Source organism: Somniosus microcephalus, unplaced genomic scaffold, assembly GCF_052327205.1.
Source record: "Somniosus microcephalus isolate GS21.2 unplaced genomic scaffold, FLI_Smic_1.0 unresolved_chr1, whole genome shotgun sequence".
Taxonomy (NCBI): Eukaryota; Metazoa; Chordata; class Chondrichthyes; order Squaliformes; family Somniosidae; genus Somniosus; species Somniosus microcephalus.
The window spans coordinates 14292438-14363180 of NW_028225179.1; the positions used below are offsets into that span (position 1 = coordinate 14292438).

General features: G+C 44.8%; 16 non-coding genes across 16 annotated transcripts; 10 read left to right on the top strand and 6 right to left on the bottom strand.

The window, feature by feature from the left end:
- The first annotated feature begins 25616 nt into the window (after nt 1-25616).
- On the top strand, nt 25617-25704 carry trnap-ugg (transfer RNA proline (anticodon UGG)). The gene is given in 2 exon segments: nt 25617-25652; nt 25669-25704. It is a non-coding gene; the product is annotated as a tRNA-Pro (tRNA).
- Nucleotides 25705-28241: 2537 nt separating this feature from the next.
- Nucleotides 28242-28323, bottom strand: trnan-guu (transfer RNA asparagine (anticodon GUU)). The gene has a single exon. It is a non-coding gene; the product is annotated as a tRNA-Asn (tRNA).
- Nucleotides 28324-29833: 1510 nt separating this feature from the next.
- On the bottom strand, nt 29834-29915 carry trnan-guu (transfer RNA asparagine (anticodon GUU)). Its single transcript has one exon. It is a non-coding gene; the product is annotated as a tRNA-Asn (tRNA).
- A 1525-nt stretch (nt 29916-31440) lies between these two features.
- On the bottom strand, nt 31441-31522 carry trnas-gcu (transfer RNA serine (anticodon GCU)). The gene has a single exon. It is a non-coding gene; the product is annotated as a tRNA-Ser (tRNA).
- Nucleotides 31523-33272: 1750 nt separating this feature from the next.
- trnap-agg (transfer RNA proline (anticodon AGG)) lies at nt 33273-33362 on the top strand. The gene is given in 2 exon segments: nt 33273-33308; nt 33327-33362. It is a non-coding gene; the product is annotated as a tRNA-Pro (tRNA).
- A 4537-nt stretch (nt 33363-37899) lies between these two features.
- On the bottom strand, nt 37900-37989 carry trnar-ucg (transfer RNA arginine (anticodon UCG)). Its single transcript is given in 2 exon segments — nt 37900-37935; nt 37953-37989. It is a non-coding gene; the product is annotated as a tRNA-Arg (tRNA).
- A 1811-nt stretch (nt 37990-39800) lies between these two features.
- trnap-agg (transfer RNA proline (anticodon AGG)) lies at nt 39801-39890 on the top strand. The gene is given in 2 exon segments: nt 39801-39836; nt 39855-39890. It is a non-coding gene; the product is annotated as a tRNA-Pro (tRNA).
- A 3152-nt stretch (nt 39891-43042) lies between these two features.
- On the top strand, nt 43043-43132 carry trnap-agg (transfer RNA proline (anticodon AGG)). Its single transcript is given in 2 exon segments — nt 43043-43078; nt 43097-43132. It is a non-coding gene; the product is annotated as a tRNA-Pro (tRNA).
- Nucleotides 43133-44405: 1273 nt separating this feature from the next.
- trnar-ucg (transfer RNA arginine (anticodon UCG)) lies at nt 44406-44495 on the bottom strand. The gene is given in 2 exon segments: nt 44406-44441; nt 44459-44495. It is a non-coding gene; the product is annotated as a tRNA-Arg (tRNA).
- A 1811-nt stretch (nt 44496-46306) lies between these two features.
- Nucleotides 46307-46396, top strand: trnap-agg (transfer RNA proline (anticodon AGG)). The gene is given in 2 exon segments: nt 46307-46342; nt 46361-46396. It is a non-coding gene; the product is annotated as a tRNA-Pro (tRNA).
- Nucleotides 46397-49569: 3173 nt separating this feature from the next.
- On the top strand, nt 49570-49659 carry trnap-agg (transfer RNA proline (anticodon AGG)). Its single transcript is given in 2 exon segments — nt 49570-49605; nt 49624-49659. It is a non-coding gene; the product is annotated as a tRNA-Pro (tRNA).
- A 4807-nt stretch (nt 49660-54466) lies between these two features.
- trnap-agg (transfer RNA proline (anticodon AGG)) lies at nt 54467-54556 on the top strand. The gene is given in 2 exon segments: nt 54467-54502; nt 54521-54556. It is a non-coding gene; the product is annotated as a tRNA-Pro (tRNA).
- Nucleotides 54557-59361: 4805 nt separating this feature from the next.
- Nucleotides 59362-59451, top strand: trnap-agg (transfer RNA proline (anticodon AGG)). The gene is given in 2 exon segments: nt 59362-59397; nt 59416-59451. It is a non-coding gene; the product is annotated as a tRNA-Pro (tRNA).
- A 1272-nt stretch (nt 59452-60723) lies between these two features.
- trnar-ucg (transfer RNA arginine (anticodon UCG)) lies at nt 60724-60813 on the bottom strand. Its single transcript is given in 2 exon segments — nt 60724-60759; nt 60777-60813. It is a non-coding gene; the product is annotated as a tRNA-Arg (tRNA).
- Nucleotides 60814-62622: 1809 nt separating this feature from the next.
- trnap-agg (transfer RNA proline (anticodon AGG)) lies at nt 62623-62712 on the top strand. The gene is given in 2 exon segments: nt 62623-62658; nt 62677-62712. It is a non-coding gene; the product is annotated as a tRNA-Pro (tRNA).
- A 3173-nt stretch (nt 62713-65885) lies between these two features.
- trnap-agg (transfer RNA proline (anticodon AGG)) lies at nt 65886-65975 on the top strand. The gene is given in 2 exon segments: nt 65886-65921; nt 65940-65975. It is a non-coding gene; the product is annotated as a tRNA-Pro (tRNA).
- Nucleotides 65976-70743: the final 4768 nt, after the last annotated feature.

Sequence of the window (70743 nt, forward strand, 5' to 3'; positions counted from 1 at the left end):
CTCGGCCCCTCATAATTTTATACACTTCAATTAAGTATCCCCTCCGCCTCCTCTGTTCCAAAGAAAACAACTCCAGCCTCTCCAATCTTTCCTCAGAATCAAAATCCTCCAGTCAAGGCAACACCCAGACGACAACAGACGACATCGAATTGGCAAAAGATCCAGAGGGGAGATGAGGAGATTTTCTTCTTTACATTACAAGTTATTATCATCTTAATGCTCTGCCTGAAATGGTGGTGGAAGCAGATTCAATAGTAACTTTCAAAAGGGAATTGGATAAATACTTGAATTGGAAAATTTTGCAGGGGTATGGGGAACGAACTGGGAATAATTGGATTGCTCTTCCAAGAGCACGACGGGGCAAATGGCCTCCTTCTGTGATGTAGGATTCTGTGATTCTCTGAAAGGTTTTATGAAAAGATTCATCGAAATGCTGGCTCCACTATCTCATTTTATTCCTTTAACAAGTGCCTGTTCTGCTTTCCTTCAACCTCAAAGCAATTGCTGATGTACGGCGTGGAGACCAAGTGGCAAGGCGTCTGTCACATAAACCAAATATCATGGGCTCGACCCCCAACTGTGCCTGGGTGGATTTTATCATATTTACTTTTACATTTTTAAGGTTTCTCCTTTTTTATCTCTATCATAACCATTCATAATTTTGAACATTTCTATCAACTCTCCTCTTGACATTCACTGCTCTAAGAAGAAAAATCCCAGCTTCTCCAGTCTCTTCCCATAAATGAGGTCCCGCATCCCTGGTACCATTCCAGTAACTCTAGTCTGCACTCTCTCCAAGGCCTTGACTTCTTTCCTAATATGTGGTGCCCAGAATTGAACGCAATACACTAGTGCTTTATAAATGTTTAGCATAATTTCCTTGCTTTTATGCTCTATTCATCTATCAATAAAAGAAAGGAACCCTAATCATTTTTAACATCCTTCTCGCCTCGTCCTCCCACCTTCAAAGATTTGTGTGCACACACCCACTGTCTCCCTGTTCCTGCACCCTCTTTATAATTGTACCATTTAGAGCTGGTTAATAAATTGCAGCGGAGAGCATTGTGAGCAGTTTCGGGGCCAGTGATCTCCAGCGGGAGCCGATAAAAGGAAATAATCGGCCCCATTAAAATAGTACCATTTAGTTTACATTGCCTCTCCTCATTCTTCCGACCAAAATATATCACTTTGCACTTCTCTGCGTTAACTTTCATCTGCCATGTGTCTGCCCATTTCACCAGTCTCTTTCTGTTCATACTCCCTCTTTTTAGCTATTACTATCTGCTCTTACTATCTGTTCTTTGTATCTTTCCCATTCGCCAGGATCTGTGCTATGTTTAGCATTTTTGTATGCTTTTTATTTTATTTTAACGCTGTCTGTCTCTTACCTCTAGGCGTCCATGCCTGTTTTTTTGTCCAGTAGAGTTCTTGCCCCTCGGGGGTATAAACTGATTCTGTACCATGTTAAATTTATTTTGAACACCTCCCACTGATCTTCTGTCATTTAACATATTAACAGATTTGCCCAGTTTAATGTGGACAGTCTCTGACTCATCCGTTGAAGTCGGCCCCACCCAAATCTAGAATCTTAGTAGCTGATTCGCGTTTCTCCCTTTCAAACACGACGTTGAACTCGATCATGTTATGATCACTATTAAATAAATGTTCATGCACCTTTAGTCTGTTGAATAAATCTGACTCGTTACTCATTACTAAATCAAATATGGCCTGACTGTGTGTTTTTTCTAAGGCATATTGTTGTAGAAAACTATTCAGGACGCACTCAATAAATTAATTAACTTTCTGATAGGTGCTAGTCTGCTTATCCCTATCTATATGAAAATTAAAACCCTCCATTAAAACCACTCTGCTTTTCTGACACGCTTGTCTAATTTCTGCTTTTATAATATCTAGCATTTCACAGCTGCGACCAGGGGGCCTCTACACAACTCCCACTACAGTCTTAAATCTTTTCCTAGCTATTAATTCTAATAAAGTTTCCATTGCCTGCTTATCTCTCATTATATCCGATCTTAGCATTGAAGTGATTTCACCCTTAATCACTAAGACTACTACTCCCCCTGTACCATTTCCCTATCTTTCCTGTAGACGTCCAGCAGAACTTCCACCACTCTGTATTACCGCCAACTTGAGATGAAGGCTACAATTCCATGAAACTTTCATTTTATGTTGTACCTGTCCAGTAGTTTGAAGTAATTACTCTACGTGGAGTTTTAACACTTTCTGCTAATCCAGAGTTCCTAACTCCTCACCTTTTTGAATATACTCTGAATTGTATTACTCAGGTCTAAAGTGGATGATCTCACGGTTCTCCACGTTGAACTCCATCGGCTACAGTTGTGCCCACTCATTTAATCTATCAATGTTTCTTTGGAACTTTCTGCTCCCACCTACACTACTTACTGTGCCACCTAACTTAATGCCATCAGCAAACTTGGTTATAGGATAGACGTCATCGAAATGTGAAAGAGGGCTGGGACTGGGAATAGATCTGCGCGCTGAGCTGACAGGATATTGGAATTCAGAATGTATAAAGTGCAGTCTCCAATGCTCCACTTATCTAAATCAGACTGAAAGTAATTTGTAATACATCATCGATCCATACTGGTCGCTGTAACCTGAGGTTGTAGCTCGGTGTTTCAGTTTGGAAAGGGTTGGGTCTCTGTGGCACAATCGGTTGACAAGATCAGCTGTCAGCTCAAATAATTGATGGTTCCAATAACGATCGAGTAATCTTTACCTTATTGTCTCACAGTTTCAGTTTTCAACGAATGAACACAAATGTGCTGCAAACATTGCCAGCTGGGCCCGGCTGATATTCCCAACATTTACCCTGCGGTCGGATCGCACGCACATCAAAAATATATAAAAGCCTGAGACTGGCTTCACGGAAATCAGAATTCATCTTAGCAGACAAGGCCCCGAAAGGACGGGTGGGAGGCTGCACTGGCTGCAGGAGAGCTGGTTCGCTGTGACATGGATATTTCCACAGTGAGCCACACCAGGCTCTCTCCGTGTTTCCACAATGAATGTTCCACCGTTTATTTTGGAAAAGCAAAATGAAATTCACATTCTGACTGGTTTCAGTTGATTTGTGAGAGATAATTATAAGATCCTGAAGGGCTGCCTCGGTTAATAACAACTGTTTTAAGCTGAATTTGAGAAACGGCAGCAAATCTATAATTTTGTTGCTGTTTTCCAGAGCCCAGAATGAGTGAGGCCGTGAAAAGCAGCTCTCTTCAATAACCCGCTGATGGAAATAGCAGCGAATGTGGCCTCAGACAGCGCATTACAGCCCGTTTCTGGGGAACAAGATACCGCTGAAGCAGAGTTGTGCAGAGCTTTGCATCTCTCGCCTATAGGTGACGCCATGGAGATCGATAACATAGAATGATAGAATATTACAGCACAGTAGCGGGCATTCGGCCTATCGAGCCTTTGTAAGAGCGAACCAATTAATCCCACTCCCCTGCGGGTTCCCCATAGTCCAGCATATTTATTTATTTCCAAGTGTTTATCTAATTACCTTTGAAATGTTAGTATTGAATCTGCTTCCACTACCCCTTCAGGCAGTGCATTACAGATCATAAAAATTCACTGTATTAATGTTTCCTCCTGTCACTTCTGTTTCAGTTCCAAATACCGTAAATCTGTGAATTCAGGTAACCCACCCTCTGGTCACTGGAAACAGATTGTTCTTCTTAACTCTCCCCAAATCCTTCAAGTTTTTAATCACCTCCCTCAAATCTCCCCTTAATCTTCGCTGCTCCAACGAGAACAACCCAGCTTCTCCAGTCTCTGCACCTAACTGAAGTCTTTCATCACTGGTACCACTCCAGTAAATCTTCACTGCACACTCTTTGAGGGCTTGACATCCTTCCTCACTGTGGAGCCCAGAATTGGCCACAATACTCCAGCTTGGGCCTAATTAGTGTTTTATGAAGTTTGAACATAAATTCCTTGCTTTTTCCTCAATTCCTCGATTTATAAAGTCATGGACCGCGAATGCCCTCCTTACAGCCTTCTCAACTTGTCCCACCACCTGCAAATACATGTGAACGTACACCCCGAGATCGCTCTGTTCCTGCACCCACTTTAAATGAAACACGTGGTTTATTTTGACTCTCCTGATACTTCCTACCAAACTTAATTAATTTGTCAAATTTCATCTGCCATGACCATTTCGCCGGTCTGTCTATGTCCTCCTGAAATCTGCCAATAGCATACTCACTACTTATTACGTTGCCAACACATCCACAAACTTTGACATTTGACTCCCTATACCCAACTCCAGGTCATTTATATATAACAAGAAAAGCAATAATCCTAATACCCATCGCTGGGGGACCCACTGCAGCGAAAGCAGCGCATTACTGCCAGTGAAGCAACATACCACACGGCCCAGCGAGGCCTCCTCATACACAGAACACATTGACAGTGAAATCCCAGGGCCTTCCAGCAACAGTTCGCGTTTTGTTTACCTCAGTGTGTAACTGCAGGGTCATTGGGCTTTTAATCAGGTGGTCAGAATGACCGAATGGTCTAAGGCGCTCTGTTTATAGTTGTGATTTCTTCTGGAGACGAGTGTTCGAATCCCACTTCTGACATTTTGTCCTTTACTTATACAGAACGATTTTTCCTGGATTTTTTGGAGGTAATTTTTCGGCCCAGTTGATTTGTTCCTTCCAGAAAACAAAGCCCACTTCCAGCCAAGGCAGGTTTGTTTTATTGGTTGTAAGTATGTATTGTGTTGGCAGTCAGCAGAACAGGGCCAGTGGAATCAATCCATTGTGTTCAAACTTGCAGTTCCACATCATAAATTATCAGATAGGACCCAACTCATTTCACAGCAATCTCCAGTGGCTTTGGAAGAAGGTTATTGTAAACTAGCATATTTACTTCAGGACTTAAAGACACCCAATTAAAGTCTTTTTTTTAGCAATCAATTACCTGTGATCCTTTAAAATATATTTGGGTGTGCCCATGTTAGATACACATGTATTTGCGAGTTGCGAATGTGTTGACTGTAAATGATTTTGCGTCTCTGTTAGTTTCTAATATAGTTAGATGTGTCTGTATTATTATTTAATGTATTGGGTGGGGGATCTGTGTCAGTTATAAATGTATATCTGAGCGCTGCAAATGTCCAGTCCGACCACATTCTATCTTCCCATTGTCCCCACTTAGGACACGGCAGTCCAGCTGTTACATTCGGATTCAACTTTGCTTTCATTAACCATGTTGATATTTAGACAATGTGAAGTTTAGACGATAACAACTCTTGTTCCACCAGACTCGCTGCTACCACCTAAGCGTTCCTCAGTCTTTCTGATAAAACCTCATTTCCCACTCTGATATCTCCAGAGCATTGGTTACTCTCACTGATAGCTCCTCAGCGTCCCGTAACCTCTTCGATACATTCTGAGCGCCCCTTACACACTCTCATACCTCCCGAGCGCTCATTAACCTCTCTGATACCTCGTGAGTTCCCTTTCCCTCTACAATACCTTCTGAGTGTCCGTTACTCTCTCTGGTATCCATTTAGAGCCCACATACCCACGTGATACTATCTCAGAAACCCTTCAATTCCCTCACAGCCTCTGAGCTCCCCATTGCTCTGGCAATCCCCTCTGAGAAACTCTGAGACTCACTGATGCCAGGAGAAAATTGTGTTTGGAATGTTGCAGCGCAGGACAATGTGGGCAGAAACGGCTGCCTTTACATCATGTGTGGGGAAAGTTAAGTAGATCTTGTGTGTGAGAAGATCACAGAAAAGTTTTGCTTGGAGCTGCGCCCTTGAGGCAAGTTTTGTGTTGTTGGGTAAACTGCTATAGTGAAAACACAAAATTAAAACAGAAAATGCTGGAAATATTCAACAGATCAGGCAGCATCTGAAGAGAAATTTTACTTTTACCAGGATGCCACTGTCTACTTTGAATTAGACTTCACGTAACTTATATCTTACAATTTCAACACAGCCGTGCAAGAAACAGTTTGGGCTGAAATGAGGACTTTGCTGATTTGTGCAAATAGAGTGAGGCAGCTAAACAAAACTTCCCACTGCGGATTGGGCAAGGAAAGGACTCAGATACAGGAGTCTTGAATGTGTTGAAAAAGATCTAGTCTTAAATGCAATAATGGTAGAATTCAAAACAATGCGTGTAGAGCACAGACAATTAGCGACCCACCGCCTTAAAGTCTCAACCACCTCGCTCCATAAACACAGCTCAGAAAGCATTTTTATTTCCTTCTTTCTCACTGCAAAGCCCTTGACTCAATGCAAAAGCAATAGGAGAGCCGGCTTTCAATTATCAGTCACCAGTATCAGAAATGAGGTTAAATTGGTGAGGTAGCGTGGCCGAGTGGTCTAAGGCACTGGGTTTAGGCTCCAGTTTCTTTGAAGGCTGTGGGTTCGAAAACCACCCCTGCCATAAAATTGTGTCGCTTTTGTTGTTGTCTGAAGAAATGCTCGCTGCAAAGTTCAAAATAAAAAATATATGATGGAGCGAACGTTGATCAGGTCAAGCAGCATCTAGTGAGAAATACACTTCATCAACAATCCCTTTATTAAGCAACATCATGCGCGAAAAAACTGTTCGTTTTATTCCTTCCTGGAATGTGGGCCTCGCTGGCAATCCCTAATTGTCCCTGAGAAGGCGATGGTGAGCCGCCTACTTGAACCGCTGCAGTCCGTGTGATGAAGGTACTCCCACAATGCTGTTAGAGAGGGACTTCCAGGATTTTGACCCAGCGACGATGAAGGAACGTTGATATATTTCCAACTCAGGCTGGTGTGCGACTTGGAGGGGTAAATGGAGGTGATGGTGTTCCCATGCGCCTGCTGCCCTTGTTCTTCTAGGTGGTAGAGTTCGTGGGTTTGGCAGGTGCTGTTGAAGAAGCCTTGGCGAGTTGCTGCAATGCATCTTGTAGCTGGTACACACTGCAGCCGCGGTACACCACTGGTGAAGGGAGTGAATGTTTAAGGTGGTGAATGGGATGCCAATCAAGCGGGCTGCTTTGTCCTGTATGGTGTCGAGCTTCTTGAGTGTTGTTGGAGCTGCACTCATCCAAGCAATTGGAGAGTATTCCATCACACACTTGACTTCTGCCTTGTAGATGGTGGAAATGCCTTGGGGAGTCAGGAGATGAGACAATCGCCACAGAATACCCAGCATCGGACTTGCTCTTGTAGTCGCAGTTTTCAGCGGCTCCCAGGCATGCCTCAAGCCGGGACCGGCAGCTCTCCACCGGTAGTGGCGGATTAGAGGGCAGGTATCCTGGCTGCTGCTGCTTCTGCCTCTTGCAGTCCGAGAGCCCGGGTGGCGGTTCACACCAATCTACCTTCTCTGGATTCGGTGTCACTTGCAAACTGTGGACCTAGTGGTGGAACGCCAGTGTATCTGCATTCACAGTACAATGCTGTGTGCTTGAATCACTGCGGGATCACTGAGCTTTCACAGTGTGCAGTTCTGAGTTTATATCAGGGCAGTGTTTGAATGATTGAATATCCAGTTTTGGGGCAATAATTATTTTCCGAATTAAGTGCCCCTTTTCTGTTACTTTTGATTACACTGTCAGTTTTTCTGTTAGAAAGTATTTTTAAAATTTTATATCTGAACAATGTTGAAGGGATGTGCTGCGCTCACTGATTTTAGAATAACTCTCTCACCCACTAGATAGAGATTTCTGATGCGGTAACAGAGAGGGTTGCTGAGCGCAATGCAATTGACGTGGTGTACATGGACTTCGAAAAGGTTTTCGACAATGTGACACTTAATAGGGTTGCCAGCAATGTTAAAGCCCATGGAATAAAAGGGACAGTTGTAGCATGGATACGAAATTGGCTAAGTACAGGAAACAGAGAATTGTGGTGAACTGTTGCTTTTTGGACTTGAGGAAGTTTCACAGTGTTGATCCCCGGGCTCGGATCTGGGACCACCGCTTTTGTTGATATATATTAATGACTTGGGCCTGGGAGTTCAGGGCACAATTTCAAAACTTGCAGCTGATGAAAAACTTGGAAGTATAGTGAACAGTGAGGAGGATAGTGACAGATTTCATGAGGTCATAGATAGCCTGCAGGAATGCACGGACACATGGGAGATGAAATTTAATAGAGAAAAGTGCGAAGTGATACATATTGGTCGAAAGAATGAGGAGAGGAAATGTAAACTAAAGGGTACAATCCTGCAGGGGGTGCATGAAGAGAGAGACCTGGGGGTATATGTTCACAAATCGTTGAAGGTGGCAGAGCAAGTTGAGAAAGCAGTTAACAAATAAGCTTACAGGGTCCTGGACTTCATGAATAGATCTATAGATTACAAAAGCATGGAAATTATGATGATCCTGTGGAACACACTGGCTCGACTCCAACTGGAGTATTGTGTCCAATTCTGGGCACCACAATTTAGGATGGATGTGAAGGCCTTAGAGAGGGTGCAGAAAAAGATAAACAGAATGATTCCAGGGATGAGGGAATTCAGTTACGTGGATAGACCGGAGAAGCTCAGGTTGATTTCCTTGGAGCAGAGAAGATTGAGAGGAAATTTAATAGAGGTTTTCAAAATCATGAGGGGTCTGGATAGAGCAGAGATAAACTGTTCCCATTGGCAGAAGTGTCGAGAACCAGAGGACACAGTTTGAATATGATTGCCAAAAAACCAAAGGCGACTTAAGCACAACCTATTTTTACACAGGGAGTGATTGGGATCTGGAATTCACTGCCTGAAAAGGTGGTGGAGGCAGTTCAATCATGGCTTTCAAAAGGGAGTTGAATAAGTATCTGAAGGAAAAAAATGCAGGGCTACGGGAATGGGCGGGTGCCAGGTACTAGCTCAAGTGCTCTTGCCGAGAGCCGGCATGGCCTCGACGGGCTGAATGGCCTTCATCCGTACTGTAACCATTCCATTCTATGATTCTATGAAAGGCGCTATATATATTCAAGTTGTTGTTGTTTTACAGTTTGTTATAATATTCGTAACATGCAAAATCTAAAACTTTACAAAATTAAATCTACACAAATGTGTGGGGCTATTTTTTTGAAGGACATCCTTTGCACCTTTGCTCTGGGCCGAGTAACACATCTTTCTGTTTATTTGTCTTTCTTCGGTTTGCTGATAAACGTTTAACTGCCGGCCAGTTCCCGTTAATGGTCACAAGCAGTAACAGACAGACAGAGCGTGTCTGACCTCCCCGAGATGTGCAAAAGGCATCAGTTTAGGACAAATGCATCTAATGACGCTAATTTCTTATTTCTCTTGAAATGCCACTGAATTAACTGACTGGAGGAATTGCTTCAACTCCACGTGATCGGCTCGGTTCAACCTTGGGCCGAGTGGCGAGTGGTGCAAATAAGTTCTGCAACTGAATCATGAACATTCATCAAGGAAGGGAAACTGCCCCCATACACTTCCTGTTATACAAGTGGCTCCAGTCCATTCCGACTTTCATGATGCTTAATCCCCTCTGAGCTGGACTGACGAACCATTTTCAAGAAGGAGGTTCATCGTCTGCTCAGCAGAAAAGTCAATCTGCTGGATGTCCAGCTCTGCAGAACTGCATGTTCTTTCAGTATTTCTTTCCCCTTTTCTTCCCTTTTGCGGGTTAGATCAGCCCTGGCGATCGACGTAAATGTAACCCGGCAGCTCCAGCTCTTATTTATTCGAGCATTGTACGGAGCTTTAAACAGTATCGCAGCAAGCAGGAAAACCCGAGTGGATTTCAAGCCCAACGCATTAACCCTTCCGGCCATCGCAGCTGCAAGAGGCAGGTGCTGCACAGCCGGAGAGCATCGCTGCATGTATTGCTGTGTTACAATTGTATTTGCATTTATTTCAGATTTATTTACAAGCAACATAAGTACAAATATATACACAAAAATTACATTAATAACGAATACAGATGCGCCGCAGTACAATTGTAAATAAAACTGTTGCATTCAAATACATAAACACTAACACAAATAAACAAAATGTATTTGTATTCAACACAACAACTCACAACTACATTTGTTACTAACGCAGAGTCACCAAAATGTATTTACAACTATCAGAGATAAAAGAACATTTTACTCACTGCGGTTCCTCGGCAAATGTTGCTGTGTGTGTTTTTGCTGTGCTTGTGCTCGGTGTGTAGGAATGTTTGGCTGGGCCGGGGTATATCGTTTCCCAGGGATGGGCTGTAATACGCTGTCTGAGGCCACATGCACTGCTCTATTATATATAAGTAATGACCTGGACTTGGGTATACAGGGCATAATTTCTAAGATTCTATGATTCTACCGATCCAACGCTCGTTATAGACATTGCATGATTTTCATAGCTTAAGAATCGATGGCAACATAAATCGGGGCATTCTTCTTAGGCAGTGCCTGGGAACCCGAGGATGACTTGCTTCCACGTTAAAAATTAATTCTCAGGTGATTGATGAGTCCAATGCGGGACCTACAGTCTCTGTCACAGGTGGGGCAGACGATGGTTGAAGGGGCTGGTGGGTGGGATGCTTGGGTTAACATGCGCTCCATGTGCTTGGCTTCCATTTGCTCCCGGCGAAGTTTCTCGAGGTGTTCGGCGCCTTCCCGGATGCTTCTCCACCACTTTGTGCGGTCTTGGGCCAGGTTGTCAGTGGCGATGTTGCACTTTTTCAAGGAGGCTTTGAGGTTGCCCTTAAAGCATTTCCTGGGGCTCTCTGGCTGTGTTGCAGTTCTGAGTCGAGCATTTGTTTTGCGAGTCTTGTACCGGGCATATGGACTAAATCGTACATCAGAGCTGATCGAGCGTGGTCAAAGATTCGATGCCTGGGGATGCTGGCCTGAGCGAGAACACTGATGGTGGTGCGCCTATCCTGTCAATGGATTTGTAGGATCTTGCAGAGGCAGCGTTGGTGCTACCACTCCAGTGCTTTGAGTTGCCTGCTGTACATGGTCCATGTCTGGGAGGCATACAGGAGGGCAGGAATCACTACTGCTCTGTAGGCCACGAGCTTGGTGCCGGATTTGAGGTCCTGGTCCTCAAACACTCTCTTCCTCAGGTGACCGAAGGCTGCACTGGTAACTCTGTTGGACTTCGTCATCGATGTCTGCCCTTGTTGACAGTAGGCTCCCGAGGTAAGGAAAGTGGTCCAAGTTGTCCAAGGCCTTGTCCTGGATTTTGATAATCAGGGTGCAGTACTGTGTGGCGGGGCAGGTTGGTAGAGGACCTTTGTCTTATGGATGTTTAGTGTAAGGCCCATGTTCTCGTATGCTTCGGTGAAGGTGTTGATGATGGTTTGGAGTTCGACCTCCAACTGTATGCAGACGCAAGCATCGTCTGGGTAATGTAATTAGACGACAGAATATGGGAGGACCTTGCATCTGGACTGGAAGTGATGGAGATTTCACAATTTCCCGTTTGTTCTGTAAATTAGCTTCACTCCATCGGGGCGCTTACTGAGGGTGAGTTGGAGAATTGCAGCAAGGAAGATCGAGAAGAACGTTGGTGCGATGACACAGCCTTGCTTAACCCCGGTCCATACTTGAATAGGGTCTGTTGTGGAACCATACCTCAGGATCATGGCTTGCATATTGTCGTGAAGCAGTTGGAGGATGGTGACAAACTTTTTAGGGCTGCCGAATTTGAGGAGGACACTCCATAATCCCTCACGGTTGACAGTGTCAAAGGTGTTTGTAGGTCAAAGAAGGCCATGTACAGCAGTTGGTGCTGCTCCCTGCAATTCTCTTGTAATTGAGGCACGGTGAAGGTCATGTCCATTGTGGTCTTTAGTGGGCGGAATCCGCATTGCGACTCTGGGAGGAGCTCTTCAGCCACTGGGGCGAAGGCAATTGAGGAGGATTCTTGTGATGACTGTCCCTGGGGCAGACAGCAGGGAAACTCCTCTGTAATTACCTTTCTTGAAGATGGTCATAATTATGTCATCGCTGAGATCCCCTGGCAGGCAATCCTCCTTCCAGATAAGAGAAATTAGTTCATGAATTCACGGCAGTAGTGCTTCTGCGCCATGTTTTAGTACCTCGTCGGGGATTCCATCTGCTCCTGAGCCATTTTTGTTCTTCAGTTGTCGGATGGCCTTTTCAAGCTCTTGCCAGCCTGGGGTTGTGATGAGGTGGTGGCGGGTAGCATGCTGCGGGATGGAGTTGAGTACACTTGCATCAAAGTCAGATTCTCAGTTAAGGAGATCTTTGAAGTGCTCCTTTCAGCGGGATTTCACTGCCTCTCTGTTCCTGATGATTACCTCGCCATTCTTGGCCCACAGTGGGGTAGGAGCTTGAGTGCTTGGGCCGTTGGTGGTCTTGATTGCACTAAAGAATCCACGCACATCGTGGTTGTCAGTTAGCTGCTGGATCTCCTGTGATTTCTCCACCCACCATCTGTTCTTTTTGTCTCTAGTTTTATGTTGCACCTCGGCCTTCAGGCGGCTGAAGAGTTGCTTTATTGCTTTCAAGTTCTGTTCCTGTTTCCAGATCAGACATGCCTTGCACGTGTGGCTTATTAGCTCCTGGATCTCCTGTTCCTTCTCGTCGAACCAATCTTGGTTTTCCTGTTCGAGTGACCTAGCGTCTCTTTACAGGTGCTTATTATGGAGGTCTTTAGTGCAGACCAGGCGCTGTCGACTCTCTGTGCCTCTGAATCACTGGGAGTCGTCAGGTTGATTGTGAGTTGCAGGCTGAATAGGGCTTTCTTAGCAGGGTCTTTGAGTGCCCCAGCGTTGATTTTCCTGCGGCATTGCTTCTGTTGCCGCCACTGTTCTGTGGCTACGTTGATGGAGATGACAGAGTGGATTAGGCAGCGGCCTGTCCAGCAATCGTCAGCTCCTGTCATGGCACAGGTGATGTGGACCTTCTTGTGGTCCCTCGCTCGGATGATGACGTAGTCCAGCAGATGGCAGTGCTTGGAGCGAGCATGTTTCCATGAAGCCTTGTACTTGACTCTCTGATGGAACAAGGTGTTGGTTACGTTCTAAGCATTTCATCAGGAGGAGGCTAGCTTAGGAGTTGGCTTTCCCTATTCCCTATCTGCCGATCGCACCTCCACAGAGGTCTGTGTCCTTTTCAACTGTGGCATTGAAGTCACCAAGGAGGATCAGCTTGTCGCCCGTTGGGACTCGGGACTGGAGTAGAATTCCTCTTTGGTCTCGTCTGTGACTTCCAGTGTTGGGACGTAAACACTGATGACCGCAGCGCACTGGTTCTGGGCTAAGGTGACCCGTAGAGTCATCAGGCGTTCGTTTATTACACCAGGGGAGTCTCTGAGACGTTCAACTAGCTCATATTTTATGGTGAAGCCTACCCCATGGAGGCGGCATTCTTCTTCTGATTTGCCTTTCCAGAAGAAGGTTTAACCACCGCCTTGCTCCTTGAGCTGGCCTTCCCCTGCCTGCTGGGTCTCGCTTAGGGCGGCGACGTCTATGTCTAAGTGGCTGAGTTCGCTGACAACGATAGCTGTACCTCATTCCGGGTTGTCGCTGTTGGGGTTAGCCATGAGGATCCTGATGTTCCAGGTCCCGAACTTCATTTTAAACGTCGGAAGATGCCTGAGGGTGAATTCTTCTAACGTGCGGTGGCCGTTTCACTCCAGCTACCACACGGGCTTGACAGAACAAGGTCTTGGTGCAATGGCAAGGGGATCAAAGATGATTGGAGACCAGGCTCTGCTACATCGGCCTAGCGCACACAGCACACATGAAGGATCATTATAGACATACAAACTTCGCTTATTGAGTTGAAATTTGGTCAGAGGTCACAGCCTCCCCCACCCCCATGCGCTCCTGCCCTTTGCGAGGGAGTTTTTCAGGTTTAATTTACAGACTGGTTGAGTTGGTAATCAGGGGCGATGGAAGCCTCAGCGCCCCCGGGTGAGACAGGGGTGAATCTGCCCGGGCCCGACCCTGAATGTGCGAATGTGGCAGAAAACAGAAAGGGCGGTGCAGGAGATGGGTGGTGCTATGAACTGACAGCAAACCCCCTCCACAAGCAAAACTTGTCTAAGTCACAGAATCGAATGTCACTTCCGGGGCGATTGTTGCATCACTTTCTGCCTCCATGTCTTCTCACTGCCTTTGCTGATTCATTGTCCAAATCTGAGGCATCGCACCAAACTAATGCAGAAACTCTGCTGCTGCCCATGCATGGGCTCCTGCTGTCGCGGTACATTACTGTCCAACCAGTTCATTAACTGACTGAGTGGAGCAGTGTGGCACTTTAGAAGACAGGTAGAGAAGGCAAAATCTGAGCTATTTCGGCCTCAAGTGCTCTGGTTATCAAGAATGGCCAACACATGGTTTGATTATGGATACCTCTTGAGTGTATTTGCTTCCACCAGCTGGCTCGTTGTTCTAGGGGTATGATTCTCGCTTCGGTTTTATTGGTTGGAACTTGAGAGAAGTCCCGGATTCAAATCGCGGGTGAGCCCTCCTTTTGTTCCCGGCTTTTGAACTTGAACTGCCATTAAAAATTCAGTAGGCATGTTCCCAAATCAATCCGCATGAATCTCAAGCACAAGGGTGTTTGCAAATATTCTGGAATAAAGGCACCTCAACGACCTACACTTTATGTCAACGAGTATTGCTGGATTTTGAATTTGGATTGGATGGACAGAAGTGGTGTCAAATGCTGTCTGATTGGATGTGGCTGGCCATGAAATCATACACTGGCTGAACGGCAATGTGCCCAGTGGTTTGTTGCTCTAGTGTTGTGATTCTTGCTAAGGCGTTTCGCTGACTGATATGCGAGAGGGCTTAGGTTCGAATCCCAAACGAGAGCAATATTGTAGTGAAAAGCCGTCAGTTTATGGTGCAACACAACACATCTCGCGTCGTGCGTGCTGCAACATTGATGTATTAACAATGATGCACGCATTTAATCCTTCATTACTATGACTGGAGCTGCCTGTAATTTCAGGCTCCATAATCATATTTGATAGGAAGATGCCATACAGCGATTCTGCTTTGTCAAAATTTGGACACGAAATGAAAAAGTTCTCGTTCCCTCCGGGTTTCCATAGCTTCCCAGCTTCCTGTTCTGTACACAGGGGTGGTGGATGAATGAGACTTGGTGCGAGTTAGGACTCGGGCAGCCAGGATGATCTCAGATTTACGGAGGATATAACGTGGGAGACCGGCCAGGCGTGCATTGTAATTGTCAAGTCTAGAGTTAACATAAGCAAGGATGAGCTTTTTAGCAGCAGATGAGCCGAGGCAGGGATGGAGTCGGGTGATGTCCCGGAAGTGGAAACAGGCAGTCTTGGTGATGGAGCACATATGTTGTCAGAAGCTCCTCTCGGGGTCAAATATGTCACCAAGTTTGTGAATAGTCTGCTTCAACCTCAGACAGTTACGAGTGAGTGAGGGATAGAGTTGATGGCGAGGGAATGGAGTTTGTGGCGGGGTCCGGAATCAATGGCTTTGGTCTTCCGCATACACCATTAGAAGAAATATCCACTCAACCAGTACTGGATTATGTAGAAGCAGAATGACAAAACAGAGGCAGTGGAGGGGTGGAGAGCGGCAATGGTGAGGTAGAACTGGGTATCAGCATATATGTGGAAACTGACGCTGTGGTTTCGGATGATGTCGCCAAGGGAAAGCTTGTTGATGAGGAATAGAAGGGGACCAAGCATAGATCCTTGGGCTCACTAGAGATAATAGTGCGGGAGCTGGAGGATAAGCCATTGTAGATGACTCTATGGCTACGACTGAATAGATAAGAATGGAACCAGGCGTGTGCAGTCCCATCCAGCTGGACGGCGGCCTGGAGGTGCTGGAAAAGCATGGTGTGGTGAACTATGTCAAATGCTAGTTCGAGAAGGGTGAAGAGGGATAGTTTATCGTTTGTCACAGTCGCATAGGATGTCACTTGTGACTTTGATAAGATCAATTTCGGTACGGTGGTGGGGCGGAAACGTGATTGGGGGATTAAAGCATGGAGTTCCGGTATAGATGGACACGGAATTGGGAGGCGACAGCATGTTAATGGTTTTGAAGAGGAAAGGGAGGGTGGAGATGGTGCGGTAGTTTGCACGGTTGCAAAAACAGCAATGAAAATATAAATAATAATAAAAAAGCATCGTTTGGAATGAAATGCGTCATTGTGAGTAATGAGACCGAATGAGCTTTGGCATGAACTTAATGTTAAATAAACTCCGTTCTTTTCTCTGTTGGGCATTTTAATCGAATTGTGTAGAGCGACCGCAATCAAACCTGAGAATACTTTAGTAATCAGCTTTGCATTGACTGGGAACCGAAGCCCGGGTCTCTGCGTGGCAGGCGAGAATGCTACCCCTGAAACACCAATGCTCACCTTACCTTACGTTTCAATTCTCCAGTCGCATTCGTGTTTCTGTTAATGAAAGAATAAAAGGCAAATCAAAATACTGCACAGTTCTCCAGGTGTGGTCTCACCAAGACCCTGTACAATTGTAGCAAAGTTTCAGGGAGGGAGCAGAGGCTGAGGCTGATCTGTATCACGTGGGAGCAGAACACAATATTCCTGCTGTTTATTTTCATTATCCTGCAGGATATTCCATACACTTAATATCGGAGGGTTTAGTTTATTGCAATGATCGCTGCAGCTCTTTTCAACTTTAAGAATTTGCTGCAAATTAAATATCACCAAACCAACGAAATGGTTATGTAACAATCAGTGCAGCGTCAGATATTTCTGAATTCAGCATGGCCAATTGGTTAAAGGCAATGCAGAAAGAATTTCACGTTTCTGCCTCGGGAAGTTCAAAGCTTGTTATATTTAAATATTAATAAATCCAATTTGATAGAAAAGTTTAAAGCCTTGGTTGATCTTAGCTCTGATTACCCTAAAGAGTGAAGAGAGTTAATAGAAAAATCCTACAGAATCTCAAGTCCAAAGTCGCATTTTCCTCCCAAGCATGCTGCACTTAGCTCATGGCACGGCTCAAATTACTGATACACACTTCGAATGAAAAACATTGGTCGGACTGTGTGTTAGAGCAGGGACGTGGCAATAATTGGACAGCTCGTGCAGAGAGCCGGCACGGGAAGGATTGGCCCAATGATTTTCATCACCACATTAAGAATTATATGATTGTATTACTCCAAGCGTTGAAAGGTTTTCTACCAGCGGGTCATTGCTCCAGTGGTATGATGCTTGCTTGAAAAGAATCTTTAGTCAAACATCAGCAATTTCCTCACCCTGGAGACATTGCAGAAGTCTTCAAATCAGTAATTGTTAGAAAATAAGCGCAGAGCCTAATTCCATTGTATTGCAAGAAACTCACGAGTTTATTTTTAACAGCGGGAATTCAGTCCCAGATGTGCAGAAACTGCGACGTAAATATGAAAATCCGTCTATTCCCAGAAGCCAGCTCCACAGTTTCCATATTGTCAATCTGGGAGCACAGGCAGAAGAGGCGGTAGGGACGACTTTCTTAATCGTTGTTTCTATCCTTTGGAAGCTAAAATATTGAAATAAAAGGGATTTTCGGACGACCCTCTTTGGATAATAAAGGTAGATGGAGGTTGGTGAGAGGTTAAGGTGATGGATTGTTCATCCAGTTGGAAGACACTTGGCCTGAAAATCTTACAGTAACCAAGTAAGACAATTTTACCTCTCGCTGTGTAAAATTCTCTCACTTTCTCAAACTAATATTTCACCCAGTTCTAATGGAACAGAGATCTCGGATTACAGATAGATATTTCACCGCTTCCTTCCTTCCTTCCATTCCATTGCCTGCCGCGTTTCCTACATTACAAAAGTGAATATACTTTAAAAGTACTTCATTGGCTGCAATGCACTTTGGAACGTCCGGTGGCCATGAAACGCGTGGCGGAATTTTGAATCTTTCTGTCTTTCCTTGTTCGCACTTTACTGCCTTATTGGGCAAGGAGCCTGATTTTGATGTTAACTCTGTGATCAAAAGCTTATCAGTTCCAGTCCTAACCTCGGCTTTTTGCACATTTATTAAAATCTATTTGATTGAAACTATCCAACATATAATAAAATCGTCCATTTAAAGCCAGTGAGTTATAACAGTCGTTTCAATGGTGAGGGGAATCTTTAGAGGAACAACTCCTGCGACATCAGAAATAGAATCAGTGCCCAGCTCTGCTGTTCGGGGCAACATAGAAACATAGAAGATAGGAGCAGGAGTAGGCCATTCGGCCCTTCGAGCCTGCTCCGCCATTCAATGAGATCTTGGCTGATCATCCAAATTCAGTACCCTGTCCCTGCCTTCTCCCCATATCCCTTGATCCCTTTAGCCTTAAGAAATATATCCAACACTTTCTTGAATATACGTAATGAGCTGGCCTCCACTGCCCTCTGTGGCAGAGAATTCCACAGGTTCACCACTCTCTGGGTGAAGAAATTCCTCCTCATTTCAGTTCTAAATGGCTTACCCCTTATCCTTAGACTATGACCCCTGTTTCTGGACTCCCCGGCCATCAGAAACAACCTTCCTGCATCTAGTCTGTCCAGGCCTGACAGAATTTTATAGGTTTCGATGAGATCCCCTCTCAATCTTCTAAACTCCAGTGAGTATAAGCCCAATCGACACAATCTCTCCTCATACGTCATTCCTGCCATCCCAGGTATCAGCCTGGTGAATCTTCGCTGCACTCCTTCCATGGCAAGTACGTCCTTCCTCGGGTAAGGCGACGAAAACTGCACACAATACTCAAGGTGCGGTCTCACCAAGGCCCTGTACAACTGCAGCAAGACATCCTTGTTCTTGTACTCGAACCTTCTTGCTACGAAGGCCAACATAACATTTGCCTTCTTAACCGCCTGCTGCACCTGCAAGCTTACCTTCAGCGACTGGTGCACAAGAACACCCAGGTCTCTTTGCACTTCCCCTTCTCCCAATCTATTGCCATGCAAATAATAATCTGCCTTCCTGTTTTTGCCACCAAAGTGGATAACCTCACATTTATCCACATTATAGTGCATTTGCCATGTTTCTGCCCAATCACCCAACCTGTACAAATCGTACTGGAATTTCACGACATCCTCCTCACAGCATACCCTCCCACCCAGCTTTGTGTCGTCTGCAAATTTGGAGATATTACATCCAATTCCCTCGTCCAGATCATTAATATATATTGTGAACAGCTGGGGCCCTAGGACCGATCCTGGCGGTACCCCACTAGTCACTGCCTGCCACTCGGAAAATGACCCGTTTATTTCAACTCTTTGCTTTCTGTCCGCCAACCAGTTCTCTATCCAAATCAATACCAAGGCAATCCTCGCCTCGTCCTGTTTCATTTTCACATCGATGGGAGAAGCTGAGAGCGATCTCCAATCTACACTGGCTTTACACCGCTTGAAAGATTGACAGGAAAAGCAAATGATGAGGAATCATAGAATCATAGAAAGTTACAGCACGGAATGAGGCCATTTTTGCCCATCGTGTCCACGACGGCCAACAAAGAGCTATCCAGCCTAGGAAGCTGGAAAAATGGTTTACTTTATCATTTGAAAATTCATTTAATTTCTTATTTTTATTGATTTTAGATGAGCGCAGTTTTCTGATTGGCACCAAGTCTGTACAATTAATTTCTGTTAAACTTTATTTTGCTCCCACTCTTCATAAAGAACAATGTGTCCCTCGCCATGGGCCTCCAAAAACCTTTCAATTATGGCCAACCTCCTGTAATCGATGCGTTCATCCACTAGCGCCCTTTTCATTTGTCTGTTAATTGGTTCAATGGCACACTTCAAAAGACCTGTTAAGATTAAGGCGGAATGCTTTCGATCTAACTGCACCACGCCAGCCAGCCAAAGTTTCACATTCCAACCCTCATTGGCAGCTAGGTGATGCTGCCCATCGTTCACGCATCACAAAAGTTTTGGGAAAAGCGCCAACCAGCAAGACAATAAAATCCAGTCCTTCAGTTAACCAGCCCACTATCACAAGATTCCCCAAGAAAATTTTGTGAACAATCGGGCCACTGTCCTTGTCTGTCGAGCAGTCCCACAGATCTAAAGGTATCGACTGGTTCTAAGGCACTAATGTAAATTGGTGCGAATGGGTCCTGTGCCCAAACCAGCGGTGGTAGCAGATCAAACGTAACATCGTAAGCAGCTGAAAGTGAATGTTGGATTAGACAACACCGCAGGAAAGTGACAATGAAATGGAAGGAGGAAAGTAACGGAGGGCTGGTGATTGTGAAAGGATGATAATGTTGGCGGGTTTGTATTATGGAGCATCAACACAGGTATGTGAGAGCGCAGGGTTTTGAAGGAATAAATAGGTTTTCATCACCAATAAGACACATTTCTTCAGGTGGTAAATACTGATGTGTTCCAGCGGTCTATCAGAGAACAGACAATATAAAGCCAGCTGTGCTGTAATAAGGATTCGAACCGTGGTTGCTGTGGTTAGAACGCAGTATCACCAGTCACTTTACGATAACAGCGGCACACATCAGTTGCGGGGTGTTTGCTCTCACCACAGCATAGTTGCGCACGGCACGGATAGGTTTGCTGCTAAATATGAATAAAATGCAATTGTTGTTTACAACTGTTTCAGTCATAGGAACAGAGAAACAGGTGGTGGCCATTTAACCATCGAGGCTGCTCCGCCATTCAATTACATCATGTCGTAACTCCATCTATCTGCTCTGATTCCATAAATCTTCATATCCTTGCCTAACAAAAATCTATCAACCTCAATTTAGAAATTGTCAATTGACCCCCGGCCTCAAAAGCCTTTTGTAGGAGAGAGTTCCGGATTCCCACTACCCTCTGTCTGAAGAAGCCCTTCCTTACATTATCTCTGAACGTGATAGCTTTAATTTTATGGTTATTTCCCATTCTGCTGGACCCTCCCACCAGAGGAAATAGTTTCTCTCTCTCTCTCACACTTATTTCACTGCAGCTCTGACCGAAGTCCACATCCCAGGACATTAACTGTTCCTCTGATCCTATACCACTAATTTGTATTTTGAGCCCATGCCTCTTTCCCTGATGATGCTTTGCGCCCTGTGTCTGCAATTGGATTTGTTGTAGATCACTGGCAGCTGGCGGCAAAAGCGAGCGGGAAATGGGCGCTCACAGGGAATGCTGCTTCTCATGGCTGCCTCACCCCCCGCGGGAGCTGGCGGGGGTTTGAAAGCATTCATGTGTCACACAGTTAGGATTTAAGAAGTGTTGTCTCAAAGTACCACCATATGAAGGAAGCGCCTCTTTTTGGGGGTTTTGGAGACACAACATGATTTTGGGAACTCGCCTGACTCCAGATCATAAGACTACGTGTCTGGGTTGCGGCTAAATTTTTTTACCAGATTGTGTGTGAATAACTCGAAACCCCTCACAATAAACACTGTCACTTTTCACTGTTTAGCGGACGAGTTTCTCGGAGTGATGTGCCTGATCCTCTCATTCATTCGTTTGTACAAACCTCGCGAAAGGACGGAGGTGGAAATGATTTACAGGGAAATTATCAAAACATATCTTCAAGTCTCGCGTTCACCCATAAAGAAGCTAAAACTTACGGATTCAGAATCTTCGAGTGTAATCGGCTCTGTGGGTCAATGGATAGCGCTGTTGGCCTTCTAATTAATGGTGGGAAGGTTGTGGGTTGGAGTCCCGCCAGAGTCGCTGTACAGTCAGGTTTTAGTGATGAACTTTTGCAGCAAAACCACAACTCCTTCATTGATGTCCTTCAAGGAATGGAAATCGCCAATGAGTCCGTTTGAATTGTGATTAATTAACATGTCAGCTTCAATCTGCGCACCTCATGTCAGCTTCAATCTGCGCACCTCATGTCAGCTTCAATTTGCGCACCTCATGTCAGCTTCAATCTGCGCACCTCATGTCAGCTTCAATCTGCGCACCTCATGTCAGCTTCAATCTGCGCACCTCATGTCAGCTTCAATCTGCGCACCTCATGTAAGCTTCAATCTGCGCACCTGCTGGAAAATTTTTCTTTACTCCACGAGTGTTGTGTCGACAAACCCTGTGCCTTCTGTCCTCTGGAGCTCAAACATTCTCTGGAGAAAAGAGAATCCGACCTTCTGGAATGGTAAAAAGCCATCATTTGAACCTGGGAACCTCTCCCATTCATACTTCAGATGAGGGACTGTCAAAATTGGCCGGTTTCACGCCAGATTCAGAATATAAAAAGTGTCGCCCAGATAATTAAAAGACCTTTGTAGGATTTAAACCTTCAATCTTCTGATAACTGAAGAATTTGCAACCGAAGTCAGATGCCTTATCCATTAGTCTATGCGGCCGCTGATGCCGCTGAATCTCTTTTTATGGGGCGAATTGTGAGCAGGTTGAAGGAAACAGCTCGAAAAAAGAAGTGGATTGAGGAAAAGATAAAAATATGTCCACTGAATAAACAGGTCCTCTGTGAGCTGGGTGCGCACCAGTGCAGTGAAACTCAATGCAAATTGGAGGATGACATCGGCGGTTTGTCGGTATAGGGTTATGATTCTCGCTTTGGGCAGTTCAGCATTAAAATGCGAGAGGTCCCGTGTTCAAATCCCGGACGAGCCCTGACACATTTTGTTAATCTCAACAACTCGGTCATCAAAGCTGAAATCGCTCTGATTCCAAAAAAACGGCATGATCCGAGATTGTAAGCTCTGCCATTTCAAACAGATACAGAATGATCCGGGACTGTGAGCACTCCCGGTTTAAACAGACCCAGAATGATTCGCCACTGACCGCGACCCCGCCCATTATAGACAGGCCTGATTTTCTATGCTTATGAAATCTATGGAACATAAATCGGGCTGCTTCTCAAACGATGCCCGGTTTAATCTTGGACGCCAAGTTGAAAGTTCACTCCATTATCATTTTTCCCTTTATCTCCGTCATTTTACTCCAGCCAAATGAACTGAGTTTAGGTGTCAGCCGTGGCTCAGCGGGAGCATACTCAAGCCTCACTCCAGAGACTTGAGTGCATAATCCAGGCTGACACTCCAGGGCCGTACTGAGGCAGTGCTGCACTGTCGGCAGTGCCGTCTTTCTAGTAAGATGTTAAACTGTGGCTTCAGATCCCATGAGAGAATGCTGAAAAGAACGAAGATTTCTCGCGCATTACTTATCTCTCAACCAATGGCCCAAGAACAGAAAATCTCGTCTTTAAGTTTGATAAATATTTTTGAAATTCCAAAGGAGAAATTTATGTTCCTGCTCCCTAATCATTTGCCTCTGTTGCCGCAAGTCTTTCATTCGGTGCCAATCTCAGAGGAAGGAAGAAGGAAGAGAGGGTTCCTCAGTCTCCGATTCGCGATCTCATCTCCACTTTCATTCAAGGTGGGTTGAGAAATTTCTTGGAATATTTTAATTTTAACAAGTTAAGAGCAATGCAGGGGCACAGACCAGCAACACCAGTGCAATTTCCACGAAAATGCATTGCTAGTAAGATTCAGTGAAATGCTTGGAAAGTGCATCAGCATCAAACGTGTAATACAGTAACGACGAGGATGGGATTCAAAATCACGCGTGCAGAGCACAATGGATTAGCAGTCCATCGTCTTAACCTCTCGGCCACCTCGTCTCACCAATCTACGGCTTTCAGACATTCCATTTCTTGCTTTTTACATCTAATTAGAACTACCCTGAAAGAAATTCAACTTCACCGCTTATCCTGCCCGTGCACACAAATCTACAATGTTGAAAATGTACAATCAGCTTAATGAAAGCAACAGGCCTTCCGTTACTTCAGATGAGGGACTGTCAAAAATGGCCGGTTTCACGCCAGATTCAGAATATAAAAAGTGTCGCCCAGATAATTAAAAGACCTTTGTAGGAATTGAACCTTCAATCTTCTGATAACTGAAGAATTTGCAACCGAAGTCAGGCGCATTATCCATTAGTCTATGCGGCCACTGATGCCGCTGAATCTCTTTTTACGGGGCGAATTGTGAGCAGGTTCAAGGAAACAGCTCGAAAAAAGAAGTGGATTGAGGAAAAGATAAAAATATTTCCACTGAATATACAGGTCCTCTGTGAGCTGGATGCGCACCAGCGCAGTGAAACTCAATGCAAATTGGAGGATGATATCGGCGGCTTGTTGGTCTAGGGTTATGATTCTTGCTTTGGGCAGTTCAGCATTAAAATGCGAGCAGTCACGTGTTCAAATCCCGGACGAGCCCTGACACATTTTGTTAAACTCAACAACTCGGTCATCAAAGCTGAAATCGCTCTTATTCTAAAAAAACGGCACAATCCGAGATTGTGAGCTCTGCCATTTCAAACAGACACAGAATGATCCGGGACTGTGAGCACTCCCGGTTTAAACAGACCCAGATTGATTCGCAACTGACCACGACCACGCCCATTATAGACAGGCCTGATTTTCAATGCTTACGAAATCTATGGCAACATAAATCGGGCTGCTTCTAAAACGATGCCCGGTTTAATCTTGGACGCCAAGTTGAAAGTTTACTCCATTATCATTTTTCCCATTATCTCCGTCATTTTGCTCCAGCCAAATGAACTGAGTTTAGGTGTCAGCCGTGGCTCAGCGGTAGCATATTCAAGCCTCAGTCCAGAGACTTGATTGCCTAATCCAGGCTGACCCTCCAGGGCAGTACTGAGGTAGTGCTGCACTGTCGGCAGTGCCGTCCTTCTAGTAAGATGTTAAACTGGGGCTTCAGATCCCATGAGAGAATGCTGAAAAGAACGAGGATTTCTCGCGCATTATTTATCTCTCAACCAAAGACCCGAAAACAGAAAATCTCGTCTTTAAGTTTGATAAATATTTTTGAAATTCCAAAGGAGAAATTTATGTTCCTGTTCCCTAATCATTTGCCTCTGTTGCCACTAGTCTTTCATTCGGTGCCAATCTCAAAGGAAGGAAGAAGGAAGAGAGGGTTCTCAATCTCCGATTCACGATCTCATCTCCACTTTCATTCAAAGTGGGTTGAGAAATTTCTTGGAATATTTTAATTTTAACAAGATATGAGCAATATAGGAGCACAGACCAGCAACACAAGTACAATTTTCACGAAATTGTATTTCAAGTAAGATTCAGTGAAATGCTTGGAAAGTGCATCAGCATCAAACGTGTAATACAGTAACGACGAGGATGGGATGCAAACCCACGCGTGCAGAGCAACAATGGATTAACAGTCCACCGCCTTAACCTCTCGACCACCTCGTCTCACCGATGGAATGTTCTCAGACATTCCATTTCTTGCTCTTTGCATCTAATTAGAACTACCCTGAAAGAAATTCAACTTCACCGCTTATCCTGCCCGTGCACACAGATCTACAATGTTGATAATGTACAATCAGCTTAATGTAAGCAACAGGCCTTCCGTTACTTCAGATGAGGGACTGTCAAAAATGGCCGGTTTCACGCCAGATTCAGAATATAAAAAGTGTCGCCCAGATAATTTAAGGACCTCTGTAGGACTTGAACTTTCAATCTTCTGATAACTGAAGAATGATGCAACAGAAGTCAGATGCCTAATCCATTAGTCTATGCAGCCGCTGATGCCGCTGGATCTCTTTTTATGGGGCGAATTGTGAGCAGGTTCAAGGAAACTGCTCGAAAAAAGAAGTGGATTGAGGAAAAGATAAAAATATTTCAACTGTATTAACAGGTCCTCTGTGAGCTGGATTCGCACCAGCGCAGTGAAACTCAATGCAAATGGGAAATGACATCGGCGGCTCGTTGGTCTAGGGGTATGATTCTCGCTTTGGGCATTTCACGATTAAAATGCGAGAGGTCCCGGGTTCAAATCCCGGACGAGCCCTGACACATTTTCTTAAACTCAACAACTCGGTCATCAAAGCTGAAATCGCTCTGCTTCTAAAAAAACGACATGATTCGAGATTGTGAGCTCTGCCATTTCAAACAGACACAGAATGATCCGGGGCTGTGAGCACTCGCGGTTTAAACAGAACCAGAATGATTCGCAACTGACCGCGACCCCGCCCATTATAGACAGGCCTGATTTTCAAAGCTTATGAAATCTATGGCAACATAAATCGGGCTGTTTCTAAAACGATGCCCGGTTTAATCTTGGACACCAAGTTGAAAATTTACTCCATTATAATTTTTCCCATTATCTCCGTCATTTTACTCCAGCCAAATGAACTGAGTTTAGGTGTCAGCCGTGGCTCAGCGGCAGCATACTCAAGCCTCACTCCAGAGACTTGAGTGCATAATCCAGGCTGACACTCCAGGGCAGTACTGAGGTAGTGCTGCACTGTCGGCAGTGCCGTCCATCTAGTAAGATGTTAAACTGGGTCTTCAGATCCCATGAGAGAATGCTGAAAAGAACGAGGAATTCTCGCGCATTATTTATCTCTCAACCAAAGACCCAAAAACAGAAAATCTCGTCTTTAACTTTGATAAATATTTTTGAAATTCCAAAGGAGAAATTTATGTTCCTGTTCCCTAATCATTTGCCTCTCGTTGCCGCTAGTCTTTTCATTCGGTGCCAATCTCAAAGGAAGGAAGAAGGAAGAGAGGGTTCTCAATCTCCGATTCACGATCTCACCTCCACTTTCATTCAAGGTGGGTTGAGAAATTTCTTGGAATATTTTAATTTTAACAAGATATGAGCAATGCAGGAGCACAGACCAGCAACACCAGTGCAATTTTCACGAAATTGTATTTTAAGTAAGATTCAGTGAAATGCTTGGAAAGTGCCTCAGCATCAAATGTGTAACACAGTAACGACGAGAATGGGATTCGAACCCACGCGTGCAGAGCACAGTGGAATTATACAGTCCATCGCCTTAACCTCTCGACCACCTCGTCTCACCAATATACTGCTTTCAGACATTCCATTTCTTGCTTTTTACATCTAATTAGAACTACCCTGAAAGAAATTCAACTTCACCGCTTATCCTGCCAGTGCACACAGATCTACAATGTTGAAAATGTACAATCAGCTTAATGTAAGCAACAGGCCTTCCGTTACTTCAGATGAGGGACTGTCAAAAATGGCCGGTTTCACGCCAGATTCAGAATATAAAAAGTGCCGCCCAGATAATTAAAAGACCTTTGTAGGACTTGAACCTTCAATCTTCTGATAACTGAAGAATTTGCAACAGAAGTCAGATGCCTAATCCATTAGTCTATGCGGCCGCTGATGCCGCTGAATCTCTTTTTATGGGGCGAATTGTGAGCAGGTTCAAGGAAACTGCTCGAAAAAAGAAGTGGATTGAGGAAAAGATTAAAATATTTCAACTGTATTAGCAGGTCCTCTGTGAGCTGGATTCGCACCAGCGCAGTGAAACTCAATGCAAATTGGAAATGACATCGGCGGCTCGTTGGTCTAGGGGTATGATTCTTGCTTTGGGCATTTCACGATTAAAATGCGAGAAGTCCCGGGTTCAAATCCCGGACGAGCCCTGAAACATTTTCTTAAACTCAACAACTTGGTCATCAAAGCTGAAAACGCTCTGCTTCTGAAAAAAACGGCATGATCCGAGATTGTGAGCTCTGCCATTTCAAACAGACACAGAATGATCCGGGACTGTGAGCACTCCTGGTTTAAACAGACCCAGATTGATTCGCAACTGACCAGGACCACGCCCATTATAGACAGGCCTGTTTTTCAAAGCTTATGAAATCCATGGCAACATCAATCGGGCTGTTTCTAAATCGATGCCCGGTTTAATCTTGGACGCCAAGTTGAAAGTTTACTCCATTATCATTTTTCCCATTATCTCCGTCATTTTACTCCAGCCAAATGAACTGAGTTTAGGTGTCAGCCGTGGCTCAGCGGTAACATACTCAAGCCTCACTTCCGAGACTTGAGTGCATAATCCAGGCTGACACTCCAGGGCAGTACTGAGGTAGCGCTGCACTGTCGGCAGTGCCGCCTTTCTAGTAAGATGTTAAACTGGGGCTTCAAATCCCATGAGAGAATGCTGAAAAGAACGAGGATTTCTCGCGCATTATTTATCTCTCAACCAAAGACCCAAAAACAGAAAATCTCGTCTTTAAGTTTGATAAATATTTTTAAATTCCAAAGGAGAAATTTATGTTCCTGTTCCCTAATCATTTGCCTCTCTTACCGCTAGTCTTTTCATTCGGTGCCAATCTCAAAGGATGAAGAAGGAAGAGAGGGTTCTCAATCTCCGATTCGCGAACTCATCTCCAATTTCATTCAAAGTGGGTTGAGAAATTTCTTGGAATATTTTAATTTTAACAAGATATGAGCAATGCAGGGGCATAGACCAGCAACACCAGTGCAATTTTCACGAAATTGTATTTCAAGTAAGATTCAGTGAAATGCTTGGAAAGTGCATCAGCATCAAACGTGTAATACAGTAACGACGAGAATGGGATTCCAACCCACGCGTGCAGAGCACAATAGATTAACAGTCCATCGCCTTAACCTCTCGGCCACCTCGTCTCACCACTATACTGCTGTCAGACATTCCATTTCTTGCTTTTTACATCTAATTAGAACTACCCTGAAAGAAATTCAACTTCACCGCTTATCCTGCCCGTGCACACAGATCTACAATGTTGAAAATGTACAATCAGCTTAATGTAAGCAACAGGCCTTCCGTTACTTCAGATGAGGGACTGTCAAAAATGGCCGGTTTCACGCCAGATTCAGAATGTAAAAAGTGTCGCCCAGATAATTAAAAGACCTTTGTAGGACTTGAATCTTCAATCTTCTGATAACTGAAGAATTTGCAACAGAAGTCAGATGCCTAATCCATTAGTCTATGCGGCCGCTGATGCCGCTGAATCTCTTTTTATGGGTCGAATTGTGAGCAGGTTCAAGGAAACTGCTCGAAAAAAGAAGTGGATTGAGGAAAAGATAAAAATATTTCAACTGTATTAACAGGTCCTCTGTGAGCTGGATTCGCACCAGCGCAGTTAAACTCAATGCAAATGGGAAATGACATCGGCGGCTCGTTGGTCTAGGGGTATGATCCTCGCTTTGGGCATTTCACGATTAATATGCGAGAGGTCCCGGGTTCAAATCCCGGACTAGCTCTGACACATTTTCTTAAACTCAACAACTTGGTCATCAAAGCTGAAATCGCTCTGCTTCTAAAAAAACGGCATGATCCGAGATTGTGAGCTCTGCCATTTCAAACAGACACAGAATGATCCGGGACTGTGAGCACTCCTGGTTCAAATAGACCCAGATTGATTCGCAACTGACCACGACCACGCCCATTATAGACAGGCCTGCTTTTCAAAGCTTATGAAATCCATGGCAACATCAATCGGGCTGTTTCGAAATCGATGCCCGGTTTAATCTTGGACACCAAGTTGAAAGTTTACTCCATTATCATTTTTCCCATTATCTCCGTCATTTTACTCCAGCCAAATGAACTGAGTTTCGGTGTCAGCCGTGGCTCAGCGGTAGCATACTCAAGTCTCACTTCAGAGACTTGAGTGCATAATCCAGGCTGACACTCCAGGGCAGTACTGATGTAGTGCTGCACTGTCGGCAGTGCCGTCTTTCTAGTAAGATGTTAAACTGGGGCTTCAGATCCCATGAGAGAATGCTGAAAAGAACGAGGATTTCTCGCGCATTATTTATCTCTGAACCAAAGACCCAAAAACAGAAAATCTCGTCTTTAAGTTTGAAAAATATTTTTGAAATTCCAAAGGAGAAATTTATGTTCCTGTTCCCTAATCATTTGCCTCTCTTGCCGCTAGTCTTTTCATTCGGTGCCAATCTCAAAGGATGAGGAAGGAAGAGAGAGTTCTCAATCTCATCTCCAATTTCATTCAAGGTGGGTTGAGAAATTTCTTGGAATATTTTAATTTTAACAAGATATGAGCAATGCAGGGGCACAGACCCGCAACACCAGTGCAATTTTCACGAAATTGCATTTCAAGTAAGATTCAGTGAAATGCTTGGAAAGTGCATCAGCATCAAACGTGTAATACAGTAACGACGAGAATGGGATTCGAACCCACGCGTGCAGAGCACAATGGATTAACAATCCATCGCCTTAACCTCTCGGCCACCTCGTCTCACCAATATACTGCTTTCAGACATTCCATTTCTTGCTTTTTACATCTAATTAGAACTACCCTGAAAGAAATTCAACTTCACCGCCTATCCTGCCCGTTGACACAGATCTACAATGTTGAAAATGTACAATCAGCTTAATGTAAGCAACAGGCCTTCCGTTACTTCAGATGAGGGACTGTCAAAAATGGCCGGTTTCACGCCAGATTCAGAATATAAAAAGTGTCGCCCAGATAATTAAAAGACCTTTGTAGGACTTCAACATTCAATCTTCTGATAACTGAAGAATTTGCAACAGAAGTCAGATGTCTAATCCATGAGTCTATGCGGCCGCTGATGCCGCTGAATCTCTTTTTATGGGTCGAATTGTGAGCAGGTTCAAGGAAACTGCTCGAAAAAAGAAGTGGATTGAGGAAAAGATAAAAATATTTCAACTGTATTAACAGGTCCTCTGTGAGCTGGATTCGCACCAGCGCAGTGAAACTCAATGCAAATGGGAAATGACATTGGCGGCTCGTTGGTCTAGGAGTATGATTGTCGCTTTGGACATTTCACGATTAAAATGCGAGAGGTGCTGGGTTCAAATCCCGGACGAGTCCTGACACATTTTCTTAAACTCAACAACTTGGTCATCAAAGCTGAAATCGCTCTGCTTCAAAAAAAACGGCATGATCCGAGATTGTGAGCTCTGCCATTTCAAACAGACACAGAATGATCCGGGACTGTGAGCACTCCTGGTTCAAACAGACGCAGACTGATTCGCAACTGACCACGACCACGCCCATTATAGACAGGCCTGTTTTTCAAAGCTTATGAAATCCATGGCAACATCAATCGGGCTGTTTCTAAATCGATGCCCGGTTTAATCTTCCACGCTAAGTTGAAAGTTTACTCCATTATCATTTTTCCCATTATCTCCGTCATTTTACTCCAGCCAAATGAACTGAGTTTAGGTGTCAGCCGTGGCTCAGCGGTAGCATACTCAAGTCTCACTTCAGTGACTTGAGTGCATAATCCAGGCTGACACTCCAGGGCAGTACTGATGTAGTGCTGCACTGTCGGCAGTGCCGTCTTTCTAGTAAGATGTTAAACTGGGGCTTCAGATCCCATGAGAGAATGCTGAAAAGAACGAGGATTTCTCGCGCATTATTTATCTCTCAACCAAAGACCCAAAAACAGAAAATCTCGTCTTTAAGTTTGATAAATATTTTTGAAATTCCAAAGGAGAAATTTATGTTCCTGTTCCCTAATCATTTGCCTCTCTTGCCGCTAGTCTTTTCATTCGGTGCCAATCTCAAAGGATGAAGAAGGAAGAGAGGGTTCTCAATCTCCGATTCGCGATCTCATCTACCACTTTCATTCAAGGTGGGTTGAGAAATTTCTTGGAATATTTTAATTTTAACAAGATATGAGCAATGCAGGGGCACAGACCAGCAACACCAGTGCAACTTTCACGAAATTGTATTTCAAGTAACATTCAGTGAAATACTTGGAAAATGCATCAGCATCAAACGTGTAATACAGTAACGACGAGGATGGGATTCGAACCCACGCGTGCAGAGCGCAATGGATTAGCAATCCATCGCCTTAACCTCTCGGCCACCTCGTCTCACCAATATACTGTTTTCAGACATTCCATTTCTTGCTTTTTACACCAATTAGAACTACCCTGAAAGAAATTCAACTTCACCGCTTATCCTGCCCGTGCACACAGATCTACAATGTTGAAAATGTACAATCAGCTTAATGTAAGCAACAGGCCTTCCGTTACTTCAGATGAGGGACTGTCAAAAATGGCCGGTTTCACGCCAGATTCAGAATATAAAAAGTGTCGCCCAGATAATTAAAAGACCTTTGTAGGACTTGAACCTTCAATCTTCTGATAACTGAAGAATTTGCAACAGAAGTCAGATGCCTAATCCATTAGTCTATGGGGCCGCTGATGCCGTTGAATCTCTTTTTATGGGGCGAATTGTGAGCAGGTTCAAGGAAACTGCTCGAAAAAAAAGTGGATTGAGGAAAAGATAAAAATATTTCAACTGTATTAACAGGTCCTCTGTGAGCTGGATTCGCACCAGCGCAGTGAAACTGAATGCAAATGGGAAATGACATCGGCGGCTCGTTGGTCTAGTTGTATGATTCTCGCTTTGGGCATTTCACGATTAAAATGCGAAAGATCCCTGACGAGCCCTGACACATTTTCTTAAACTCAACAACTCGGTCATCAAAGCTGAAATCGCTCTGCTTCTAAAAAAACGACATGATTCGAGATTGTGAGCTCTGCCATTTCAAACAGACACAGAATGATCCGGGGCTGTGAGCACTCGCGGTTTAAACAGAACCAGAATGATTCGCAACTGACCGCGACCCCGCCCATTATAGACAGGCCTGATTTTCAAAGACTAAAACAGAAAATCTCGTCATTAAGGTTGATAAATATTTTTGAAATTACATTGCCTCCTAAAGGAGAAATTTATGTTTCTGCTCCCTAATCATTTGGCTCTGGTCCCGCTACTCTTTCATTCGGTGACAATCTCAGCAGAAGAAAGGAGGAGTTCGACAATCTCCGAATCGCGATCACTGCTCCAACTTCATTCAAGAAGTTGAAGAATTGCAGTGGTCTCTTTTAATTTTAACAAGATATGAGTAATGCATGGGGCACAGACCAGGAGCACCAGAGCGACTCTGACGAAATTGCATTTGAAAGCTTATTTTAGGCAAGATTCAGTTAAATGCTCGGAAATTGTACCAGTATCAAACGTAATAATGACGAGAATGGGAGCTGATCCCTCGCGTACAGATCGGCAATAGATTAACAGTCTATCGCCTTAACCTTTCGGCCACCTCGACTCAACCATATACTGCTCTCAGCCATTCCATTTCCTGCTTTTTGCATCTAAGCAGAAATACCCTGAAAGAAAGTCCACTTCACCGCTTATCCTGCCCGTGCACCCAGATCTACAATGTTGAAAATGTACAATCAGCTTAATGCAAGCAAAAGGCCTTCCACTGCTTCAGTTGAGGGACTGTCAAAAATTGTCGGTTTGAAGCCAGATTCGGAGCAGAAGAAGTGTCGCCCAGTTAATTAAACGACCGCAGCAGGACTCGAACCTGCAATCTTCTGATAACTGAAAAACTCACTAACCGAATTCAGACGCCTTACCCATTAGGCCACGCAGCCGCAGATGCTACTAACCTTCTTTTTATGGGGAGAAGTGTGAGCAGATTCAAGGAAACTGCTCGCAAAAAGAAGCGGATTGAGGAAGAGTTAAACATTTTAACTGAATGAACAGGACTTCTGCGAGCTGGGTTTGCACCAGCGCAGGGAATCGCAATGCAACTAAAACCATAACATCGGCGGCTCGTTGGTCTAGGGGTATGATTCTCGCTTAGGGAATTTCCATGGCTTAAATTGCGAGAGGTCCCGGGTTCAAATCCCGGACGAGCTCCGCCACATTTAGTTGAATTCAACACCTCGGTCATGAAAACTGAAATCGTTCTCCTTTAAAAAAAACGGAATGATCCGGGACTGTGAGCTCTGCCATTTCAAACAGAAACAGAATGATCCGTGACTGTGAGCACTCTCTTTTTAAACAGACCCAGAGTGATTAACAACTGACCACGACCCATTCCATTGTAGACAGGCCTGATTTTCAATGCTTATGAAATCGATGGCAACATATATCGGACTGTTTCTATAACAGGCGGCCGATTACGATGCCCGCTTTTCTGTTGGGTGACAAATTGAAAGTTTACTCCATTGTAATTTTTCCCTTTATCTCCGTCATTTCTCTCCAGCCAAATGAACTGAGTCTAGGTGTCAGCCGTGGCTCAGCGGCAGCAAAGTCAAGCACCACTCCAGAGACTTGAGCAGATAATCCAGGCAGACACTCCAGTGCAGTAATGACGTAGTGCTGCACTGTTGGTGCCTCCGTCTTTCTAGTAAGACGTTAAACCGGGTCCTCCGATCCCATGAGAGTATGCCGAAAAGAACGAGGATGTCTCGCCCATTATTTATATCTCAACCAAAGACACTAAAGCAGAAAATCTCGTCATTAAGGTTGATAAATATTTTTGAAATTACATTGCCTCCTAAAGGAGAAATTTATGTTTCTGCTCCCTAATCATTTGGCTCTGGTCCCGCTACTCTTTAATTCGGTGACAATCTCAGCAGAAGAAAGGAGGAGTTCGACAATCTCCGAATCGCGATCACTGCTCCAACTTCATTCAAGAAGTTGAAGAATTGCAGTGGTCTCTTTTAATTTTAACAAGATATGAGTAATGCATGGGGCACAGACCAGGAGCACCAGAGCGCCTCTGACGAAATTGCATTTGAAAGCTTATTTTAGGCAAGATTCAGTTAAATGCTCGGAAAGTGTACCAGTATCAAACGTAATAATGACGAGAATGGGAGCTGAACCCTCGCGTACAGATCGGCAATAGATTAACAGTCTATCGCCTTAACCTTTCGGCCACCTCGACTCAACCATATACCGCTCTCAGCCATTCCATTTCCTGCTTTTTGCATCTAAGCAGAAATACCCTGAAAGAAAGTCCACTTCACCGCTTATCCTGCCCGTGCACCCAGATCTACAATGTTGAAAATGTACAATCAGCTTAATGTAAGCAAAAGGCCTTCCACTGCTTCAGTTGAGGGACTGTCAAAAATTGTCGGTTTGAAGCCAGATTCGGAACAGAAGAAGTGTGGCCCAGTTAATGAAACGACCGCAGCAGGACTCAAACCTGCAATCTTCTGATAACTGAAAAACTCGCTAACCGAATTCAGACGCCTTACCCATTAGGCCACGCAGCCGCAGATGCTGCTGAGCTTCTTTTTATGGGGAGAATTGTGAGCAGATTCAAGGAAACTGCTCGCAAAAAGAAGCGGATTGAGGAAAAGTTAAACATTTTAACTGAATGAACAGGACTTCTGCGAGCTGGGTTTGCACCAGCGCAGGGAATCGCAATGCAACTTAAACCATAACATCGGCGGCTCGTTGGTCTAGGGGTATGATTCTCGGTTAGGGAATTTCCATGGCTTAAATTGCGAGAGGTCCCGGGTTCAAATCCCGGACGAGCCCCGCCACATTTAGTTGAATTCAACACCTCGGTCATGAAAACTGAAATCGTTCTCCTTTAAAAAAAACGGAATGATCCGGGACTGTGAGCTCTGCCATTTCAAACAGAAACAGAATGATCCGGGACTGTGAGCACTCTCTTTTTAAACAGACCCAGAGTGATTAACAACTGACCACGACCCATTCCATTATAGACAGGCCTGATTTCCAATGCTTATGAAATCGATGGCAACATATATCGGACTGTTTCTATAACAGGCGGCCGATTACGATGCCCGCTTTTCTGTTGGGTGACAAATTGAAAGTTTACTCCATTGTAATTTTCCCTTTATCTCCGTCATTTCTCTCCAGCCAAATGAACTGAATCTAGGTGTCAGCCGTGGCTCAGCGGCAGCAAAGTCAAGCACCACTCCAGAGACTTGAGCACATAATCCAGGCTGACACTCCAGTGCAGTAATGACGTAGTGCTGCACTGTTGGTGCCTCCGTCTTTCTAGTAAGACGTTAAACCGGGCCCTCGGATCCCATGAGAGTATGCCGAAAAGAACGAGGATGTCTCGCCCATTATTTATATCTCAACCAAAGACACTAAAGCAGAAAATCTCGTCATTAAGGTTGATAAATATTTTTGAAATTACATTGCCTCCTAAAGGAGAAATTTATGTTTCTGCTCCCTAATCATTTGGCTCTGGTCCCGCTACTCTTTAATTCGGTGACAATCTCAGCAGAAGAAAGGAGGAGTTCGACAATCTCCGAATCGCGATCACTGCTCCAACTTCATTCAAGAAGTTGAAGAATTGCAGTGGTCTCTTTTAATTTTAACAAGATATGAGTAATGCATGGGGCACAGACCAGGAGCACCAGAGCGACTCTGACGAAATTGCATTTGAAAGCTTATTTTAGACAAGATTCAGTTAAATGCTCGGAAAGTGTACCAGTATCAAACGTAATAACGACGAGGATGGGAGCTGCCCCCTCGCGTACAGATCGGCAATAGATTAACTGTCTATCGCCTTAACCTTTCGGCCACCTCGACTCAACCATATACTGCTCTCAGCCATTCCATTTCCTGCTTTTTGCATCCAAGCAGAAATACCCTGAAAGAAAGTCCACTTCACCGCTTATCCTGCCCGTGCACCCAGATCAACAATGTTGAAAATGTACAATCAGCTTAATGTAAGCAAAAGGCCTTCCACTGCTTCAGTTGAGGGACTGACAAAAATGGTCGGTTTGAAGCCAGATTCGGAACAGAAAAAGTGTCGCCTAGTTAATTAAACGACTGCGGCAGGACTCGAACCTGCAATCTTCTGATGACTGAATAACTCATAACCGAAATTAGACGCCTTATCCATTAGGCCACGCAGCCGCTGATACTGCTGGTTGTCTTTTTATGGGGAGAATTGTGAGCAGATTCAAGGAAACTGCTCGCAAAAAGAAGCGGATTGAGGAAAAGTTAAACATTTTAACCGAATGAACAGGACTTCTGCGAGCTGGGTTTGCACCAGCGCAGGGAATCACAATGCAACTTGAAGCACAGCATCGGTGGTTCGTTGGTCTAGGGGTATGACTCTCGTTTAGGGAATTTCCGTGGCTTAAAATGCGAGACGTCCCGGGTTCAAATCCCGGACTGAGCCCCGCCGCATTTAGTTAAACTCAACACCTCGGTCATGAAAGCTGAAACCGTTCTACTTTAAAAAATACGGAATTAATCGGGACTGTGAGCTCTGCCATTTTAAACAGAAACAGAATGATCCGGGAATGTGAGCACTCCCGGTTTAAATAGACCCAGAGTGATTAACAACTGACCACGACCCATTCCATTATAGACAGGCCTGATTTTCAATGCTTATGAAATCGATGGCAACATAAATCGGACTGTTTCTATAACAGGCGGCCGATTACGATGCCCGCTTTTCTGTTGGGTGACAAATTGAAAGTTTACTCCATTGTAATTTTTCCCTTTATCTCCGTCATTTCTCTCCAGCCAAATGAACTGAGTCGAGGTGTCAGCCGTGGCTCAGCGGCAGCAAAGTCAAGCACCACTCCAGAGACTGGAGCACATAATCCAGGCTGACACTCCAGTGCAGTAATGACGTAGTGCTGCACTGTTGCTGCCTCCGTCTTTCGAGTAAAGACGTTAAACCGGGCCCTCGGATCCCATGAGAGTATGCCGAAAAGAACGAGGATGTCTCGCCCATTATTTATATCTCAACCAAAGACACTAAAGCAGAAAATCTCGTCATTAAGGTTGATAAATATTTTTGAAATTACATTGCCTCCTAAAGGAGAAATTTATGTTTCTGCTCCCTAATCATTTGGCTCTGGTCCCGCTACTCTTTAATTCGGTGACAATCTCAACAGAAGAAAGGAGGAGTTCGACAATCTGCGAATCGCGATCACTGCTCCAACTTCATTCAAGAAGTTGAAGAATTGCAGTGGTCTCTTTTAATTTTAACAAGATATGAGTAATGCATGGGGCACAGACCAGGAGCAGCAGAGCGCCTCTGACGAAATTGCATTTGAAAGCTTATTTTAGACAAGATTCAGTTAAATGCTCGGAAAGTGTACCAGTATCAAACGTAATAACGACGAGGATGGGAGCTGAACCCTCGCGTACAGATCGGCAATAGATTAACTGTCTATCGCCTTAACCTTTCGGCCACCTCGACTCAACCATATACTGCTCTCAGCCATTTCATTTCCTGCTTTTTGCATCTAAGCAGAAATACCCTGAAAGAAAGTCCACTTCACCGCTTATCCTGCCCGTGCACCCAGATCAACAATGTTGAAAATGTACAATCAGCTTAATGTAAGCAAAAGACCTTCCACTGCTTCAGTTGAGGGACTGTCAAAAATGGTCGGTTTGAAGCCAGATTCGGAACAGAAAAAGTGTCGCCCAGTTAATTAAACGACTGCGGCAGGACTCGAACCTGCAATCTTCTGATGACTGAATAACTCATAACCGAAGTCAGACGCCTTATCCATTAGGCCACGCAGCCGCTGATACTGCTGGTTGTCTTTTTATGGGGAGAATTGTGAGCAGATTCAAGGAAACTGCTCGCAAAAAGAAGCGGATTGAGGAAAAGTTAAACATTTTAACCGAATGAACAGGACTTCTGCGAGCTGGGTTTGCAGCAGCGCAGGGAATCACAATGCAACTTGAAGCAGAACATCGGTGGTTCGTTGGTCTAGGGGTATGACTCTCGCTTAGGGAATTTCCGTGGCTTAAAATGCGAGACGTCCCGGGTTCAAATCCCGGACTGAGCCCCGCCGCATTTAGTTAAACTCAACACCTCGGTCATGAAAGCTGAAACCGTTCTACTTTAAAAAATACGGAATTAATCGGGACTGTGAGCTCTGCCATTTTAAACAGAAACAGAATGATCCGGGAATGTGAGCACTCCCGGTTTAAATAGACCCAGAGTGATTAACAACTGACCACGACCCATTCCATTATAGACAGGCCTGATTTTCAATGCTTATGAAATCGATGGCAACATAAATCGGACTGTTTCTATAACAGGCGGCCGATTACGATGCCCGCTTTTCTGTTGGGTGACAAATTGAAAGTTTACTCCATTGTAATTTTTCCCTTTATCTCCGTCATTTCTCTCCAGCCAAATTAACTGAGTCTAGGTGTCAGCCGTGGCTCAGCGGCAGCAAAGTCAAGCACCACTCCAGAGACTTGAGCAGATAATCCAGGCAGACACCCCAGTGCAGTAATGAGGTAGTGCTGCACTGTTGGTGCCTCCGTCTTTCTAGTAAGACGTTAAACCGGGCCCTCGGATCCCATGAGAGTATGCCGAAAAGAACGAGGATGTCTCGCCCATTAGTTATATCTCAACCAAAGACACTAAAGCAGAAAATCTCGTCATTAAGGTTGATAAATATTTTTGAAATTACATTGCCTCCTAAAGGAGAAATTTATGTTTCTGCTCCCTAATCATTTGGCTCTGGTCCCGCTACACTTTAATTCGGTGACAATCTCAGCAGAAGAAAGGAGGAGTTCGACAATCTCCGAATCGCGATCACTGCTCCAACTTCATTCAAGAAGTTGAAGAATTGCAGTGGTCTCTTTTAATTTTAACAAGATATGAGTAATGCATGGGGCACAGACCAGGAGCACCAGAGCGCCTCTGACGAAATTGCATTTGAAAGCTTATTTTAGACAAGATTCAGTTAAATGCTCGGAAAGTGTACCAGTATCAAACGTAATAACGACGAGGATGGGAGCTGCACCCTCGCGTACAGATCGGCAATAGATTAACTGTCTATCGCCTTAACCTTTCGGCCACCTCGACTCAACCATATACTGCTCTCAGCCATTTCATTTCCTGCTTTTTGCATCCAAGCAGAAATACCCTGAAAGAAAGTCCACTTCACCGCTTATCCTGCCCGTGCACCCAGATCTACAATGTTGAAAATGTACAATCAGCTTAATGTAAGCAAAAGGCCTTCCACTGCTTCAGTTGAGGGACTGTCAAAAATTGTCGGTTTGAAGCCAGATTCGGAACAGAAAAAGTGTCGCCCAGTTAATTAAACGACCGCAGCAGGACTCGAACCTGCAATCTTCTGATAACTGAAAAACTCGCTAACCGAATTCAGACGCCTTCCCCATTAGGCCACGCAGCCGCAGATGCTGCTGAGCTTCTTTTTATGGGGAGAATTGTGAGCAGATTCAAGGAAACTGCTCGCAAAAAGAAGCGGATTGAGGAAAAGTTAAACATTTTAACTGAATGAACAGGACTTCTGCGAGCTGGGTTTGCACCAGCGCAGGGAATCGCAATGCAACTTAAACCATAACATCGGCGGCTCGTTGGTCTAGGGGTATGATTCTCGCTTAGGGAATTTCCATGGCTTAAATTGCGAGAGGTCCCGGGTTCAAATCCCGGACGAGCCCCGCCACATTTAGTTGAATTCAACACCTCGGTCATGAAAACTGAAATCGTTCTCCTTTAAAAAAAACGGAATGATCCGGGACTGTGAGCTCTGCCATTTCAAACAGAAACAGAATGATCCGGGACTGTGAGCACTCTCTTTTTAAACAGACCCAGAGTGATTAACAACTGACCACGACCCATTCCATTATAGACAGGCCTGATTTTCAATGCTTATGAAATCGATGGCAACATATATCGGACTGTTTCTATAACAGGCGGCCGATTACGATGCCCGCTTTTCTGTTGGGTGACAAATTGAAAGTTTACTCCATTGTAATTTTCCCTTTATCTCCGTCATTTCTCTCCAGCCAAATGAACTGAGTCTAGGTGTCAGCCGTGGCTCAGCGGCAGCAAAGTCAAGCACCACTCCAGAGACTTGAGCAGATAATCCAGGCTGACACTCCAGTGCAGTAATGACGTAGTGCTGCACTGTTGGTGCCTCCGTCTTTCTAGTAAGACGTTAAACCGGGCCCTCGGATCCCATGAGAGTATGCCGAAAAGAACGAGGATGTCTCGCCCATTAGTTATATCTCAACCAAAGACACTAAAGCAGAAAATCTCGTCATTAAGGTTGATAAATATTTCTGAAATTACATTGCCTCCTAAAGGAGAAATTTATGTTTCTGCTCCCTAATCATTTGGCTCTGGTCCCGCTACTCTTTAATTCGGTGACAATCTCAGCAGAAGAAAGGAGGAGTTCGACAATCTCCGAATCGCGATCACTGCTCCAACTTCATTCAAGAAGTTGAAGAATTGCAGTGGTCTCTCTTAATTTTAACAAGATATGAGTAATGCATGGGGCACAGACCAGGAGCACCAGAGCGCCTCTGACGAAATTGCATTTGAAAGCTTATTTTAGACAAGATTCAGTTAAATGCTCGGAAAGTGTACCAGTATCAAACGTAATAACGACGAGGATGGGAGCTGAACCTTCGCGTACAGATCGCCTTAACCTTTCGGCCACCTCGACTCAACCATATACTGCTCTCAGCCATTTCATTTCCTGCTTTTTGCATCTAAGCAGAAATACCCTGAAAGAAAGTCCACTTCACCGCTTATCCTGCCCGTGCACCCAGATCAACAATGTTGAAAATGTACAATCAGCTTAATGTAAGCAAAAGGCCTTCCACTGCTTCAGTTGAGGGACTGTCAAAAATGTTCGGTTTAAAGCCAGATTCGGAACAGAAAAAGTGTCGCCCAGTTAATTAAACGACTGCGGCAGGACTCGAACCTGCAATCTTCTGATGACTGAATAACTCATAACCGAAGTCAGACGCCTTATTCATTAGGCCACGCAGCCGCTGATACTGCTGGTTGTCTTTTTATGGGGAGAATTGTGAGCAGATTCAAGGAAACTGCTCGCAAAAAGAAGCGGATTGAGGAAAAGTTAAACATTTTAACTGAATGAACAGGACTTCTGCGAGCTGGGTTTGCACCAGCGCAGGGAATCACACTGCAACTTGAAACACAGTATCGGTGGTTCGTTGGTCTAGGGGTATGACTCTCGCTTAGGGAATTTTCGTGGCTTAAAATGCGAGATGTCCCGGGTTCAAATCCCGGACTGAGCCCCACCGCATTTAGTTAAACTCAACACCTCGGTCATGAAAGCTGAAACCGTTCTACTTTAAAAAATACGGAATTAATCGGGACTGTGAGCTCCGCCATTTTAAACAGAAACAGAATGATCCGGGAATGTGAGCACTCCCGGTTTAAATAGACCCAGAGTGATTAACAACTGACCACGACCCATTCCATTATAGACAGGCCTGATTTTCAATGCTTATGAAATCGATGGCAACATATATCGGACTGTTTCGATAACAGGCGGCCGATTACGATGCCCGCTTTTCTGTTGGGTGACAAATTGAAAGTTTACTCCATTGTAATTTTTCCCTTTATCTCCGTCATTTCTCTCCAGCCAAATGAACTGAGTCTAGGTGTCAGCCGTGGCTCAGCGGCAGCAAAGTCAAGCACCACTCCAGAGACTTGAGCAGATAATCCAGGCAGACACCCCAGTGCAGTAATGAGGTAGTGCTGCACTGTTGGTGCCTCCGTCTTTCTAGTAAGACGTTAAACCGGGCCCTCGGATCCCATGAGAGTATGCCGAAAAGAACGAGGATGTCTCGCCCCTTATTTATATCTCAACCAAAGACACTAAAACAGAAAATCTCGTCATTAAGGTTGATAAATATTTTTGAAATTACATTGCCTCCTAAAGGAGAAATTTATGTTTCTGCTCCCTAATCATTTGCCTCTGGTCCCGCTACTCTTTCATTCGGTGACAATGTCAGCAGAAGAAAGGAGGAGTTCGACAATCTCCGAATCGCGATCACTGCTCCAACTTCATTCAAGAAGTTGAAGAATTGCAGTGGTCTCTTTTAATTTTAACAAGATATGAGTAATGCATGGGGCACAGACCAGGAGCACCAGAGCGACTCTGACGAAATTGCATTTGAAAGCTTATTTTAGGCAAGATTCAGTTAAATGCTCGGAAATTGTACCAGTATCAAACGTAATAATGACGAGAATGGGAGCTGAACCCTCGCGTACAGATCGGCAATAGATTAACAGTCTATCGCCTTAACCTTTCGGCCACCTCGACTCAACCATCTACCGCTCTCAGCCATTCCATTTCCTGCTTTTTGCATCTAAGCAGAAATACCCTGAAAGAAAGTCCACTTCACCGCTTATCCTGCCCGTGCACCCAGATCTACAATGTTGAAAATGTACAATCAGCTTAATGTAAGCAAAAGGCCTTCCCACTGCTTCAGCTGAGGGACTGTCAAAAATTGTCGGTTTGAAGCCAGATTCGGAACAGAAGAAGTATCGCCCAGTTAATTAAACGACCGCAGCAGGACTCAAACCTGCAATCTTCTGATAACTGAAAAACTCGCTAACCGAATTCAGACGCCTTACCCATTAGGCCACGCAGCCGCAGATGCTGCTGAGCTTCTTTTTATGGGGAGAATTGTGAGCAGATTCAAGGAAACTGCTCGCAAAAAGAAGCGGATTGAGGAAAAGTTAAACATTTTAACTGAATGAACAGGACTTCTGCGAGCTGGGTTTGCACCAGCGCAGGGAATCGCAATGCAACTTAAATCATAACATCGGCGGCTCGTTGGTCTAGGGGTATGATTCTCGCTTAGGGAATTTCCATGGCTTAAATTGCGAGAGTTCCCGGGTTCAAATCCCGGACGAGCCCCGCCACATTTAGTTGAATTCAACACCTCGGTCATGAAAACTGAAATCGTTCTGCTTTAAAAAAAACGGAATGATCCGGGACTGTGAGCTCTGCCATTTCAAACAGAAACAGAATGATCCGGGACTGTGAGCACTCTCTTTTTAAACAGACCCAGAGTGATTAACAACTGACCACGACCCATTCCATTATAGACAGGCCTGATTTTCAATGCTTATGAAATCGATGGCAACATATATCGGACTGTTTCTATAACAGGCGGCCGATTACGATGCCCGCTTTTCTGTTGGCTGACAAATTGAAAGTTTACTCCATTGTAATTTTTCCCTTTATCTCCGTCATTTCTCTCCAGCCAAATGAACTGAGTCTAGGTGTCAGCCGTGGCTCAGCGGCAGCAAAGTCAAGCACCACTCCAGAGACTTGAGCAGATAATCCAGGCTGACACCCCAGTGCAGTAATGACGTAGTGCTGCACTGTTGGTGCCTCCGTCTTTCTAGTAAGACGTTAAACCGGGTCCTCCGATCCCATGAGAGTATGCCGAAAAGAACGAGGATGTCTCGCCCCTTATTTATATCTCAACCAAAGACACTAAAACAGAAAATCTCGTCATTAAGGTTGATAAATATTTTTGAAATTACATTGCCTCCTAAAGGAGAAATTTATGTTTCTGCTCCCTAATCATTTGCCTCTGGTCCCGCTACTCTTTCATTCGGTGACAATGTCAGCAGAAGAAAGGAGGAGTTCGACAATCTCCGAATCGCGATCACTGCTCCAACTTCATTCAAGAAGTTGAAGAATTGCAGTGGTCTCTTTTAATTTTAACAAGATATGAGTAATGCATGGGGCACAGACCAGGAGCACCAGAGCGCCTCTGACGAAATTGCATTTGAAAGCTTATTTTAGACAAGATTCAGTTAAATGCTCGGAAAGTGTACCAGTATCAAACGTAATAACGACGAGGATGGGAGCTGCACCCTCGCGTACAGATCGGCAATAGATTAACTGTCTATCGCCTTAACCTTTCGGCCACCTCGACTCAACCATATACTGCTCTCAGCCATTTCATTTCCTGCTTTTTGCATCCAAGCAGAAATACCCTGAAAGAAAGTCCACTTCACCGCTTATCCTGCCCGTGCACCCAGATCAACAATGTTGAAAATGTACAATCAGCTTAATGTAAGCAAAATGCCTTCCACTGCTTCAGTTGAGGGACTGTCAAAAATGGTCGGTTTGAAGCCAGATTCGGAACAGAAAAAGTGTCGCCCAGTTAATTAAACGACTGCGGCAGGACTCGAACCTGCAATCTTCTGATGACTGAATAACTCATAACCGAAGTCAGACGCCTTATCCATTAGGCCACGCAGCCGCTGATACTGCTGGTTGTCTTTTTATGGGGAGAATTGTGAGCAGATTCAAGGAAACTGCTCGCAAAAAGAAGCGGATTGAGGAAAAGTTAAACATTTTAACCGAATGAACAGGACTTCTGCGAGCTGGGTTTGCACCAGCGCAGGGAATCACAATGCAACTTGAAGCAGAGCATCGGTGGTTCTTTGGTCTAGGGGTATGACTCTCGCTTAGGGAATTTCCGTGGCTTAAAATGCGAGACGTCCCGGGTTCAAATCCCGGACTGAGCCCCGCCGCATTTAGTTAAACTCAACACCTCGGTCATGAAAGCTGAAACCGTTCTACTTTAAAAAATACGGAATTAATCGGGACTGTGAGCTCTGCCATTTTAAACAGAAACAGAATGATCCGGGAATGTGAGCACTCCCGGTTTAAATAGACCCAGAGTGATTAACAACTGACCACGACCCATTCCATTATAGACAGGCCTGATTTTCAATGCTTATGAAATCGATGGCAACATAAATCGGACTGTTTCTATAACAGGCGGCCGATTACGATGCCCGCTTTTCTGTTGGGTGACAAATTGAAAGTTTACTCCATTGTAATTTTTCCCTTTATCTCCGTCATTTCTCTCCAGCCAAATGAACTGAGTCTAGGTGTCAGCCGTGGCTCAGCGGCAGCAAAATCAAGCACCACTCCAGAGACTTGAGCAGATAATCCAGGCAGACACCCCAGTGCAGTAATGAGGTAGTGCTGCACTGTTGGTGCCTCCGTCTTTCTAGTAAGACGTTAAACCGGGTCATCCGATCCCATGAGAGTATGCCGAAAAGAACGAGGATGTCTCGCCCCTTATTTATATCTCAACCAAAGACACTAAAACAGAAAATCTCGTCATTAAGGTTGATAAATATTTTTGAAATTACATTGCCTCCTAAAGGAGAAATTTATGTTTCTGCTCCCTAATTATTTTCCTCTGGTCCCGCTACTCTTTCATTCGGTGACAATGTCAGCAGAAGAAAGGAGGAGTTCGACAATCTCCGAATCGCGATCACTGCTCCAACTTCATTCAAGAAGTTGAAGAATTGCAGTGGTCTCTTTTAATTTTAACAAGATATGAGTAATGCATGGGGCACAGACCAGGAGCACCAGAGCGACTCTGACGAAATTGCATTTGAAAGCTTATTTTAGGCAAGATTCAGTTAAATGCACGGAAATTGTACCAGTATCAAACGTAATAATGACGAGAATGGGAGCTGAACCCTCGCGTACAGATCGGCAATAGATTAACAGTCTATCGCCTTAACCTTTCGGCCACCTCGACTCAACCATATACCGCTCTCAGCCATTCCATTTCCTGCTTTTTGCATCTAAGCAGAAATACCCTGAAAGAAAGTCCACTTCACCGCTTATCCTGCCCGTGCACCCAGATCTACAATGTTGAAAATGTACAATCAGCTTAATGTAATCAAAAGGCCTTCCACTGCTTCAGCTGAGGGACTGTCAAAAATTGTCGGTTTGAAGCCAGATTCGGAACAGAAGAAGTATCGCCCAGTTAATTAAATGACCGCAGCAGGACTCAAACCTGCAATCTTCTGATAACTGAAAAACTCGCTAACCGAATTCAGACGCCTTACCCATTAGGCCACGCAGCCGCAGATGCTGCTGAGCATCTTTTTATGGGGAGAATTGTGAGCAGATTCAAGGAAACTGCTCGCAAAAAGAAGCGGATTGAGGAAAAGTTAAACATTTTAACTGAATGAACAGGACTTCTGCGAGCTGGGTTTGCACCAGCGCAGGGAATCGCAATGCAACTTAGACCATAAGATCGGCGGCTCGTTGGTCTAGGGGTATGATTTTCGCTTAGGGAATTTCCATGGCTTAAATTGCGAGAGGTCCCGGGTTCAAATCCCGGACGAGCCCCGCCACATTTAGTTGAATTCAACACCTCGGTCATGAAAACTGAAATCGTTCTCCTTTAAAAAAAACGGAATGATCCGGGACTGTGAGCTCTGCCATTTCAAACAGAAACAGAATGATCCGGGACTGTGAGCACTCTCTTTTTAAACAGACCCAGAGTGATTAACAACTGACCACGACCCATTCCATTATAGACAGGCCTGATTTTCAATGCTTATGAAATCGATGGCAACATATATCGGACTGTTTCTATAACAGGCGGCCGATTACGATGCCCGCTTTTCTGTTGGGTGACAAATTGAAAGTTTACTCCATTGTAATTTTCCCTTTATCTCCGTCATTTCTCTCCAGCCAAATGAACTGAGTCTAGGTGTCAGCCGTGGCTCAGCGGCAGCAAAGTCAAGCACCACTCCAGAGACTTGAGCAGATAATCCAGGCAGACACCCCAGTGCAGTAATGAGGTAGTGCTGCACTGTTGGTGCCTCCGTCTTTCTAGTAAGACGTTAAACCGGGCCCACGGATCCCATGAGAGTATGCCGAAAAGAACGAGGATGTCTCGCCCATTATTTATATCTCAACCAAAGACACTGAAGCAGAAAATCTCGTCATTAAGGTTGATAAATATTTTTGAAATTACATTGCCTCCTAAAGGAGAAATTTATGTTTCTGCTCCCTAATCATTTGGCTCTGGTCCCGCTACTCTTTAATTCGGTGACAATCTCAGCAGAAGAAAGGAGGAGTTCGACAATCTCCGAATCGCGATCACTGCTCCAACTTCATTCAAGAAGTTGAAGAATTGCAGTGGTCTCTTTTAATTTTAACAAGATATGAGTAATGCATGGGGCACAGACCAGGAGCACCAGAGCGCCTCTGACGAAATTGCATTTGAAAGCTTATTTTAGACAAGATTCAGTTAAATGCTCGGAAAGTGTACCAGTATCAAACGTAATAACGACGAGGATGGGAGCTGCACCCTCGCGTACAGATCGGCAATAGATTAACTGTCTATCGCCTTAACCTTTCGGCCACCTCGACTCAACCATATACTGCTCTCAGCCATTTCATTTCCTGCTTTTTGCATCCAAGCAGAAATACCCTGAAAGAAAGTCCACTTCACCGCTTATCCTGCCCGTGCACCCAGATCAACAATGTTGAAAATGTACAATCAGCTTAATGTAAGCAAAAGGCCTTCCACTGCTTCAGTTGAGGGATTGTCAAAAATGGTCGGTTTGAAGCCAGATTCGGAACAGAAAAAGTGCCGCCCAGTTAATTAAACGACTGCGGCAGCACTCGAACCTGCAATTTTCTGATGACTGAATAACTCATAACCGAAGTCAGACGCCTTATCCATTAGGCCACGCAGCCGCTGATACTGCTGGTTGTCTTTTTATGGGGAGAATTGTGAGCAGATTCAAGGAAACTGCTCGCAAAAAGAAGCGGATTGAGGAAAAGTTAAACATTTTAACCGAATGAACAGGACTTCTGCGAGCTGGGTTTGCACCAGCGCAGGGAATCGCAATGCAACTTGAAGCAGAGTATCGGTGGTTCGTTGGTCTAGGGGTATGACTCTCGCTTAGGGAATTTCCGTGGCTTAAAATGCGAGACGTCCCGGGTTCAAATCCCGGACTGAGCCCCGCCGCATTTAGTTAAACTCAACACCTCGGTCATGAAAGCTGAAACCGTTCTACTTTAAAAAATACGGAATTAATCGGGACTGTGAGCTCTGCCATTTTAAACAGAAACAGAATGATCCGGGAATGTGAGCACTCCCGGTTTAAATAGACCCAGAGTGATTAACAACTGACCACGACCCATTCCATTATAGACAGGCCTGATTTTCAATGCTTATGAAATCGATGGCAACATAAATCGGACTGTTTCTATAACAGGCGGCCGATTACGATGCCCGCTTTTCTGTTGGGTGACAAATTGAAAGTTTACTCCATTGTAATTTTTCCCTTTATCTCCGTCATTTCTCTCCAGCCAAATGAACTGAGTCTAGGTGTCAGCCGTGGCTCAGCGGCAGCAAAGTCAAGCACCACTCCAGAGACTTGAGCAGATAATCCAGGCAGACACCCCAGTGCAGTAATGAGGTAGTGCTGCACTGTTGGTGCCTCCGTCTTTCTAGTAAGACGTTAAACCGGGTCCTCCGATCCCATGAGAGTATGCCGAAAAGAACGAGGATGTCTCGCCCCTTATTTATATCTCAACCAAAGACACTAAAACAGAAAATCTCGTCATTAAGGTTGATAAATATTTTTGAAATTACATTGCCTCCTAAAGGAGAAATTTATGTTTCTGCTCCCTAATCATTTGCCTCTGGTCCCGCTACTCTTTCATTCGGTGACAATGTCAGCAGAAGAAAGGAGGAGTTCGACAATCTCCGAATCGCGATCACTGCTCCAACTTCATTCAAGAAGTTGAAGAATTGCAGTGGTCTCTTTTAATTTTAACAAGATATGAGTAATGCATGGGGCACAGACCAGGAGCACCAGATCGACTCTGACGAAATTGCATTTGAAAGCTTATTTTAGGCAAGATTCAGTTAAATGCACGGAAATTGTACCAGTATCAAACGTAATAATGACGAGAATGGGAGCTGAACCCTCGCGTACAGATCGGCAATAGATTAACAGTCTATCGCCTTAACCTTTCGGCCACCTCGACTCAACCATATACCGCTCTCAGCCATTCCATTTCCTGCTTTTTGCATCTAAGCAGAAATACCCTGAAAGAAAGTCCACTTCACCGCTTATCCTGCCCGTGCACCCAGATCTACAATGTTGAAAATGTACAATCAGCTTAATGTAAGCAAAAGGCCTTCCACTGCTTCAGCTGAGGGACTGTCAAAAATTGTCGGTTTGAAGCCAGATTCGGAACAGAAGAAGTATCGCCCAGTTAATTAAACGACCGCAGCAGGACTCAAACCTGCAATCTTCTGATAACTGAAAAACTCGCTAACCGAATTCAGACGCCTTACCCATTAGGCCACGCAGCCGCAGATGCTGCTGAGCTTCTTTTTATGGGGAGAATTGTGAGCAGATTCAAGGAAACTGCTCGCAAAAAGAAGCGGATTGAGGAAAAGTTAAACATTTTAACTGAATGAACAGGACTTCTGCGAGCTGGGTTTGCACCAGCGCAGGGAATTGCAATGCAACTTAAACCATAACATCGGCGGCTCGTTGGTCTAGGGGTATGATTCTCGCTTAGGGAATTTCCATGGCTTAAATTGCGAGAGGTCCCGGGTTCAAATCCCGGACGAGCCCCGCCGCATTTAGTTGAATTCAACACCTCGGTCATGAAAACTGAAATCGTTCTCCTTTAAAAAAAACGGAATGATCCGGGACTGTGAGCTCTGCCATTTCAAACAGAAAAAGAATGATCCGGGACTGTGAGCACTCTCTTTTTAAACAGACCCAGAGTGATTAACAACTGACCACGACCCATTCCATTATAGACAGGCCTGATTTTCAATGCTTATGAAATCGATGGCAACATATATCGGACTTTTTCTATAACAGGCGGCCGATTACGATGCCCGCTTTTCTGTTGGCTGACAAATTGAAAGTTTACTCCATTGTAATTTTTCCCTTTTTCTCCGTCATTTCTCTCCAGCCAAATGAACTGAGTCTAGGTGTCAGCCGTGGCTCAGCGGCAGCAAAGTCAAGCACCACTCCAGAGACTTGAGCAGATAATCCAGGCTGACACCCCAGTGCAGTAATGACGTAGTGCTGCACTGTTGGTGCCTCCGTCTTTCTAGTAAGACGTTAAACCGGGTCCTCCGATCCCATGAGAGTATGCCGAAAAGAACGAGGATGTCTCGCCCCTTATTTATATCTCAACCAAAGACACTAAAACAGAAAATCACGTCATTAAGGTTGATAAATATTTTTGAAATTACATTGCCTCCTAAAGGAGAAATTTATGTTTCTGCTCCCTAATCATTTGCCTCTGGTCCCGCTACTCTTTCATTCGGTGACAATGTCAGCAGAAGAAAGGAGGAGTTCGACAATCTCCGAATCGCGATCACTGCTCCAACTTCATTCAAGAAGTTGAAGAATTGCAGTGGTCTCTTTTAATTTTAACAAGATATGAGTAATGCATGGGGCACAGACCAGGAGCACCAGAGCGACTCTGACGAAATTGCATTTGAAAGCTTATTTTAGGCAAGATTCATTTAAATGCTCGGAAATTGTACCAGTATCAAACGTAATAATGACGAGAATGGGAGCTGAACCCTCGCGTACAGATCGGCAATAGATTAACAGTCTATCGCCTTAACCTTTCGGCCACCTCGACTCAACCATATACCGCTCTCAGCCATTCCATTTCCTGCTTTTTGCATCTAAGCAGAAATACCCTGAAAGAAAGTCCACTTCACCGCTTATCCTGCCCGTGCACCCAGATCTACAATGTTGAAAATGTACAATCAGCTTAATGTAAGCAAAAGGCCTTCCACTGCTTCAGTTGAGGGACTGTCAAAAATGGTCGGTTTGAAGCCAGATTCGGAACAGAAAAAGTGTCGCCCAGTTAATTAAACGACTGCGGCAGGACTCGAACCTGCAATCTCCTGATGACTGAATAACTCATAACCGAAATCAGACGCCTTATCCATTAGGCCACGCAGCCGCTGATACTGCTGGTTGTCTTTTTATGGGGAGAATTGTGAGCAGATTCAAGGAAACTGCTCGCAAAAAGAAGCGGATTGAGGAAATGTTAAACATTTTAACCGAATGAACAGGACTTCTGCGAGCTGGGTTTGCACCAGCGCAGGGAATCACAATGCAACTTGAAGCAGAGCATCGGTGGTTCGTTGGTCTAGGGTTATGACTCTCGCTTAGGGAATTTCCGTGGCTTAAAATGCGAGACGTCCCGGGTTCAAATCCCGGACTGAGCCCCGCCGCATTTAGTTAAACTCAACACCTCGGTCATGAAAGCTGAAACCGTTCTACTTTAAAAAATACGGAATTAATCGGGACTGTGAGCTCTGCCATTTTAAACAGAAACAGAATGATCCGGGAATGTGAGCACTCCCGGTTTAAATAGACCCAGAGTGATTAACAACTGACCACGACCCATTCCATTATAGACAGGCCTGATTTTCAATGCTTATGAAATCGATGGCAACATAAATCGGACTGTTTCTATAACAGGCGGCCGATTACGATGCCCGCTTTTCTGTTGGGTGACAAATTGAAAGTTTACTCCATTGTAATTTTTCCCTTTATCTCCGTCATTTCTCTCCAGCCAAATGAACTGAGTCTAGGTGTCAGCCGTGGCTCAGCGGCAGCAAAGTCAAGCACCACTCCAGAGACTTGAGCAGATAATCCAGGCAGACACCCCAGTGCAGTAATGAGGTAGTGCTGCACTGTTGGTGCCTCCGTCTTTCTAGTAAGACGTTAAACCGGGTCCTCCAATCCCATGAGAGTATGCCGAAAAGAACGAGGATGTCTCGCCCCTTATTTATATCTCAACCAAAGACACTAAAACAGAAAATCTCGTCATTAAGGTTGATAAATATTTTTGAAATTACATTGCCTCCTAAAGGAGAAATTTATGTTTCTGCTCCCTAATCATTTGCCTCTGGTCCCGCTACTCTTTCATTCGGTGACAATGTCAGCAGAAGAAAGGAGGAGTTCGACAATCTCCGAATCGCGATCACTGCTCCAACTTCATTCAAGAAGTTGAAGAATTGCAGTGGTCTCTTTTAATTTTAACAAGATATGAGTAATGCATGGGGCACAGACCAGGAGCACCAGAGCGACTCTGACGAAATTGCATTTGAAAGCTTATTTTAGGCAAGATTCAGTTAAATGCTCGGAAATTGTACCAGTATCAAACGTAATAATGACGAGAATGGGAGCTGAACCCTCGCGTACAGATCGGCAATAGATTAACAGTCTATCGCCTTAACCTTTCGGCCACCTCGACTCAACCATATACCGCTCTCAGCCATTCCATTTCCTGCTTTTTGCATCTAAGCAGAAATACCCTGAAAGAAAGTCCACTTCACCGCTTATCCTGCCCGTGCACCCAGATCTACAATGTTGAAAATGTACAATCAGCTTAATGTAAGCAAAAGGCCTTCCACTGCTTCAGTTGAGGGACTGTCAAAAATGGTCGGTTTGAAGCCAGATTCGGAACAGAAAAAGTGTCGCCCAGTTAATTAAACGACTGCGGCAGGACTTGAACCTGCAATCTTCTGATGACTGAATAACTCATAACCGAACGTCAGACGCCTTATCCATTAGGCCACGCAGCCGCTGATACTGCTGGTTGTCTTTTTATGGGGAGAATTGTGAGCAGATTCAAGGAAACTGCTCGCAAAAAGAAGCGGATTGAGGAAAAGTTAAACATTTTAACCGAATGAACAGGACTTCTGCGAGCTGGGTTTGCACCAGCGCAGGGAATCACAATGCAACTTGAAGCAGAGCATCGGTGGTTCGTTGGTCTAGGGGTATGACTCTCGCTTAGGGAATTTCCGTGGCTTAAAATGCGAGACGTCCCGGGTTCAAATCCCGGACTGAGCCCCGCCGCATTTAGTTAAACTCAACACCTCGGTCATGAAAGCTGAAACCGTTCTACTTTAAAAAATACGGAATTAATCGGGACTGTGAGCTCTGCCATTTTAAACAGAAACAGAATGATCCGGGAATGTGAGCACTCCCGGTTTAAATAGACCCAGAGTGATTAACAACTGACCACGACCCATTCCATTATAGACAGGCCTGATTTTCAATGCTTATGAAATCGATGGCAACATAAATCGGACCGTTTCTATAACAGGCGGCCGATTACGATGCCCGCTTTTCTGTTGGCTGACAAATTGAAAGTTTACTCCATTGTAATTTTTCCCTTTATCTCCGTCATTTCTCTCCAGCCAAATGAACTGAGTCTAGGTGTCAGCCGTGGCTCAGCGGCAGCAAAGTCAAGCACCACTCCAGAGACTTGAGCAGATAATCCAGGCTGACACCCCAGTGCAGTAATGAGGTAGTGCTGCACTGTTGGTGCCTCCGTCTTTCTAGTAAGACGTTAAACCGGGTCCTCCGATCCCATGAGAGTATGCCGAAAAGAACGAGGATGTCTCGCCCCTTATTTATATCTCAACCAAAGACACTAAAACAGAAAATCTCGTCATTAAGGTTGATAAATATTTTTGAAATTACATTGCCTCCTAAAGGAGAAATTTATGTTTCTGCTCCCTAATCATTTGCCTCTGGTCCCGCTACTCTTTCATTCGGTGACAATGTCAGCAGAAGAAAGGAGGAGTTCGACAATCTCCGAATCGCGATCACTGCTCCAACTTCATTCAAGAAGTTGAAGAATTGCAGTGGTCTCTTTTAATTTTAACAAGATATGAGTAATGCATGGGGCACAGACCAGGAGCACCAGAGCGACTCTGACGAAATTGCATTTGAAAGCTTATTTTAGGCAAGATTCAGTTAAATGCTCGGAAATTGTACCAGTATCAAACGTAATAATGACGAGAATGGGAGCTGAACCCTCGCGTACAGATCGGCAATAGATTAACAGTCTATCGCCTTAACCTTTCGGCCACCTCGACTCAACCATATACCGCTCTCAGCCATTCCATTTCCTGCTTTTTGCATCTAAGCAGAAATACCCTGAAAGAAAGTCCACTTCACCGCTTATCCTGCCCGTGCACCCAGATCTACAATGTTGAAAATGTACAATCAGCTTAATGTAAGCAAAAGGCCTTCCACTGCTTCAGCTGAGGGACTGTCAAAAATTGTCGGTTTGAAGCCAGATTCGGAACAGAAGAAGTATCGCCCAGTTAATTAAACGACCGCAGCAGGACTCGAACCTGCAATCTTCTGATAACTAAAAAACTCGCTAACCGAATTCAGACGCCTTCCCCATTAGGCCACGCAGCCGCAGATGCTGCTGAGCTTCTTTTTATGGGGAGAATTGTGAGCAGATTCAAGGAAACTGCTCGCAAAAAGAAGCGGATTGAGGAAAAGTTAAACATTGTAACTGAATGAACAGGACTTCTGCGAGCTGGGTTTGCACCAGCGCAGGGAATCGCAATGCAACTTAAATCATAACATCGGCGGCTCGTTGGTCTAGGGGTATGATTCTCGCTTAGGGAATTTCCATGGCTTAAATTGCGAGAGGTCCCGGGTTCAAATCCCGGACGAGCCCCGCCACATTTAGTTGAATTCAACACCTCGGTCATGAAAACTGAAATCGTTCTCCTTTAAAAAAAACGGAATGATCCGGGACTGTGAGCTCTGCCATTTCAAACAGAAACAGAATGATCCGGGACTGTGAGCACTCTCTTTTTAAACAGACCCAGAGTGATTAACAACTGACCACGACCCATTCCATTATAGACAGTCCTGATTTTCAATGCTTATGAAATCGATGGCAACATATATCGGACTGTTTCTATAACAGGCGGCCGATTACGATGCCCGCTTTTCTGTTGGGTGACAAATTGAAAGTTTACTCCATTGTAATTTTCCCTTTATCTCCGTCATTTCTCTCCAGCCAAATGAACTGAGTCTAGGTGTCAGCCGTGGCTCAGCGGCAGCAAAGTCAAGCAGCACTCGAGAGACTTGAGCACATAATCCAGGCTGACACTCCAGTGCAGTAATGACGTAGTGCTGCACTGTTGGTGCCTCCGTCTTTCTAGTAAGACGTTAAACCGGGCCCTCGGATCCCATGAGAGTATGCCGAAAAGAACGAGGATGTCTCGCCCATTATTTATATCTCAACCAAAGACACTAAAGCAGAAAATCTCGTCATTAAGGTTGATAAATATGTTTGAAATTACATTGCCTCCTAAAAGAGAAATTTATGTTTCTGCTCCCTAATCATTTGGCTCTGGTCCCGCTACTCTTTAATTCGGTGACAATCTCAGCAGAAGAAAGGAGGAGTTCGACAATCTCCGAATCGCGATCACTGCTCCAACTTCATTCAAGAAGTTGAAGAATTGCAGTGGTCTCTTTTAATTTTAACAAGATATGAGTAATGCATGGGGCACAGACCAGGAGCACCAGAGCGCCTCTGACGAAATTGCATTTGAAAGCTTATTTTAGACAAGATTCAGTTAAATGCTCGGAAAGTGTACCAGTATCAAACGTAATAACGACGAGGATGGGAGCTGCACCCTCGCGTACAGATCGGCAATAGATTAACTGTCTATCGCCTTAACCTTTCGGCCACCTCGACTCAACCATATACTGCTCTCAGCCATTTCATTTGATGCTTTTTGCATCCAAGCAGAAATACCCTGAAAGAAAGTCCACTTCACCGCTTATCCTGCCCGTGCACCCAGATCAACAATGTTGAAAATGTACAATCAGCTTAATGTAAGCAAAAGGCCTTCCACTGCTTCAGTTGAGGGACTGTCAAAAATGGTCGGTTTGAAGCCAGATTCGGAACAGAAAAAGTGTCGCCCAGTTAATTAAACGACTGCGGCAGGACTCGAACCTGCAATCTTCTGATGACTGAATAACTCATAACCGAAGTCAGACGCCTTATTCATTAGGCCACGCAGCCGCTGATACTGCTGGTTGTCTTTTTATGGTGAGAATTGTGAGCAGATTCAAGGAAACTGCTCGCAAAAAGAAGCGGATTGAGGAAAAGTTAAACATTTTAACCGAATGAACAGGACTTCTGCGAGCTGGGTTTGCACCAGCGCAGGGAATCACAATGCAACTTGTAGCAGAGCATCGGTGGTTCGTTGGTCTAGGGGTATGACTCTCGCTTAGGGAATTTCCGTGGCTTAAAATGCGAGACGTCCCGGGTTCAAATCCCGGACTGAGCCCCGCCGCATTTAGTTAAACTCAACACCTCGGTCATGAAAGCTGAAACCGTTCTACTTTAAAAAATACGGAATTAATCGGGACTGTGAGCTCTGCCATTTTAAACAGAAACAGAATGATCCGGGAATGTGAGCACTCCCGGTTTAAATAGACCCAGAGTGATTAACAACTGACCACGACCCATTCCATTATAGACAGGCCTGATTTTTAATGCTTATGAAATCGATGGCAACATAAATCGGACTGTTTCTATAACAGGCGGCCGATTACGATGCCCGCTTTTCTGTTGGGTGACAAATTGAAAGTTTACTCCATTGTAATTTTTCCCTTTATCTCCGTCATTTCTCTCCAGCCAAATGAACTGAGTCTAGGTGTCAGCCGTGGCTCAGCGGCAGCAAAGTCAAGCACCACTCCAGAGACTTGAGCAGATAATCCAGGCTGACACCCCAGTGCAGTAATGACGTAGTGCTGCACTGTTGATGCCTCCGCCTTTCTAGTAAGACGTTAAACCGGGTCCTCCGATCCCATGAGAGTATGCCGAAAAGAACGAGGATGTCTCGCCCCTTATTTATATCTCAACCAAAGACACTAAAACAGAAAATCTCGTCATTAAGGTTGATAAATATTTTTGAAATTACATTGCCTCCTAAAGGAGAAATTTATGTTTCTGCTCCCTAATCATTTGCCTCTGGTCCCGCTACTCTTTCATTCGGTGACAATGTCAGCAGAAGAAAGGAGGAGTTCGACAATCTCCGAATCGCGATCACTGCTCCAACTTCATTCAAGAAGTTGAAGAATTGCAGTGGTCTCTTTTAATTTTAACAAGATATGAGTAATGCATGGGGCACAGACCAGGAGCACCAGAGCGACTCTGACGAAATTGCATTTGAAAGCTTATTTTAGGCAAGATTCAGTTAAATGCTCGGAAATTGTACCAGTATCAAACGTAATAATGACGAGAATGGGAGCTGAACCCTCGCGTACAGATCGGCAATAGATTAACAGTCTATCGCCTTAACCTTTCGGCCACCTCGACTCAACCATATACCGCTCTCAGCCATTCCATTTCCTGCTTTTTGCATCTAAGCAGAAATACCCTGAAAGAAAGTCCACTTCACCGCTTATCCTGCCCGTGCACCCAGATCTACAATGTTGAAAATGTACAATCAGCTTAATGTAAGCAAAAGGCCTTCCACTGCTTCAGCTGAGGGACTGTCAAAAATTGTCGGTTTGAAGCCAGATTCGGAACAGAAGAAGTATCGCCCAGTTAATTAAACGACCGCAGCAGGACTCAAACCTGCAATCTTCTGATGACTGAATAACTCGCTAACCGAATTCAGACGCCTTACCCATTAGGCCACGCAGCCGCAGATGCTGCTGAGCTTCTTTTTATGGGGAGAATTGTGAGCAGATTCAAGGAAACTGCTCGCAAAAAGAAGCGGATTGAGGAAAAGTTAAACATTTTAACTGAATGAACAGGACTTCTGCGAGCTGGGTTTGCACCAGCGCAGGGAATCGCAATGCAACTTAAACCATAACATCGGCGGCTCGTTGGTCTAGGGGTATGATTCTCGCTTAGAGAATTTCCATGGCTTAAATTGCGAGAGGTACCGGGTTCAAATCCCGGACGAGCCCCGCCACATTTAGTTGAATTCAACACCTCGGTCATGAAAACTGAAATCGTTCTCCTTTAAAAAAAACGGAATGATCCGGGACTGTGAGCTCTGCCATTTTAAACAGACACAGAATGATCCGGGACTGTGAGCACTCTCTTTTTAAACAGACCCAGAGTGATTAACAACTGACCACGACCCATTCCATTATAGACAGGCCTGATTTTCAATGCTTATGAAATCGATGGCAACATATATCGGACTGTTTCTATAACAGGCGGCCGAATACGATGCCCGCTTTTCTGTTGGGTGACAAATTGAAAGTTTACTCCATTGTAATTTTTCCCTTTATCTCCGTCATTTCTCTCCAGCCAAATGAACTGAGTCTAGGTGTCAGCCGTGGCTCAGCGGCAGCAAAGTCAAGCACCACTCCAGAGACTTGAGCACATAATCCAGGCTGACACTCCAGTGCAGTAATGACGTAGTGCTGCACTGTTGGTGCCTCCGTCTTTCTAGTAAGACGTTAAACCGGGCCCTCGGATCCCATGAGAGTATGCCGAAAAGAACGAGGATGTCTCGCCCATTATTTATATCTCAACCAAAGACACTAAAGCAGAAAATCTCGTCATTAAGGTTGATAAATATGTTTGAAATTACATTGCCTCCTAAAGGAGAAATTTATGTTTCTGCTCCCTAATCATTTGGCTCTGGTCCCGCTACTCTTTAATTCGGTGACAATCTCAGCAGAAGAAAGGAGGAGTTCGACAATCTCCGAATCGCGATCACTGCTCCAACTTCATTCAAGAAGTTGAAGAATTGCAGTGGTCTCTTTTAATTTTAACAAGATATGAGTAATGCATGGGGCACAGACCAGGAGCACCAGAGCGCCTCTGACGAAATTGCATTTGAAAGCTTATTTTAGACAAGATTCAGTTAAATGCTCGGAAAGTGTACCAGTATCAAACGTAATAACGACGAGGATGGGAGCTGCACCCTCGCGTACAGATCGGCAATAGATTAACTGTCTGTCGCCTTAACCTTTCGGCCACCTCGACTCAACCATATACTGCTCTCAGCCATTTCATTTCCTGCTTTTTGCATCCAAGCAGAAATACCCTGAAAGAAAGTCCACTTCACCGCTTATCCTGCCCGTGCACCCAGATCAACAATGTTGAAAATGTACGATCAGCTTAATGTAAGCAAAAGGCCTTCCACTGCTTCAGTTGAGGGACTGTCAAAAATTGTCGGTTTGAAGCCAGATTCGGAACAGAAAAAGTGTCGCCCAGTTAATTAAACGACCGCAGCAGGACTCAAACCTGCAATCTTCTGATAACTGAAAAACTCGCTAACCGAATTCAGACGCCTTACCCATTAGGCCACGCAGCCGCAGATGCTGCTGAGCTTCTTTTTATGGGGAGAATTGTGAGCAGATTCAAGGAAACTGCTCGCAAAAAGAAGCGGATTGAGGAAAAGTTAAACATTTTAACTGAATGAACAGGACTTCTGCGAGCTGGGTTTGCACCAGCGCAGGGAATCGCAATGCAACTTAAACCATAACATCGGCGGCTCGTTGGTCTAGGGGTATGATTCTCGCTTAGGGAATTTCCATGGCTTAAATTGCGAGAGGTCCCGGGTTCAAATCCCGGACGAGCCCCGCCGCATTTAGTTGAATTCAACACCTCGGTCATGAAAACTGAAATCGTTCTCCTTTAAAAAAAACGGAATGATCCGGGACTGTGAGCTCTGCCATTTCAAACAGAAACAGAATGATCCGGGACTGTGAGCACTCTCTTTTTAAACAGACCCAGAGTGATTAACAACTGACCACGACCCATTCCATTATAGACAGGCCTGATTTTCAATGCTTATGAAATCGATGGCAACATATATCGGACTGTTTCTATAACAGGCGGCCGATTACGATGCCCGCTTTTCTGTTGGGTGACAAATTGAAAGTTTACTCCATTGTAATTTTCCCTTTATCTCCGTCATTTCTCTCCAGCCAAATGAACTGAGTCTAGGTGTCAGCCGTGGCTCAGCGGCAGCAAAGTCAAGCAGCACTCCAGAGACTTGAGCACATAATCCAGGCTGACACTCCAGTGCAGTAATGACGTAGTGCTGCACTGTTGGTGCCTCCGTCTTTCTAGTAAGACGTTAAACCGGGCCCTCGGATCCCCTGAGAGTATGCCGAAAAGAACGAGGATGTCTCGCCCATTATTTATATCTCAACCAAAGACACTAAAGCAGAAAATCTCGTCATTAAGGTTGATAAATATTTTTGAAATTACATTGCCTCCTAAAGGAGAAATTTATGTTTCTGCTCCCTAATCATTTGGCTCTGGTCCCGCTACTCTTTAATTCGGTGACAATCTCAGCAGAAGAAAGGAGGAGTTCGACAATCTCCGAATCGCGATCACTGCTCCAACTTCATTCAAGAAGTTGAAGAATTGCAGTGGTCTCTTTTAATTTTAACAAGATATGAGTAATGCATGGGGCACAGACCAGGAGCACCAGAGCGCCTCTGACGAAATTGCATTTGAAAGCTTATTTTAGACAAGATTCAGTTAAATGCTCGGAAAGTGTACCAGTATCAAACGTAATAACGACGAGGATGGGAGCTGCACCCTCGCGTACAGATCGGCAATAGATTAACTGTCTATCGCCTTAACCTTTCGGCCACCTCGACTCAACCATATACTGCTCTCAGCCATTTCATTTCCTGCTTTTTGCATCCAAGCAGAAATACCCTGAAAGAAAGTCCACTTCACCGCTTATCCTGCCCGTGCACCCAGATCAACAATGTTGAAAATGTACAATCAGCTTAATGTAAGCAAAAGGCCTTCCACTGCTTCAGTTGAGGGACTGTCAAAAATGGTCGGTTTGAAGCCAGATTCGGAACAGAAAAAGTGTCGCCCAGTTAATTAAACGACTGCGGCAGGACTCGAACCTGCAATCTTCTGATGACTGAATAACTCATAACCGAAGTCAGACGCCTTATCCATTAGGCCACGCAGCCGCTGATACTGCTGGTTGTCTTTTTATGGGGAGAATTGTGAGCAGATTCAAGGAAACTGCTCGCAAAAAGAAGCGGATTGAGGAAAAGTTAAACATTTTAACCGAATGAACAGGACTTCTGCGAGCTGGGTTTGCACCAGCGCAGGGAATCACAATGCAACTTGAAGCAGAGCATCGGTGGTTCGTTGGTCTAGGGGTATGACTCTCGCTTAGGGAATTTCCGTGGCTTAAAATGCGAGACGTCCCGGGTTCAAATCCCGGACTGAGCCCCGCCCCGACTAAACTCAACACCTCGGTCATGAAAGCTGAAACCGTTCTACTTTAAAAAAATACGGAATTAATCGGGACTGTGAGCTCTGCCATTTTAAACAGAAACAGAATGATCCGGGAATGTGAGCACTCCCGGTTTAAATAGACCCAGAGTGATTAACAACTGACCACGACCCATTCCATTATAGACAGGCCTGATTTTCAATGCTTATGAAATCGATGGCAACATAAATCGGACTGTTTCTATAACAGGCGGCCGATTACGATGCCCGCTTTTCTGTTGGGTGACAAATTGAAAGTTTACTCCATTGTAATTTTTCCCTTTATCTCCGTCATTTCTCTCCAGCCAAATGAACTGAGTCTAGGTGTCAGCCGTGGCTCAGCGGCAGCAAAGTCAAGCACCACTCCAGAGACTTGAGCAGATAATCCAGGCAGACACCCCAGTGCAGTAATGAGGTAGTGCTGCACTGTTGGTGCCTCCGTCTTTCTAGTAAGACGTTAAACCGGGTCCTCCGATCCCATGAGAGTATGCCGAAAAGAACGAGGGATGTCTCGCCCCTTATTTATATCTCAACCAAAGACACTAAAACAGAAAATCTCGTCATTAAGGTTGATAAATATTTTTGAAATTACATTGCCTCCTAAAGGAGAAATTTATGTTTCTGCTCCCTAATCATTTGCCTCTGGTCCCGCTACTCTTTCATTCGGTGACAATGTCAGCAGAAGAAAGGAGGAGTTCGACAATCTCCGAATCGCGATCACTGCTCCAACTTCATTCAAGAAGTTGAAGAATTGCAGTGGTCTCTTTTAATTTTAACAAGATATGAGTAATGCATGGGGCACAGACCAGGAGCACCAGAGCGACTCTGACGAAATTGCATTTGAAAGCTTATTTTAGGCAAGATTCAGTTAAATGCTCGGAAATTGTACCAGTATCAAACGTAATAATGACGAGAATGGGAGCTGAACCCTCGCGTACAGATCGGCAATAGATTAACAGTCTATCGCCTTAACCTTTCGGCCACCTCGACTCAACCATATACCGCTCTCAGCCATTCCATTTCCTGCTTTTTGCATCTAAGCAGAAATACCCTGAAAGAAAGTCCACTTCACCGCTTATCCTGCCCGTGCACCCAGATCTACAATGTTGAAAATGTACAATCAGCTTAATGTAAGCAAAAGGCCTTCCACTGCTTCAGCTGAGGGACTGTCAAAAATTGTCGGTTTGAAGCCAGATTCGGAACAGAAGAAGTATCGCCCAGTTAATTAAACGACCGCAGCAGGACTCAAACCTGCAATCTTCTGATAACTGAAAAACTCGCTAACCGAATTCAGACGCCTTACCCATTAGGCCACGCAGCCGCAGATGCTGCTGAGCTTCTTTTTATGGGGAGAATTGTGAGCAGATTCAAGGAAACTGCTCGCAAAAAGAAGCGGATTGAGGAAAAGTTAAACATTTTAACTGAATGAACAGGACTTCTGCGAGCTGGGTTTGCACCAGCGCAGGGAATCGCAATGCAACTTAAACCATAACATCGGCGGCTCGTTGGTCTAGGGGTATGATTCTCGCTTAGGGAATTTCCATGGCTTAAATTGCGAGAGGTCCCGGGTTCAAATCCCGGACGAGCCCCGCCACATTTAGTTGAATTCAACACCTCGGTCATGAAAACTGAAATCGTTCTCCTTTAAAAAAAACGGAATGATCCGGGACTGTGAGCTCTGCCATTTCAAACAGAAACAGAATGATCCGGGACTGTGAGCACTCTCTTTTTAAACAGACCCAGAGTGATTAACAACTGACCACGACCCATTCCATTATAGACAGTCCTGATTTTCAATGCTTATGAAATCGATGGCAACATATATCGGACTGTTTCTATAACAGGCGGCCGATTACGATGCCCGCTTTTCTGTTGGGTGACAAATTGAAAGTTTACTCCATTGTAATTTTCCCTTTATCTCCGTCATTTCTCTCCAGCCAAATGAACTGAGTCTAGGTGTCAGCCGTGGCTCAGCGGCAGCAAAGTCAAGCACCACTCCAGAGACTTGAGCACATAATCCATGCTGACACTCCAGTGCAGTAATGAGGTAGTGCTGCACTGTTGGTGCCTCCGTCTTTCTAGTAAGACGTTAAACCGGGCCCTCGGATCCCATGAGAGTATGCCGAAAAGAACGAGGATGTCTCGCCCATTATTTATATCTCAACCAAAGACACTAAAGCAGAAAATCTCGTCATTAAGGTTGATAAATATTTTTGAAATTACATTGCCTCCTAAAGGAGAAATTTATGTTTCTGCTCCCTAATCATTTGGCTCTGGTCCCGCTACTCTTTAATTCGGTGACAATCTCAGCAGAAGAAAGGAGGAGTTCGACAATCTCCGAATCGCGATCACTGCTCCAACTTCATTCAAGAAGTTGAAGAATTGCAGTGGTCTCTTTTAATTTTAACAAGATATGAGTAATGCATGGGGCACAGACCAGGAGCACCAGAGCGCCTCTGACGAAATTGCATTTGAAAGCTTATTTTAGACAAGATTCAGTTAAATGCTCGGAAAGTGTACCAGTATCAAACGTAATAACGACGAGGATGGGAGCTGCACCCTCGCGTACAGATCGGCAATAGATTAACTGTCTATCGCCTTAACCTTTCGGCCACCTCGACTCAACCATATACTGCTCTCAGCCATTTCATTTGATGCTTTTTGCATCCAAGCAGAAATACCCTGAAAGAAAGTCCACTTCACCGCTTATCCTGCCCGTGCACCCAGATCAACAATGTTGAAAATGTACAATCAGCTTAATGTAAGCAAAAGGCCTTCCACTGCTTCAGTTGAGGGACTGTCAAAAATGGTCGGTTTGAAGCCAGATTCGGAACAGAAAAAGTGTCGCCCAGTTAATTAAACGACTGCGGCAGGACTCGAACCTGCAATCTTCTGATGACTGAATAACTCATAACCGAAGTCAGACGCCTTATTCATTAGGCCACGCAGCCGCTGATACTGCTGGTTGTCTTTTTATGGGGAGAATTGTGAGCAGATTCAAGGAAACTGCTCGCAAAAAGAAGCGGATTGAGGAAAAGTTAAACATTTTAACCGAATGAACAGGACTTCTGCGAGCTGGGTTTGCACCAGCGCAGGGAATCACAATGCAACTTGTAGCAGAGCATCGGTGGTTCGTTGGTCTAGGGGTATGACTCTCGCTTAGGGAATTTCCGTGGCTTAAAATGCGAGACGTCCCCGGTTCAAATCCCGGACTGAGCCCCGCCGCATTTAGTTAAACTCAACACCTCGGTCATGAAAGCTGAAACCGTTCTACTTTAAAAAATACGGAATTAATCGGGACTGTGAGCTCTGCCATTTTAAACAGAAACAGAATGATCCGGGAATGTGAGCACTCCCGGTTTAAATAGACCCAGAGTGATTAACAACTGACCACGACCCATTCCATTATAGACAGGCCTGATTTTTAATGCTTATGAAATCGATGGCAACATAAATCGGACTGTTTCTATAACAGGCGGCCGATTACGATGCCCGCTTTTCTGTTGGGTGACAAATTGAAAGTTTACTCCATTGTAATTTTTCCCTTTATCTCCGTCATTTCTCTCCAGCCAAATGAACTGAGTCTAGGTGTCAGCCGTGGCTCAGCGGCAGCAAAGTCAAGCACCACTCCAGAGACTTGAGCAGATAATCCAGGCTGACACCCCAGTGCAGTAATGACGTAGTGCTGCACTGTTGATGCCTCCGTCTTTCTAGTAAGACGTTAAACCGGGTCCTCCGATCCCATGAGAGTATGCCGAAAAGAACGAGGATGTCTCGCCCCTTATTTATATCTCAACCAAAGACACTAAAACAGAAAATCTCGTCATTAAGGTTGATAAATATTTTTGAAATTACATTGCCTCCTAAAGGAGAAATTTATGTTTCTGCTCCCTAATCATTTGCCTCTGGTCCCGCTACTCTTTCATTCGGTGACAATGTCAGCAGAAGAAAGGAGGAGTTCGACAATCTCCGAATCGCGATCACTGCTCCAACTTCATTCAAGAAGTTGAAGAATTGCAGTGGTCTCTTTTAATTTTAACAAGATATGAGTAATGCATGGGGCACAGACCAGGAGCACCAGAGCGACTCTGACGAAATTGCATTTGAAAGCTTATTTTAGGCAAGATTCAGTTAAATGCTCGGAAATTGTACCAGTATCAAACGTAATAATGACGAGAATGGGAGCTGAACCCTCGCGTACAGATCGGCAATAGATTAACAGTCTATCGCCTTAACCTTTCGGCCACCTCGACTCAACCATATACCGCTCTCAGCCATTCCATTTCCTGCTTTTTGCATCTAAGCAGAAATACCCTGAAAGAAAGTCCACTTCACCGCTTATCCTGCCCGTGCACCCAGATCTACAATGTTGAAAATGTACAATCAGCTTAATGTAAGCAAAAGGCCTTCCACTGCTTCAGCTGAGGGACTGTCAAAAATTGTCGGTTTGAAGCCAGATTCGGAACAGAAGAAGTATCGCCCAGTTAATTAAACGACCGCAGCAGGACTCAAACCTGCAATCTTCTGATGACTGAATAACTCGCTAACCGAATTCAGACGCCTTACCCATTAGGCCACGCAGCCGCAGATGCTGCTGAGCTTCTTTTTATGGGGAGAATTGTGAGCAGATTCAAGGAAACTGCTCGCAAAAAGAAGCGGATTGAGGAAAAGTTAAACATTTTAACTGAATGAACAGGACTTCTGCGAGCTGGGTTTGCACCAGCGCAGGGAATCGCAATGCAACTTAAACCATAACATCGGCGGCTCGTTGGTCTAGGGGTATGATTCTCGCTTAGGGAATTTCCATGGCTTAAATTGCGAGAGGTACCGGGTTCAAATCCCGGACGAGCCCCGCCACATTTAGTTGAATTCAACACCTCGGTCATGAAAACTGAAATCGTTCTCCTTTAAAAAAAACGGAATGATCCGGGACTGTGAGCTCTGCCATTTCAAACAGAAACAGAATGATCCGGGACTGTGAGCACTCTCTTTTTAAACAGACCCAGAGTGATTAACAACTGACCACGACCCATTCCATTATAGACAGGCCTGATTTTCAATGCTTATGAAATCGATGGCAACATATATCGGACTGTTTCTATAACAGGCGGCCGATTACGATGCCCGCTTTTCTGTTGGGTGACAAATTGAAAGTTTACTCCATTGTAATTTTCCCTTTATCTCCGTCATTTCTCTCCAGCCAAATGAACTGAGTCTAGGTGTCAGCCGTGGCTCAGCGGCAGCAAAGTCAAGCACCACTCCAGAGACTTGAGCAGATAATCCAGGCAGACACTCCAGTGCAGTAATGACGTAGTGCTGCACTGTTGGTGCCTCCGTCTTTCTAGTAGGACGTTAAAGCGGGCCCTCGGATCCCATGAGAGTATGCCGAAAAGAACGAGGATGTCTCGCCCATTAGTTATATCTCAACCAAAGACACTAAAGCAGAAAATCTCGTCATTAAGGTTGATAAATATTTCTGAAATTACATTGCCTCCTAAAGGAGAAATTTATGTTTCTGCTCCCTAATCATTTGGCTCTGGTCCCGCTACTCTTTAATTCGTTGACAATCTCAGCAGAAGAAAGGAGGAGTTCGACAATCTCCGAATCGCGATCACTGCTCCAACTTCATTCAAGAAGTTGAAGAATTGCAGTGGTCTCTTTTAATTTTAACAAGATATGAGTAATGCATGGGGCACAGACCAGGAGCACCAGAGCGCCTCTGACGAAATTGCATTTGAAAGCTTATTTTAGACAAGATTCAGTTAAATGCTCGGAAAGTGTACCAGTATCAAACGTAATAACGACGAGGATGGGAGCTGAACCCTCGCGTACAGATCGGCAATAGATTAACTGTCTATCGCCTTAACCTTTCGGCCACCTCGACTCAACCATATACTGCTCTCAGCCATTTCATTTCCTGCTTTTTGCATCTAAGCAGAAATACCCTGAAAGAAAGTCCACTTCACCGCTTATCCTGCCCGTGCACCCAGATCAACAATGTTGAAAATGTACAATCAGCTTAATGTAAGCAAAAGGCCTTCCACTGCTTCAGTTGAGGGACTGTCAAAAATGTTCGCTTTAAAGCCAGATTCGGAACAGAAAAAGTGTCGCCCAGTTAATTAAACGACTGCGGCAGGACTCGAACCTGCAATCTTCTGATGACTGAATAACTCATAACCGAAGTCAGAACGCCTTATCCATTAGGCCACGCAGCCGCTGATACTGCTAGTTGTCTTTTTATGGGGAGAATTGTGAGCAGATTCAAGGAAACTGCTCGCAAAAAGAAGCGGATTGAGGAAAAGTTAAACATTTTAACTGAATGAACAGGACTTCTGCGAGCTGGGTTTGCACCAGCGCAGGGAATCACACTGCAACTTGAAGCACAGCATCGGTGGTTCGTTGGTCTAGGGGTATGACTCTCGCTTAGGGAATTTTCGTGGCTTAAAATGCGAGACGTCCCGGGTTCAAATCCCGGGCTGAGCCCCGCCGCATTTAGTTAAACTCAACACCTCGGTCATGAAAGCTGAAACCGTTCTACTTTAAAAAATACGGAATTAATCGGGACTGTGAGCTCTGCCATTTTAAACAGAAACAGAATGATCCGGGAATGTGAGCACTCCCGGTTTAAATAGACCCAGAGTGATTAACAACTGACCACGACCCATTCCATTATAGACAGGCCTGATTTTCAATGCTTATGAAATCGATGGCAACATAAATCGGACTGTTTCTATAACAGGCGGCCGATTACGATGCCCGCTTTTCTGTTGGGTGACAAATTGAAAGTTTACTCCATTGTAATTTTTCCCTTTATCTCCGTCATTTCTCTCCAGCCAAATGAACTGAGTCTAGGTGTCAGCCGTGGCTCAGCGGCAGCAAAGTCAAGCACCACTCCAGAGACTTGAGCAGATAATCCAGGCAGACACCCCAGTGCAGTAATGAGGTAGTGCTGCACTGTTGGTGCCTCCGTCTTTCTAGTAAGACGTTAAACCGGGTCCTCCGATCCCATGAGAGTATGCCGAAAAGAACGAGGATGTCTCGCCCCTTATTTATATCTCAACCAAAGACACTAAAACAGAAAATCTCGTCATTAAGGTTGATAAATATTTTTGAAATTACATTGCCTCCTAAAGGAGAAATTTATGTTTCTGCTCCCTAATCATTTGCCTCTGGTCCCGCTACTCTTTCGTTCGGTGACAATCTCAGCAGAAGAAAGGAGGAGTTCGACAATCTCCGAATCGCGATCACTGCTCCAACTTCATTCAAGAAGTTGAAGAATTGCAGTGGTCTCTTTTAATTTTAACAAGATATGAGTAATGCATGGGGCACAGACCAGGAGCACCAGAGCGACTCTGACGAAATTGCATTTGAAAGCTTATTTTAGGCAAGATTCAGTTAAATGCTCGGAAATTGTACCAGTATCAAACGTAATAATGACGAGAATGGGAGCTGAACTCTCGCGTACAGATCGGCAATAGATTAACAGTCTATCGCCTTAACCTTTCGGCCACCTCGACTCAACCATATACTGCTCTCAGCCATTCCATTTCCTGCTTTTTGCATCTAAGCAGAAATACCCTGAAAGAAAGTCCACTTCACCGCTTATCCTGCCCGTGCACCCAGATCTACAATGTTGAAAATGTACAATCAGCTTAATGTAAGCAAAAGGCCTTCCACTGCTTCAGTTGAGGGACTGTTAGAAATGATCGGTTTGAAGAGAGATTCAGAACAGAAAAAGTGTCGCCCAGTTAATTAAAGGACCGCGGCAGAACTCGAACCCGCAATCTTCTGATAACTGTTAAACTCGCAACCGAAGTTAGAAACTTTATCCATTAGGCCACGCGGCCGCTGATGATACTAAACCACTTTTTATGGGGAGAATTGTGAGCAGATTTAAGGAAACTGCTCGCAAAAAGAAGTCATTAACAACTGACCACTCATAACTCTTGTGCCAAATCCTATTGCATTTAATACAGACTTTTTTTTAAATTATTCATTGATGGGATGTGGGCGTCGCTGGCTGGTTGGCCTGCATTTAGTGCCTATCCCCAATTGCCCTTGAGAAGATGGTGATGAGCCGCCTTCTTGAACCGGTACAGTCCATATGGTGTAGGTACTCCCACAATGCTGTTCGGAAGGGAGTTACAGGATTTTGGCCCAGCGGCAGTGAAGGAACGGCGATACAGGTCCAAGTACGGATGGTGTGTGGCTTGGTGGGGAACTTGTAGGTGGTGATATTCCGATGCGTCTGCTGCCCTTGTCCTTCTAAGTGGTAGAGGTCACAGGTTTGGAAGGTGCTGTTGAAGGAGCTTTGGCGAGTTGCTGCAGCGCATTGTGCAGATGGTACACACTGCAGCCACAATGTGCCGGTGGTGGAGGGAGTGAATGTTGAAGGTGGTGGATGGAGTGCCAATCAAGCGGGCTGCCTTATCTTGAATGGTGTCGAGCTTCTTGAGTGTTGTTGGAGCTGCACTCATCCAGGCAAGTGGAGAGTATTCCATCACACTCCTGACTTGTGCCTTGTAGATGGTGGAAAGGCTTTGGGGAGTCAGGAGGTGAGACACTCGCCACAGAATTCCCAGCCTCTGGCCTGCTCTTGTAGCCACAGTATTTATATGGCTGGTCCAGTTCAGTTTCTGATCAATGGTAACCCCCAGAATGTTGATAGTGGGGGATTAAGCGATGGTAATGCCATTGAATGTCAAGGGGTGATGATTAGAGTCTCGCTTGTTGGAGATGGTCATTGCGTGGCAGTTGTGTGATGCGAATGTTACTTGCCACTTGTCAGCCCAAGTCTGAATGTTGTCCAGGTCTTGCTGCATATGGACATGGACTGCGTCATTATCCAACGAGTCTCGAATGTTGCTGAACAGTGTGCAATCATCAGCGAACATCACCACTTCTGACCTTATGATGGAGGGAAGGTCATTGATGAAACAGCTGAAGATGGTTGGGCCTAGGACACTGCCCTGAGGAACTCCTGCAGTGATGTCATGTGATTGAGATGAATGTTCCCCAACAACCACAGCCAACTTCCTTTATGCTAGGTATGATTCCAAACAATGGAGAGTTTTCCCCTTGATTCCCATTGACTTCAGTTTTGCTAGGGCTCCTTGATGCCATACTCGATCAAATGCTGCCTTGATCTCAAGGGCAGTGACTCTCATGTCACCTCTTGAGTTCAGCTCTTTTGTCCATGTTTGGACCAAGGCTGTAATGAGGTCAGGAGCTGAGTGGCCCTGGAGGAGCCCAAACTGGGTGTCAGTTAGTAGGTTATTGCTGAGTAAGAGCCGCTTGATGGCACTGTCAAGGACACCTTCCATCACTTTGCTGATGATTGAGAGTAGACTGATGGGACGGTAATTGGCTGGATCGGATATGTCCTGCTTTTTGTAGACAGCACATACTTGGGCAATTTTCCACATTGCCGGGTAGATACCAGTGTTGTAGCTGTACTGGAACAGCTTGGCTAGGGGCGCAGCTTGTTCTGGAGCACAAGTCTTTAGTACTATTGCCGTAATGTTGTCAGGGCCCATAGCCTTTGCAGTATCCAGTGTCTTCAGCCGTTTCTTGACATCACGTGGAGTGAATTGAATGGGCTGAAGACTGGCATCTGTGAT